We start from the raw sequence: 69,319 nt of genomic DNA, 5'->3' as shown, positions 1-69,319 counted from the left end.
GGATTTTCCAGGCAAGAGTACTGGAGTGGGGTGCCATTGCCTTCTCCATTCACTAACTACTAGGGATGTACTAATCATCGAGTTGTTTACTTGAGGTGTCTCATTCATTCCCAATAGCCACTCAAAGGGGCCTGCTAAGAAAGCTAAGTTCAGAGACAGTATAAGTAATCTGACCATCTCAGCACTGGGAGTGGTGAAACTGATTCAAACCTAATCCATCGAACTCCAAAACTCACAACCTTTCTCAGCACACTGCTTTTCCTTCTTACACCAAAACAAGATCCTTACCAGACAAATGTTAGCAGAGTGAAAGGACAGTGTTTAGGTGGGAAACAACATTGCTTTACTGTCTCCTGTTGAAAATGCGAGAGGCTCTTATCTGTGAACTCCTGCAATTCTGTGACCCACCACTCTGGGAAAACTCTCTAAACCCTGACCCCAACCACCACCCAAGTAACAGACAGCGCTCAGTTTAGACAGCATGCTCACATATACTGTCCCATCAACCCCGTGAAGGAGGCAGTAGTCATACTAACCACTGTTAAGGAAGAGACTGAAGCATGGAGACAAGTGTGCCCAAAGTCACCCAGCCTGAGAAGCATCTGAGAGTCACACATAGGTTCATGGCCCCTGAGCCTTATGTTCCTTCCACTTAGCCACAGTGTGTCATCCAGACACCCTCCTGCCCCATTTCCTTCATTCTACAGGAATGGTACAATGAATCAGATGGTAATCTAGAGCCTAGGTCTCTGCTTCTGTTCTTTAAGACCCCATCCTAGCCAAACCATCTTTGTGCCCATCTCTGCCTTTCACAGACTTTGTCTCTTTCACAACCTGATCTTTTCCATTTTGCTTCCCCCACCCCAATATATCTGTGATTCCACTTCACATATTAACTTGAGGGTCAGGGTAGGATTAAAAAAGCCCAGCCCTCCAAGCACTAACTAAATACTGAGTCTTCATAATAAACCATTTTCTGAGTGCCCATACTGAATTGAGTGTTTTAAAAATATCATCACACGGAACTTCCCTGGTGGTGCAGAGGCTAAGACTCCATGTTCCCAATGCAGGGGGCCCAGGTTCAATCCCTGGTTGGGGAATTAGATCCCACATGCTACAGCTAAGACCCAGTGCAGTTAAACAAATTTTTAAATCACGAGAGAATAGCATGGAAACATATACATTACCATATGTAAAACTGACAGCAAGTGGGAATTTGCCGTGTGATGCAGGGAGTTTGGCCAGGTACTCTGTAATGGCCTAGAGGGCTGGGATGGGAGTGGAGGGGTGGGGGAGGGCTTGGGAGGGAGGGACATGCGTGTGCCTGTGTGGCTGATTCATGTTGATGTGTGGCAAGGGTTGGCACAGTATTGTGGGGCAATTATCATCCAATTAAAAAAAAAAATCATCACAAACGCTCCTAACAATGTTGCAAGCCATGTGCTATTTTCAACCCCTCACAGGTGAAGTGGCAGAGACAGAGACTTAAGAGATTATAGATAGGAAATGGACAATAGGGATTTAAGCCCAGGAGTCACATCCAACGCCTCCATTCTTGTCAAAACATCACATAAGGCCCATGAAAATAATGACTGTACTGACTGTAAAGTGGGTGGGGTTTTGCTCCAACAAATCAAAAGCTCACTATTCAAAAACTTGGAGGGAAATTTAACAAGCCCATGTACTGCCTCTAGATGAGCATGGCAGCTTCTGTGCCAACCTCCTTGTCCCCATGCCCTTGCCACACCCACCTTACACCTGTTGTGCCGACAGCCCACACACTTTCAGTGCCTCTGATCCCTTTGGTGGCAGCAGGTCTGAGGTTTTTAATTTTCACTGACAGTGTGTTTCAGGTATTTTTAATACAATTGAAAACAACTTTCAGAAGATCATTCCCCAGCAATGGCAGTATAGTAGAGTCCTTGTAGTAAGTTGGAGATCACCAAGAAGGGGTGCTTAGTTGCTCAGTTGTGTCCGACTCTTTGCAACCCCATGGGCTGTCGCGTGCCAGGCTCTTCTGTCCATGAGGGGATTCTCCAGGCAAGAACACAGGAGTGGGCTGACATGCCCTCCTCCAGGGGATCTTCCCAACCCAGGGATTGAACCCAGGTCTCCAGCATTGCAGGCAGATTCTTTACCGTCTGAGCCACCAGGAAAACTCAAGAAGGGGTAGGAAATGGTAACATGAGCAGGAAATTTATGCTCCTATCTCTGTTCTGCTCATGACCTGACAACTAGACTTGCTCTGGGAGTAGAAGCAGGACGTTTGTCAGAAAGCGAGATGAGAAGAGAAGTAAAGGCTCTGAGAGACAAGGCTAGGTCCAATGACAAATGAGTCTGAGCTATGGAACATTCACCCTGCTAAGCCTTTCTTTACATACTTGATTTCATGTAACCTTAACAAGGTAGGTAATTTATACCCATATATATGAAGTTTCAGGCAGCGTCATTTGCTCAAGGTCACATAAGATGACAGACCTAAGATTCAAAGCCAAATATGCCAAGTCCTCATTCTCAACCATGACCCTATATTGTACCATACACTACACATTCAAGAGGTAACAGAACCTAGCTCAGAAGTAGCTTGGATTTGGAGATAAGCAGTAGAGCTTTCCTGAAGGGCAGGACTGACCTCAATGACCAAGTAAGTTTAAGTAAACTGAAAAAAAGAAAAGGCTGCCAAGGTCCAGGGCGAAAGACATCTACATGTGACTGCAAAGTGACTACAGAATGGCCTGCAGTCCAAAGATGGCTTGGCACCTGCTAGAGAGGTCTTCTTCACCCACAGGGCTGGAAGCCAGGGTCAGATTCAAAGGGATATGAGTGGCTCACAGTGGGGAGGGCAGTGGCAGGGGGTGAAGGCAGAACCTAAGAGATCAGTGGGTATCAGTGTGGAGAAGGCTGAGCATTCCAGGCAATCAGAGTACATCTCGGGCTGACACCCAAATACTGGATCTAACATCTCTTCCGGGCAGGGAGGCAGAGTGTAACTCCAAAGGCCAGAATGCAGTCTTCTGAGAAGGCAGTGATGGGGTTACAACCGAGCAAGTCAAATCCATTTGCACTCCAGGACAAACCTGGGCTGACAACCAAAACGATTTTCAAAGGTTTCTCTGGACAACCAAAGGGTTTTCTTCTTTTGGGGGTCCACTGTCTAGCTCCTTCCTAGAAGTGATTCCTAAAACGCTTAAACACGGAGGAAGAGAGTGTTTGCTTTGGGAACTGGGAGAGAGATAAGCCAGAGGAGAAACTTAAGCCTTTCACTTCTCCCAAACCCTGGTTGTCTTCCGTGAATCAGCTTAGACTGTGACTTCTTGCAGGAAGCCTGTGAACACCTGAGCCTGTCAGGTGCTCTCCTCTGCAGACCTGTGACACCAACTGCCTGCTTGATGGCCGCAATGAACTGAGCACAAGTAGGCAGAGACGGGCCCTGGGTCTGAAACAGAAATGCTCCAGAGGCTCCACGAATGGTAGCTAGTAAAGATCCCAGTCTTATATTTTTCTGAATTCTCTTCTGAATGCCCTTCTGTCCTGGAATAACCACATGCATAACTTAAATACATGAAATAACATTGCACCGAGGGGGCCTGACTTAGCTGCTGCAATTGTATAAGGTTGGCAATAGCTTCTTCAGGTGTAATGGACACTCATCCAGCTGCCTTCAGCCCTGAGTCTAAGGAGAGCCTGCACCTAACAGCTTCTCATGCCGGCCCTGGGCTGGTGTAGAGAGGAAAAATCTGGCTGACCAAGCAGAAGGCATCAGATTCTACCCTGTTTCCCTCCAAGGTGGGTTTAAGATACCAAGGCTCTTCAGTCTGTCCCCATCTCAATATGAACGTCTCCAGCATCATTTATTCTTCCTTACGCTTTTCTTGAGTGAAGGTATCACTAAAATTGAGTTTCTGAATAAGTCACATAAAAAAATACAACCACAACTACCACAGCCATTTATTAAGTGCTTGCCAGGCACTGTGCTAAAGCTTTACAAACATTTTTTCCATCAATTCATCAGCCCTGAGGTAGTTATTTTCAACACCCACTCCCTCTCCCTACACAGGTATCATTATAGTTGAGGAAACTTGAGGCTCACAAAGGTCAACTCAATCAACAAGATCCACCCCAGCCGGTAGGTAGCAGAACTACAGATCTGAACCAAATACATCTGATTCCCAAATCCATGCTTTCATACACTACCACTAGATTGTTATGCTGTTTCTCACTGAAGTTAAAGGATACATGCCCCTTCCTAAAACATCACCTGAAGACCAGATTTAGATGGGGAAAGCAAGGCCCAATTTTTTTTTAAACTCCTCTAACCAGCTATTGTACTAAAGACCTGGAGGAGTGAAGTGACAGTCTGGTTATATAAGCTGACCACTGGGTCCCTGTGTCCTGCTACCCTGGCTTCCAGGGTCTTTCTCGTCTAAGACCCTCCATTCCTGACACGACTACTCAGTGTGCTTCTCCCTTTCAACAAATACTGAAACACAGAAGTGAGCCAATTTGGTGACTCGGAGCATCACCAAAGAAACCTGAAAGCAACTGGGGGACATTTGCAAAACACCCACCAAACCTCACCTGCTGGGCCCTACGGCACCCCAATGCATGTAGACAGAAGCACAAACTTCAGTTCTTCCCTCCAGGCTCGCCAGGCTCAGCTCTACTCCTGGGGAGTCTCCTGATCAGTCTCTACTCACTGGTCCTCCACTGTCCATGACTCTGGATTCCCTCCTCTCATTCCTCACTGGAGGTCTCACTAACCACAGGCCCTTGGGACTCAAGGCTACCCTCGTGTGAGGCTTTGTCGCCCAGATTCACACCAAAAGTGCTCAGCAGGGCTCTGCTGAGGACCCTAAACCCTATGAGGATTGAATGGAACTGGCTGAAGACTAGTAGAAAGGGCTCCCAGAGTGAGCAAAACCAAACCAGGATGTGCAGACATGACAAAGGACTGGATGGCAAGAGATTAGAGCAGACACACAACAAACGGGTCCACAGAACTACTGCAGATCAGAAAAGGAAGACGAAGGGACCCTAGAGAAAGTCAACCCGAACACCTCGGCCAGAGATCTTCTGAGAGAGTGACTGTTCACAAAAAGGACCTTGGTGACGGGGCTGCTGGAGAAGAGACTAGGCAGGGAGAGGATAAGAGGAGAAACTAGGGGAAGGGGTACTCTGGACAAGGAAGCTGGAACATCTCTTTAGAGCAGGCAATTTGAGAGGATACCAGAGAAGCAGGCTGGGGCTGGGGGGAAGCACTAGAGGTACCAGAAAAAGGGAAGATGACACAGGCAGAAAGGCCAGGGCGTCTGGAAGTCCACAAGCATTTCTTAAGTGTATCCCTATATCCAACTTGTTTGGGTAAAACTGACCACTGAGGACCCCTCTCTGCAGTCCTACTGACCTCTACATTGGATTTTGAACAGTAGAAGACCCAGAGGTAGGGAAGTTACCAAGGGGAGAGACAGTCCTATCCACAGGAAGTTCCCACTTTGAGGAGACAATGAAGCACCACCACCGCCATCCCTGCCTCCAATCCCTGAGGAAGCCTCTGACCTAAGGAACCACCAACATGTAAGTCACAAAACTGAGAAGTAACTGATGCAAATACTGTCCATGGTCTTTGAAGAATCAGAAGGATGAGAGACGAGGTGACATGGAGACATAAGACCCAAGTAGGGACTCTCCACACTTTAACACTCAGCCTGTTAGTTCATCTCATCACCTGCTCACACATCAGGGCCTTCCACGTAGCTACAGCCGCGACGATATGTGAGGGGGGAGGCCCAGGGTGAAGCATGCTCTCTGATGAGCCCAAGGACCGGGAGGAGCCCGGAGGTTGAGCTTTGCTCTCCACTCATCTTCTTCCTCTCTCAACAGCCTCTAATCTTGTCCTCACAGGGTGCATGACACAAGGCTTCATAACCTCTGGGTATTTCGTGTGCTTTCCTCTCCAACTAAAGAGGCTCCTGGAGGATAAAAGAGCAGGTTCTCCCCACATCCTTCGGTGTTGGACTCTTAACAAATTCTTGTCAGAGGTGGGGTATCTGTAGTGTTGATTACAAAAACATTTTCCACAAACAAGAAACACATGTCAAAACCATTCTATTGCTATGCTTTGCCCTATCGCTTGCATTTGACACTCCTTGTCAGCTCACACCTCTAGATGTCTGTTCCCGTATCTACCTCAGCCTAGGGACGGGGACCACCCAGCCTTTGTTAAGACAGCTCAGCCTGTGGAGGAAACAATGAAAGGGTATGTGGCCCAAGAATTGCTGGGGGGACAGAGGGAGGGTCTCGTCACATTGGGTTGGCCATTGATAAGGATCCTTCCCCTCTCTGTCTCCTAACAGATTCAGATTAATGATCGCTCATTCTCTAATTGTCAAATTTCTTTTCCTTCATCCTGTGTCTAATCACCAGTGACAGAAACCATTACGCAAATGAGAGCAGACGACTTCCCCCAACTGTTCGCGTTGGTAAAAACCTTGTAATTTAGAGCTCTGATTTGTAGGAGAGGCTGGTCTCCCCCAGGCATCCTGGGCATCTGCTCAACTGATGCCCAGAACAGCCCCTCCTCCACCCCCCAACTCCAACCCCCCAACAAATATTAGACTTCACAAGAGAGTGGTTTCCTCTGTACCTGCTGGTTTAAAAATAGGAGCATACAACATGGCTGACCTCTATACAGGCCCAAACCCCCACCTTTCCCTCTTGTGTCTGCCCTCATGCTGTTAGTTAGGATAGGTATTAAGCAACAGGGCAGAAATGCTTCCTCTGCAACAAGCAGAATTTGTGCCTGAACAGCCCTAGCCTAGCTATGTGAAGGGAAGGGCCTCAATCTTTTCATCAGGGAAAATGCAGGCAGCAGAACATGAATCACAGTTCTCAGTGAACTTCCAGACCTAGGTCTTCAATGCTCCAGATCCACAAGCATGCTGGGAGAAGTGACCGGACCTATTCAAGGACACACAAGTAATCAATGGGATCTAGAACTGTTTCCCTGTAACTCATTTCAGAACTTTTTTAACTCCACAGTATGGCTTCCTGGCATTTTCCCCAAGAAGTGTTTGCTGGAGCCCAGAAGAGCTTTTACCCTGAGCTGTTTCTTTTGGGCTAAGCCTGTCTGTACTAGATACTACCCAGTGGGTGAGATCTGAGCAAGGCCTGTAGTTCAGAGGAAGTATGGTAAGAGAATCAACATAGTTTGCTAGGGAAGCACAGCAGGGTGTTTGTAGCCAAACAGTACTAGGTTTGAATGCTGATTGCCACCAATCACTTACTCTTGAGCTGTAAAATGAGAATACCTACCTTGCAGGATAGCGAGGAACAAAGACAAAAGCACTTGACATTAGGTGTCTAATGGTCAGGGGTCCTTGTTGTATTACCCAAGAATCAGGACCCAACCTGTGAAGGCCCCTCCACCTTGGTCAGACATGGGTGGGCACGGCACCCAGAGGAGATCAGCTGAGAGGACCAAGCCATCACCCACATCTTTGAGGAATGAGCCAGGAAGGCTGCAGACATGCTGAGGAGAATGAAAAGAATGTGCTATATTTCAAAACGTGAAGGTGGTCAATTTATCCTTCCTCTGTCCTGTTTTCTCTGCTGCGCTCCTTTTCCCCAAAAGAGATGGAGGGATGGAGACCACTGCGGTCACATTTTCCAGCATTGGCTATATTTGAAAGAACTACACTTTAGAAGGTACCGTGTTTGAACACCCACACTGCATCAGAGAACCCCAGCATGGGGTACTAAAAATAAACACCCCACCCCAAAATACACACAGGTGCGCTCATGCACACACACACGCGCATCCTCTCAGTCCATCAGTGCACTGTAACTATAAACTGAGCTCTGGGGGTGAGAGCCACAGCTCAGACACTGGAAGTAAACCTTTGGCAAAAAAAAAAAAAAGGAAGAAAATGAACACAGAGACTTCCAACTCCTTTTTCCTTCCAGAGAGAAGGGACATGGAGATGGGAGTGGAGGTGACAGGACGCAGGGCTACCACACTGCCCAATTCCAAGGGCCCCACTTCTACCACTCAAGCCCTTTGAGTTGTGCAGTGCCCAATGACCCAGCTGTAAGCTGCAGCCCTGAGAGGGGTTCCCACAAGTAACTATGAACAGAAAAGGAATTCCACTCCATGCTCCACCAGTTGCCCTGACTTTTGAGAGTGTTTGTGGAACATTACAGTGGGGTCTGACAGAGGTGCTGGCTTCAAGAAGCAAGGCTGCATTTCTGCCCTTGCCATGAGGTGGATGACAGGTGGTGAGTGAGCTGCCTCAGCTTGACCCCACTTAGTCTACTTGAGCCAGGAAGCTCCACAGACGTAGCAGAGTACTTGGCCTGGGCAGGGAAGGTCGTAGGATCTGGAGGCTTTAGCCAGTCGGTCTCAGGCAGGTTGTTGCAGTGAGGCCTGACCAACATCCAATGGCTAAAAGTGAGTTTAAAAGCTTTAGACCAGGTCAGGCAGTATTGCCTTGGAGTTCCCACTGTATGTTCCATTGGACAAAGTTAAGCAGTAGAAACTTGGTCAGTAGAGAGGCAGGCCAGTGTAGACACACACGCACACACACATCCACAAGAGGCTTGCACCCTTAGAACCTACGGAAGCCACTGCTAGAGGACTCCTCTGGCACCCAGGACAGAGAGCAAGAGCTGGTGCTAAAGAAAGAAGCTGCATGTAAGAACTCCTGTAATTTGGACGTTTTGCACAATCCTTGGTTCCTTTGTCCCAAGGTGCTTTTCTGTGTATGGCTTGAGCTTGAAGGTCCAAGTTGGAACCCTGCCTAATTCGCTCTCCTAGGAAGCTACTGAGGCTCTCAGAGGAGAGCCTCCCCCTCCCTCTCTCTCCCATTAGAGTCCTGTAGCATTCCTACCAGCCTAGAGCCTCACTCTGTGAAAACTGGGAGGGGGCAGACTGATCTCACGGACAGGACAGCTGTGGCCCTGTAGCCCAGATGTGGGGGCATCTGAGAGCATCTCCTCTCTCTCAGGCTGAGGCACTGAGGTTGCAGGAGACAGAGCCGAGAGCCAGAAGTGGCATCCTGACCCACAAGGAGGGAGCGAGGAAGAAACACATACACGCGTGTGCAGGCACACACACGCACACACACCCCAAGGTTGACAGACTAACACACAGACATGATGACAACCAGAAGCTGGGGACTCCACACACTGAATGCAGGACTTTAGGGGGCAGAGAGGGAAGGTGCTGGGGCACAGAGGCAAGGGTAAGAAGTCCCTCCGAATGGGAGTGGAGTGCCAACCACCCTGCCTTGCCCCAAACACCTGCCTCCAGGGCCATGGCAAGAGTCCAGTCCATTAAGTGCAGCGTGCAATACTAGCGCTTGGAGTCTCCTGTCCTCATCAATGAAGCGGTGTGGACGGGCTAGCAGTCACCTGGCAGGAGGCCTTGACTCCTGGCAGGCTAGTTGTATCGGCCCTTGATCATTGTGTTCAACAAGGGCCCCACCTGTGGAAAGACACGAGGAGCCAGTCAGAACTGTCTGTCCTCTAGCCCCAGAGTAGGACGGGGTGTGTTTGGAGACATCGACGTCCAGCCAAGGGCAAGGACAAGGCTTTCATTCAATCTTGTAAACCCTCTAATCAACTCTCTTCCTGGAGGTCAACCCAGTATTCTGGGGCATGGTCCCCTCCTCTAGGTCCATGTTGGATTACTTTCCCTCTCACAACACCCTATACACATAAGCAGCACCAAACTGACAGACAGACGGTCAGAGGAGCTAACACTCCCCAGACACCTCAGAGTGTCTATTTGCGTGTTTCGTAAATATGCCTTAAGAATCTTAAATAATTCTTTATCCTGAAAGGATCACTTGCAGTTGGGGCTGGTGCTCTCTCCCCATAGGTGCTATGGATGCAGAGGCTATCCACAGGACAGAGGTAAAGAGCATCACAAATACAAATCTCCCCCATTTATGCAATGGGCCACTGGCACACCTGTGTGGGAAGCGGGTCTCAACATTACTTAGAGCAGCCTTGGTACAGCTGGGAGCATGCAAGAAGATGCTTTACTGCTCGCTTTCCGTTCCAGAAGAATCCCCTCAGGGGTCCCCAGCTGGCACACACGCCCCATGAGGAACATTACTACTAGCATGGAACAGATTATAATTGATCCGCCAATCAAGCCCAGCTCTCACCAAAAAATTAGAATTTTCTGAACATACCCATAACCTCTATGAAGATACTGAAACAGATGAGCTATAGGGAACATGACACCAACCCTGACTTTCCCTGGTCACAGGAGTGCCACTTTGGGACAGCCACATACCTCTTGTGGGTTCCCCAAAGCCTCGCCAAGCATCTTCTCAATGTTTCTCATTATGGCCACTTTCTGATGGGCTTTGAGAGGATATTCAATTCTCTTAGGAGTCGGGGCCCCCTGCAAAGGAAGCAGCAGCTCAGGAAATGGGTTTAGCAGGCTTCAGTGTCATGCACTGTACCAAGCACCATCCTCTTAAGAAACCCAGTTCAACTCCAACCCTCTTCATCTCCCTCAAAGACCCGGCAATCACTTCCAGAGACAGCCAACCTCCTTGCCCTACCCCCAAATAATTAATCACACCTACCTCACCCCACTCCCATCTAGAACAAAAAACCATAGTCACCTTATACCAGAAGTTCACAGTGATGGTTATCCCCCCATTTAGTAATGACTCTATGTGATGCCACCTGCAAGAAAATAAACAGGTTGCTGTTTGCCACCAGTACTTTTCAAAGGGACAGATCCTCTGAAACTAGCTAAAGTCCAGCTAGGGGATATAAGGAAGACAGTATCTTCACACCCATCCTATCAAACACACCCCGGAGCTAGAGGGAGTGGTGTTTGGTCTTCAAATACCAAAGAGCCAAGCCTCAAGCCTCTGGGGCCTCTTTGGACCAGAGAAACTGTTATCTCATCTAGAGACAGTGTTGTCATTTCCCCCAGGTTAAGTACACCCATCATCTGGATATGCCAACCTTCCTGTACATTAAGTCCAATCCTGCCACAACTCAAAAGAAGGGACATGGATAAGGCTTTCCAGGGAATGGGAAAGAAAGCTCCCCAGAAGCCCCCGGTCCTAGCCCCGTCCTCACCAGTACATTGGGATGTAAAGAACATCACCGGGGCCAACCACTGTTTCGTAACCAACCACGTTCTGGAAATTGGGAAACCTCTCGTAGTCAGGATTGTCAAAGTCCACCTGAGAGGTTCAAGAGGAAAAAAAAATTCAGTCAATCACCAAATTTTTATCTGTTACTTTGGTAATCAAAAAAGATCCCTTAAAAAGTCTTGAGAATTTTTTTTTTTAAATGCAGCAAAGACACAACACACTTTAAACATATGCAAACTCTCTCAGAGAATGACATAAGAAGATGGGCACTGCTAAATGTTAAATGAATACTAGGCCTCGTGATCCTGAGGTCAAAAGCCAATCATCAAGGTTTACAGGTCAGAACCTACTCATGACCTGCAGATTTGAGGAATTAAGACTCATCTTTCAGCCAAACTTTCAGAAACTTTCTCCCAAACACATATTCTAACCAGCAAAGACTCCTACACAAGGAAGCTAAGCAGCTTTCTCCTCAAGGAAGAAGAGGAGCTCTCTGGTTGGCCACAAAGTCAACTACATACCTCACTGAGATCCAGAAAAGACCTTAAGTGACATATCTCAATTCTATTCATCCTTCTCTTTATCAAAAAGAAGTAGCATCTGTGACAAAAGTAAACAATCATAAAATCTAATGGAGACATACATATTTTGTTTCATGAATTTATAATCCAATCAAACAAAATAACTAGAGCCCACCAGCATCAGTGAGGGCTTTGCCCTGAACATCTGGGGACCACCCCAGGGGCCAGGAATATGGAAGCTACATTGTGAAACTGTCCTCTGAGTTTATCCAAACCTGGCATACTGCCACAGAGAAGGGGGACCCATGCCCATCTTGGATCTCAAAGGAGTTGTATACCCTCCTCAGATCACGCAAGCTCACCTGGCTCTGTCTGTCACAGGGATGATGAACAGGATATGGGTAGAGGCACTCAAACTGATCCGGAGGGAACAAAATGCATCGCTTGTAGCCTTTTATCTGCGCAAAGAAGTTCTGTTGCTCATCATAGTGAGCAGGTGTCACATTTCCTGTAGGAAAAAAGACATTTTCTTATTCAAGACAGGAGCTCTATTGCACAGGATGGAACACAGGCTTCAGCGTTACAGAGAAACCTAGTCTGCCCTCTCAGCAAAAGGTTCCAAATCAAAAGCAGGGAGACTGTAATCACAACTCTCATTCGATTAGGTGTTACACTTTTAATAGGCGATAGGTCTAGTAGCAACATTGCTGGCTAAGGGTTCACCATCAATTAGCAGAGTAGACTTCCTTAAATGATGGCTGCTGCCCTTACAGTATACAACTGCACATCAAAATGATACAAGCATGACAAAATAATACACTCCGTACAGCTATGCCCTGCTTTTCACAAGTTTGCTTTATACCACTTTGTTTTTAAAGGAGACCTATATTTGCACCTATTTCGCTAACTGAAAGAGATTCAAAGAGAATTTTCATTTTTACAAAGAAAAAGGCAGAAGTATCATTCAGTGTTTGCTCTGGAGTGAGCCATTACAGAGGCAGTGAGCATGAGCAGTAAGAGTGGCACTGCCAACCTCCTCCCCCATAAACTACACTCAGCATCAAGCCACCACAGCTCTGATTGTGTGTGTGAGCATCTGGGCTTTATCTCTATTTACTTTGGGCATCCGTTAGCAAGATGTGCCCTAGGATAACTGCTTCTTTGTTTTACATCATCTTGGCTTATAGACGGTTTCAAGGGATGGTCTGCTTTCAGATAGCTAGTGGGAACCTGCACGTGAACTCTTCTTGACAATGGCACAAACTCAAGGGAAACACAAGCAAGAGTTAGAAATAGTTGAAATGACAGTATCAGCAATGCATTCATGCTCTTCTTTGATTGAGTTAACCAATCATTTTAAGTTGTATATATGTACTTACTTTGGTAGCTCTTCTGGAGCTCACCAGGGGCTTTCCTGGCAGCTTAGACAGTAAAGAATCTGCCTGCAATGCAGAAGATGCGGGTTCGATCCCTAGGTCAGGAAAATCCCCTGGAGAAGGGAATGGCTACCCACTCCAGTAATTTTGCCTGAAGAATTCCATGGATAGAGGAGCCTGGTGGGCTACTGCCCATAGGGTCGCAAAGAGTCGGACACAACTGAGTGACTAACACTTTATGGAGCTCAAAGATTCTCAACCTTTGCTCCCACTTCAACACACTTGTCGGACTGCAACACTTCTTTAGATCAACACTGGAGCTGTTGAATCTCATGGGGGCAGGAGGAGCATAACAAATTCCTGAAGAGTGTTGTGTACTCTGAATAACGCAAATTATCTAAAATGCCATCTTGAATTATCTGCCCTTGTGTATGCATGCTCCTCTTTATAACTGGGGCTGCATCTGACAGTTATAAAGAGCCCCACTGTTTCTCTGCACAGTCCTTAAGAGCTCAAGGGCCCTCTGCAAGGCATGGAGTTTATAAAACATTCCCCAATCTGCCTGAGTGGGCCAAGACAGCCACTTTACTAGGCGCAGAGTCCATATGCATCCCTGAAGAAGACCTGCTTTCTTGTCTCTACCTGCTGCATCTGCTTCCTTGCCCTCTACCACAGGATAGAAAGGCAACAAACAAATTCAGAGTCAAATAAACAAGAACTGGCTCCTGGTAGGTCAACCAAGAGTTGGCTTCAAAGGGGCAGGCTAAGGGACAATTCACAAGCTGCCATACTAGAAGCTTTCATTAATACTAGCAGTAAAAGATACAAATCTGGTGAAAAGACAATCAAAGGGGAAGAAGAAACTTCAGAGCCTAGTGGTGACTGATAATGAGTAATTACTCCGCTTCCTTGTTCAACTCAATTTACTCACCATTTACTAAGTACCTCTACTATGAGCCTGGCACTGAGCTAGTGACAGAATTGAGACAATGACCCTGGTTGGTAAGTCGCTTTCTTTCTCCTCATTGGAGTTTAAAGGTGTCTCTTTTAAAAAAAAAGAGAGAATTATTCAAGTATTTGCTTATGTACATGTAAAATCCTCTAGCAGGATACAGAAGCAGCTAACAACATTTGGTGCCTCCAAGGAGTGATGGAAACTGAGAGGCTGGGAAACTGGAGTGTAAGAGAGATTTATCACTACATACCTATTTATACCTTTTGAATTTAACCCCCCAAATATATTATCTGTTCAAAAGATAAGTTCAATTTATATTGGAAAAATATTTCTCTTCTACTAGGATAAAAATCTGCAGACATATCCAACAGAAAACAGCAGAATTTTAGAGAGATCTCCAGTATCTGAGGATATGTATTCAAAAAGCAAATGAGGAAGGGAAAAGGGAACTTTCTTTTTAGAGTGCCTGAAGCTATTTTAAGATGTGACAAATATTAATCTCATTGAATCTTCATAGTCAATTTTAAGGTATTACTGTGTCTGTTTTACAAATTAGGAGACTGAGGCTTAAGAAAGTTACATGACTTGTTCAAAGTCATGGATCGAGTAAGTGGTAGGGAAAGGATCAGAAATCAGTTCATGTGACCCCAAGTTGTGCTGCTTTCTGAAAGATTTCTTACCTTCCATGCCGATAAGCAGCAGGTTAGAGGTCAGCTGCCCCCAGCCACGCTTTCCCTGTTGCTTATTAATCCAGTTCCAGTTAAAACCCAAGAAGTCCATGACAATCTTCCTGCCCACAGTATCATTGAGTGTTTGCTGTAGATACAACCTATGTTCCCCAAAAAGAAAATCCCATTAGTGCATGTACACTCTGTCTGTGGCATGGCCTCCCTACACCTGGAAATTCAAACCCAAGCCCACACCAACATTTCTAACAAAAATAGCTGCAGTCATGGGACTCTCACAGAGCTGAATCCTCTCCTATCCTTCTCTGAGCTCTGTTCAACATCAAATTTTGTATTTTAAAGAAGTGATTCTTGGCTTTTCTGGGTCACACTATGAATCTTTTATGAATCCAAGAGGGGAAAAAAGTACCCAAGGGAGGTTCCTCATAAAAATGCACATACCAAAAAAAAAAAAGGCACATACATCAAACTTTCATTTAACTTCATAGATTCCTCAAAGCCTACCCAGAGACCCTAGAATGATGACTCAGCCTGTTCCAGAAACTCTCAGGGCCTGAGAAGTCTCCTTTGGCCTCCGACAGCCATTGTGGCAGACCGTATTCCCTCCTTGTGAGTTATTCTTCTGCACCTCCTTGAAATAAGGCTTGCTTATTTAACTTCTTTGGCCACCAAGCTGTCCACAGAAGTGACTGGTGCTGCTTCCAAACTTTAATTTTAAGAAGCGGTACACACTACCACCACATTACTTTCCCTCTGCCACAGCAACTGCAAAGTTTCAGATAGCAACTGCTGGAGCAATCTGGGTCCCAAAGTGGAAAAGATGACCTAAGAGCAGAGCCTCCAGGTGACCCGAGATGGACATGTAGCATGTGTGAAAAATAAACCTTTGTTGCTTCACATTGCTGAGTCCTGGAATGAAGCCTAGTTTATCTTAACTGATTCAACCACCTATCTATAGCAGCCATCTGGAGCTGAAGGAAGAAACCTCACTAAGCTTTCTGCAGACTCAGGGCCCCTAACATGCCTGAGGAAGGTAAGAAGTTACTTAATACATATGAAAACCCAAACACACTTGCTCAAGTCCCCAAAGAAATATTATTTAGGGGGCAAACATGAAGGAAAGAAAATAATGGTGCTGAGAACATTATTTAAAAAGGCTCAAAGGTATCTCAGTGCTTGATGATAAGCATGACGTTTAAAGCAACCTTAATTAAAAATCTTGCTAACTTGAAAAGAGCTACCTGTGTGGGGACATGGAACCCTCAAGACCTGAATACAACCTTGGAATGCTCCCCAGAGATTATGAAATACATATATTCATACAAATATTTCTCAAGTAACTCTGAAAGAGTCAGAAACACTTCCCAAACAGGAATCTAAACAGTTCCTCTGAAACTTTAACAGTAAACGCTCAAAACGGATCCTAATACCCTTTATATCAGAATCGTAACAACCTGTATCATTACACAATGGAGTTAGTTGGTGCTAAAGTCAGCCGGTAGGGAAAAATCTGCAAACAGTCAAGAAATTTTCCTTAAGTCATCCACAAAGTACAGACTACACTCCTAGCTCACATTTAGGCAAAATGTTCTCACTGTGGGAAACAAGAACCTTAAAATGACTGGGAAACCAAAAGACATATCTTATCTCATACTCATTCTAGAGCATATGTTCACCCAACAGATTTACACTCCACTAGCATCATTTAAATCAATCTTTCTTCTCAATGTTGGTTGTGTGTGTGTGTGTTTGTCTGTGTGTGCATCAGTGCACACTGTGGTAAATTTGAGGACATTAATGTATGAACGGATTCAACTGCAACAATCTCTATAAGACATAAAGAACAAATCTATTGTAATTCAGATTCTGGAAACTCTTTTGGTCAAAGTTCCAACATTATGACAACAGCTAAGAGTTAGGAAGACCAAAAAAAACGGGGGGTGGGTGGGAAGGGAAGCGGATATTTCAAATCCTTTCATTCTGCCACATACTGCTAACAGAGTCTGAAAGAGAAATGGGGCTGGAAACTGAAGAAAAGCCCAGGGTTGGGCACAAAATGTGAGATGGAGATAGTCAGTCACCATCAAGTACTCAGTGACAGCAATTCCCTAGGAGCAAAGTTAAAGCAGGACTGGATGCTGTCAGAGAACTACACAAGAGAAGGTCCTCATGCTGCTGCTGCTGCTGCTAAGTTGCTTCAGTCGTGTCCGACTCTGCGAGACTCCACAGACGGCAGCCCACCAGGCTCCCCCATCCCTGGGATTCTCCAGGCAAGAACACTGCAGTGGGTTGCCATTTTCTTCTCCAATGCATGAAAGTGAAAAGTGAAAGTGAAGTTGCTCAGTTGTGTCTGACTTGTAGCGACCCCATGGACTGCAGCCCACCAGGCTCCTCCGCCCATGGGATTTTCCAGGCAAGAGTACTGGAGTGGGGTGCCACTGCCTTCTCCAGAAGGTCCTCATAAAGAGAGTTAAAAGGGAGAGGTAAGTCACTCCCCTATGTGTGTGGGTGTCTTATGTTTGCTATTGTCAATACAATGCAGAACATCAATATTCTCCCTACCCTCACCTATTCAACTTTTCAGCCTGCGCTGCTCCCATTCAAATATTTTAGGACAAAGACTGCAAACCTGCAGTCTCAGGAAATTCACTGATAAAACTGGCCTCTGGCAGCATTTTAAAAAATTTGAATTAGCTACCCACACTTAAAGCTTGAAAATTTTTTTAAATAGAAATCCTGATTTCTAGCTTCTCCACAACCCTGGGGCTGCACTCCAAAATGGAAACCAGAGTTAAGTAATGACTTCTCACTCTGAAGAGGGCATATGCCTTCAGCTTCATCATAGCTTTCACTCAAACCTTCACTCATATCATTCACCTACCAGACTCTGCTAGGCAAGTGCGACTCTCACTTTCTGAAGACAACAAATTTCAGAGTCACACTTCAAGTCCAGTCATTCCATCATCCCTCAAGCTAGAAAATTCAGCCTAAAATAAATACAGGAAAGAAAAACAGATGCCCTAGATTCAATAGAAAAAGCCATGATCTTGGAACTTACCTCTCTTCACCTCCTCGCTGCTGTATATCCTGCAGTTTCTCAACAAACTCATGAAATTTCATTTCTTCCCTGTTGGACCTTGGCTTAAAGTTCTGGAAATTAGCCATCTTCTTCTCATCATAGTACAAGAACTTGTGGGTGCTGGCACTGTACACGGAGAAGTCACCGTTGCCAATATTTTCTTGCAGGTATTCAAGGTCCCATTTTAGTGCAGGATACACAAGATTTGTGTCCGTCAGCACCACAGGCTCCTAAATGGAAAAAACAAATCAGGTTGTCCCAAGGAGCTGGTGGGTTCTTGTCCCAAGATTCCAACTATTTCCCAACTTCAAAATAACTTGTTAACTAGCATGAACGCCGCAAGTCCCATTTCTCCTCGCTTCCCTCTCCATCCCTGCTTAGGCCCTAGTCCACAGCCCAGCGGGTCCCTCCCTTCTACCACCACTCGCCTTTGACCTCTCCTCCCAACCAGGTCCCTTCCCCCTCCCTCTTCGAAAGCGGCTCCGCCCCCTACCTCATTCTCGATAAGCTCCTCCGCCCGGGGGTCGCTTTGACTCAGACGCGGAATGGGCCGGGTTGGGAAGGTATAACTCCGCAGTTGGGACTCATCCCAGGCGGGGCCAGGGCCTTCAGCCTCTTCCCGGGGTTCTCCAGAGGCCGAAGACGCGGCCTCCGTTGCTGTCGCCGCCATCTCTACCGCTAGGGACGGCCCCAGCGGAAGCGGAAGTGCGCCTATTCCGGAGAAAAACACAACGGAAACCATAGAGATAGGCAGCCAGAGAGAGCGGCCCAGAGACGTGAAGAACGCCGGCCCGAGCCCTTGGGGAGTGCCTCCTAATGGTAACCGATAGCTCTACACTGTAGACCTTCAGTTCAGTTCAGTTCAGTTCAGTCGCTCAGTCGTGTCCGACTCTTTGCGACCCCATGAATCGCAGCACGCCAGGCCTCCCTGTCCATCATCAACTTCCGGAGTTCACTGAAACTCACGTCCATCGAGTCGGTGATGCCATCCAGCCATCTCATCCTCTGTCGTCCCCTTTTTCTCCTGCCCCTAATCCCTCCCAGCATCTGAGTCTTTTCCAATGAGTCAACTCTTCGCATGAGGTGGCCAAAGTATTGGAGTTTCAACTTTAGCATCATTCCTTCCAAAGAACACCCAAGGCTGATCTCCTTTAGAATGGACTGGTTGGATCTCCTTGCAGTCCAAGGGACTCTCAACAGTCTTCTCCAACACCACGGTTCAAAAGCATCAATTCTTCGGTGCTCAGCTTTCTTCACAGTCCAACTCTCACATCCATACATGACCACTGGAAAAACCATAGCCTTGACTAGATGGACCTTTGTTTGCAAAGTAATGTCTCTGCTTTTCAATATGCTTTCTAAGTTGGTCATAACTTTTCTTCCAAGGAGTAAGCGTCTTTTAATTTCATGGCTGCAGTCACCATCTGCAGTGATTTTGAAACCCAAAAAGATAAAGTCTGACACTGTTTCCACTGTTTCCCCATCTATTTCGCATGAAGGGATGGGACCAGATGGCATGATCTTCGTTTTCTGAATGTTGAGCTTTAAGCCAACTTTTTCACTCTCTTCTTTTACTTTCATCAAGAGGCTTTTTAGTTCCTCTTCACTTTCTGACATAAGGGTGGTGTCATCTGCATATCTGAGGTTATTGATATTTCTCCCAGCAATCTTGATTCCAGCTTGTGCTTCATCCAGCCCAGCGTTTCTCATGATTTACTCTGCATAGAAGTTAAATAAGCAGGTTGACAGTATACAGCCTTGACATACTCCTTTTCCTATTTGGAGCCAGACTGTTGTTCCACGTCCAGTTCTAACTGTTGCCTCCTGACCTGCATATAGGTTTCTCAAGAGGCAGGTCAGGTGGTCTGGTAGTCCCATCTCTTGAAGAATTTTCCAGTTTCCTGTGATCCACACAGTCAAAGGCTTTGGCATAGTCAATAAAGCAGAAATAGATGTTTTTCTGGAACTCTCTTGCTTTTTTGATGATCCAGCAGATGTTGGCAATTTGATCTCTGGTTCCTCTGCCTTTTCTAAAACCAGCTTGAACATCAGGAAGTTCATGGTTCACGTACTGCTGAAGCCTGGCTTAGAGAATTTTGAGCATTACTTTACTAGCATGTCAGATGAGTGCAATTGTGTGGTAGTTTGAGCATTCTTCGGCATTGCCTTTCTTTGGGATTGGAATGAAAACTGACCTTTTCCAGTCCTGTGGCCACTGCTGAGTTTTCCAAATTTGCTGGCGTATTGAGTGCAGCACTTTCACAGCATCATCTTTCAGGATTTGAAATGGCTCAACTGGAATTCCATCACCTCCACTAGCTTTGTTCGTAGTGATGCTTTCTAAGGCCCACTTGACTTCACATTCCAGGATGTCTGGCTCTAGGTGAGTGATCATACCCTTGTGATTATCTGGGTATTGAAGATCTGTTTTGTACAGTTCTTCTGCATATTCTTGCCACCTCTTCTTAATATTTTCTGCTTCTGTTAGGTCCATACCATTTCTGTCCTTTATCGAGCCCATCTTTGCATGAAATGTTCCCTTGGTAGCTCTAATTTTCTTGAAGAGATCTCTAGTCTTTCCCATTCCATTGTTTTCCTCTATTTCTTTGCATTGATCGCTGAGGAAGGCTTTCTTATCTCTTCTTGCTATTCTTTGGAACTCTGCATTCAGATGCTTATATTTTTCCTTTTCTCCTTTGCTTTTCACTTCTTTCCACAGCTATTTGTAAGGCCTCCCCAGACAGCCATTTTGCTTTTTTGCATTTCTTTTCCATGGGGATGGTCTTGATCCCTGTCTCCTGTACAAGGTCACAAACCTCAGACCATAGTTCATGAGGCACTCTATCTATCAGATCTAGCCCCTTAAATCTATTTATCACTTCCACTGTATAATCATAAGGGATTTGATTTAGGTCATACTTGAATGGTCTAGTGGTTTTCCCTACTTTCTTCAATTTAAGTCTGAATTTGGCAATAAGTAGCTCATGATCTCAGCCACAGTCAGCTCCCAGTCTTGTTTTTGCTGACTGTATAGAGCTTCTCCATCTTTGGCTGCAAAGAATATAATCAATCTGATATTGGTGTTGACCATCTGGTGATGTCCATGGGTAGAGTCTTCTCTTGTGTTGTTGGAAGAGGGTGTTTGCTATGACCAGTGCATTCTCTTGGCAAAACTCTATTAGCCTTTTTCCTGCTTCATTCTGTACTCAAAGGCCAAATTTGCCTGTTACTCAAGGTATTTCTTGACTTCCTACTTTTGCATTCCAGTCCCCTATAATGAAAAGGACATCTTTTTTGGGTGTTAGTTCTAAAAGGTCTTGTAGGTCTTCATAGAATCATTCAACTTCAGCTTCTTCAGGGTTACTGGTTGGGGCATAGATTTGGATTACTGTGATATTGAATGGTTTGCCTTGGAAACGAACAGAGATCATTCTGTCATTTTTGAGATTGCATCCAAGTACTGCATTTCTGACTCTTTTGTTGACCATGATGGGCTACTCCATTTCTTCTGAGGGATTCCTGCCCACAGTCGTAGATATAATGGTCATCTGATTTAAATTCACCCATTCCAGTCCATTTTAGTTCGCTGATTCCTAGAATGTCGACTTTCACTCTTGCCATCTCCTGTTTGACCACTTCCAATTTGCCTTGATTCATGGACCTGACATTCCAGGTTCCTATGCAATATTGCTCTTTATAGCATTGGACCTCGCTTCTATCACCAGTCACATCCACAGCTGGGTATTGTTTTTGCTTTGGCTCCATCCCTTCATTCTTTCTGGAGTTATTTCTCCACTGACCTCCAGTAGCATATTGGGCACCTACCGACCTGGGGAGTTCCTCTTTCTGTATCCTATCATTTTGCCTTTTCATACTGTTCATGGGGTTCTCAAGGCAAGAATACTGAAGTGGTTTGCCATTTCCTTCTCCAGTGGACCACATTCTGTCAGACCTCTCCACCATGACCTGCCTGTCTTGGGTGGCCCCATAGGGCATGGCTTAGTTTCATTGAGTTAGACAAGGCTGTGGTCCTAGTGTGATTAGATTGACTAGTTTTCTGTGATTATGGTTTCAGTGTGTCTGCCTTCTGATGCTCTCTTGCAACACCTACTGTCTTACTTGGGTTTCTCTTACCTTGGATGTGGGGTATCTCTTCACAGCTGCTCCAGCAAAGCACAGCCACTGCTCCTTACCTTGAACGAGGGGTATCTCCTCACCGTCGCCCCTCCTAGGACTAGACAATTGTTTCACTGAGTAGGAGTCATCACTTGGGCTAACCATTCACAAAATATTATTGCTCAGTGTGTTCAGGCCTACACAACAGGCAAAGAAGGCAAGTTTAGTGAAGCATTAAATTTTACCCTGACGGATGGGGAGAGACACAAACTTGACCCACCTAAGGAAGTCAGAAGGAAAAGCAATTGTCCAATATATAGATGTTGAGCAAAGTTTGATATGAAGTCCTCTGCAAAAATATATATGGCAACTTGAATTCTTCCAAAATCAAAGGCTTTTTTTTTTTTTCTTTGCTTGGCACCATTTGATTTCTCTGCTATCTCACCTACTTAAAAGGCATTTTTGCCTTAGTCCAACTCTGTTTCTCGACTGAATTAGATCAGGGTTTGCTATTGATCAAGTGCAGATGTCATCCCACCATTCTGAACATCAATTAGTTGCTTATTTGCAAGAGGGCTGCTGCTGCTGCTGCTAAGTCGCTTCAGTCGTGTCCGACTCTGTGTGACCCCAGAGAAGGCAGCCCACCAGGCTCCCCCGTCCCTGGGATTCTCCAGGCAAGAACACTGGAGTGGGTTGCCATTTCCTTCTCCAATGCATGAGGGCAAGTTGCTGTAAAGTAATTCTCCCACAAATTTCATATACTGAAGAGAATATATCAATTTTTATTGCTCTGATATATATTTGGGAATGTCTATAATAATGGATTCTACTCTAAAACAGTAATCACCCTAAAAGTTCCTGGAAATATGTGCATGTATATACTGTTTTTTGGAAGGACTGATGCTAAAGCTGAAACTCCAATACTTTGGCCACCTCTGATGCTGGGAGGGACTGGGGACAGGAGGAGAAGCGGATGACAGAGGATGAGATGGCTGGATGGCATGACCCACTTGATGGACAAGAGTTTGGGTGAACTCCGGGAGTTGGTGATGGACAGAGAGGCCTGGCGTGCTGCAATTCATGGGGTTGCAAAGAGTTGGACACGACTGAGCGACTGAACTGAACTGATATACTGTAAATTATGCAAATCATACTTATGTAAATAAAAACATTCATATGCGAACAATAATGCCCCTCCCATTCTTTTGTTGGGCTAGTGTTCGCTAATTGTGTTTCAGCTCGAAGTGTGTTTATCCAAGTCTAGCAAATCTGAGGCGAGTTCAAATAATAGGACTGGTTTTATATTTGTTGGGTTTGAGGTGACTGAGACATTCGGATGTAAACACGGGACTGAAACTGAAGAACCATTTGGCGGGGCGGGGAGTAATTCCCTGGTGGTCCAAGGTTGGGACTCCTCGCTTTCAAGGCCAAGGGTGCGGATTCAATCCCCGGTCGAGAAATTGGGATTCCCCCAGCTGCGCGGCTGAAACAAAACAACCAGTTTGGGGCCAATTTGTGTGTTGCATCGTGCCTCTAACTAAAGGAAATAATGTGGAAAACAAAACGTGAACAAACAAAACCAAGCACTAAATTTGAAGAATGATCACGTTTGAATATGGAAAGAGGAACTGCCACTGAAGGAGAGGAACAAGGCAAACAGTCAAAGACATTCTCTCTCTTTAGTCGCAAAGTCGTGTCCGACTTTTGCGTCGCTAAGTCGTGTCCGACTTTTGCAACCCCATGGACTGTAGCCTGCCAGGTTTCGCTGTCCATGGGATTTCTCCAGGCAATAACACTGGAGTGGGTTGCCATTTCCTTCTCCAGGGGATCTTCCCCACCTCGGAATCGAACCCGAGTCTCCTTTATTGCAGGCAGATTCTTTACCAACTGAGCTATGAGGGAAGCCCTAGAAAAGAGATTAAACAGGCTCATTTTACTTATACAGGTCCTGGGGGAGGTGGGTCAGCTGTCCACCGAGATGTTCAGGTTCCGAGTGCCCGCTATTCCGGGATGCGTCTAAGTCAGCAGAGGGAGAAAAGGGACTCAATCAGAAATGTCAAGGCAGTGACCCGCTTGATTTTCTCTCCTTTCCGCCTTGCCTCTCAGCCTCTACCGATCCGCTCACCTTCCCTCTGGCTTACCAGCACCGTTTAAGCCCCGCCCTTACTGAACCTTAACACTTTTCTCCCTAATCGCGTTTGGCCCGGCTCAGCCGCCGTGACAAGGTCTCTGCGCATGTGCAGGGTGAAACGGAAAGAAGGTGAAGATGGCGGCGGCCAGAGCGGGGGTCTTGGGAGTCCGATGGCTGCAAAAGGCAGCCCGAAACGTGGTGCCGCTGGGTGCACGGACAGGTCCGCTAGAACGGGCGAGGCCTCAGTGTGGGTGGGAGGGGGAAGTGCCTGAGGTTTATTGTGTCGGGCGCAGGGTGGATTTGGTGGGGTACCACGGCCGCCGAGTCCGGGAAAGGGCGGAGGTAGAGATGGCATATCCACAAAAACGGAAGGAAGGTCTGCTGGTCCCTCGAAGCCTCGGGCTCTGACCTTGAAGCCTGAAGCTTTTACAGTGGCAGAGAAAATGGGGTCGCTTCTGACCTGCCCTCGTTTGCCCTCCAGCCTCCCACATTACCAAGGACATGCTCCCGGGACCCTATCCCAAGACCCCAGAAGAACGGGCTGCCGCCGCCAAGAAGTATAATATGCGGGTGGAAGACTACGAGCCGTACCCAGATGATGGCATGGGGTGAGATAGGGTCTGCTCGCACCCGAGTAGTAGTGGGAGAAGATCGGACTGGGTGGGTGGCTCTACTCTCTTTTTCCCGAACCTTTTCGTGACCCGTCAGAGTCAGCGGTGTGGGTGCTTTTCTCGGTGGAGAGAGGTGGGAGGGGATGGGTGAGCAGCTGCAGTCGCGAGGACTTTAATTTTCTCCTTGGCTCAGGCTGTTTCCTCAGATGAGGAAGCTGAGGTTTTAATAGCTCCCTTGAGGACCCCTGAATAGCGGGAACCTTCTTGGCCCATCCAGAGTGCAAGGTTTCATTTAGATTGAGCATCTGCTGGGCTCAGGTGCTGTCATCCAGGCACGTGACCAGGCTGGAGCTGGACTGCTGTCATGAGAACCTTATTTGTAGACAGAGTACTCTATATTAATATGTGTATATTTCTGTCTCTTTTTAAATCGTTGCTGTTAGCGTTGTGGAAATCTTAGCAACTTTAAAAGGTTAAATAGCTAACTCTTACTCCAGCTGATGATTTTCCCCCATACCCCATAACATCTCTGTGGTTAATTAACCTGAATTGATTACTGTCACTCTCATTTTCTCCCTAGCATCACTCTTTCAGCAGTGATTTTAGCAGCTCCTATTCGTCTTGTTGTTTTCCAATCACTTTCTGTGACACATGTCTAGTTGTCATCATTTCCTATGACTTTTATTGTGTTGTGGACAAGAGCAGCCTCGGTAGCAGTCTGTATAAGATGAACCTGGACTTGTTGTTGAAAGATCCAGCCTATCACACCAGAGTGCCCGCTATTCCGGGATGCGTCTAAGTCAGCAGAAGGAGAAAAGGGACTCAACAATCAGGTGTTTGAGGCTTGGAGATGTTTGTCAATTTTGTGGCTGAGAAACAGTTGCTATGAAGAGTACTTCTCTCATCTATACCTTTTTGTTTTTATTCCAGTTAACTGGGCAACCTTAGGTTCAGACTCTAAACTTCAGTTTCTTTTTCTGTTTCCTGAGGAAAACAGAGTGTTTGATTGTTAAATTCCCTTCCATTGCTAATGTTATAATATGGCATGACTTTTTTTCTTTTTGTTGAAAGAAGATAAGAAAAGCTTACATATGTTAAATAATGTTTCAGAGTTTGACATGAATTTTTAATAACAATTTGGACTTCTGCAGTTAGTGCTGTGCTTAGTGAGTAAAAATTGAGATTTAATAAAACAATAAAATAGCAAATATTTTATTAATGATAATTTTGATACTGGAAAGCATTCAGGAAAATTAATCTATTTTATACCATTTGTAGAAATGTAAATTACACAGTCTTTCTGGGGGGATATTTGGGATGTTTACCAGCAGCCCTTTAACCCAACATTTCTCAATATGTGCACCACAGGAAAACACTGAGTTCTTGATTGGAAGGTTAGTTCCTCTGTCCTTAGGGAGAGGCCATTATCTTGTCACTTGGTTTCTCATCTCAGAGATGAGAAGGCTGCGCATTGTCGGAGGCTCTCAAAGCCGTGTCCAGAAGTTTTTGCTGTCTCTCAGGTATGGTGACTATCCGAAACTGCCTGACCGCTCACTGCAGGAGAGGGATCCATGGTATGCCTGGGACCACCCAGACCTGCGGTTGAACTGGGGTGAACCGGTGAGAGAACCATGTCCCATTTGCCCTTTCTTCCTTTTGCCTATGTCTTCTGTAGATCCGATGGCATTTTTCTGCCCAAGTGGGCTTTCCTGGTGGCTTAGTGGTGAAGAATCTGCTTGCCACTGCAGGAGACACGGGTTTGATCCCTGATCCGGGAAAATCCGCTGAAGAAGGAAATGGCATCCCACTCCAGCATTCTTGCTGGGAGAACCTGTGGACAGCCCATGGGGTTGCCAAGAATTAGACATGACTTAGTGACTAAACATCAACAACACTAAGGTTTTTCTGCCCAAGGAAGCCGGGTCAAGTGCTCTGAGATCTGAGGTTCCGTGTGTGTGTCTGTGTGTGTGTGTGTATCTGTGTGTGTGTATCTGTGTGTGTGTAAAGGACTTCTGAGAATATCTGAAGCTCTGAGTTGTGAATGTTAATGATTGGGACTGTCTCTGATCAACCAAACCCAGACATAAGCCAGCATCCAGTCCTGTGGGCCAGAGTGTCTCAGATGTGGCTCTAAGAATATTGCCCAGGGCAGGAGAATGCCTTTCAAGTCTTGTATGAGACTCTAATCACTCTGGACTGCCTGCCTTTTGCAGGAAGAGCAGTATGTGACGGTGATCTGCCTTTCTGTCTCAGATGCACTGGGACCTGGACATGTATATCAGGAACCGTGTGGACACGTCCCCGACTCCTGTTAATTGGAACCTCATGTGTAAGCACCTTTTTGGCTTCGTCGCCTTCATGCTGTTCATGTTTTGGGTAGGGGAGACTTACCCCGCCTACCAGCCTGTGGTGAGTATCTGAGGAGTGCTCCCTCAGGCACACTTTCCTGAGGGAATGCAGTCTCTGGAGTAGAGACCTACCCGATATCAAGCTTGGCTTCCTGGTGAGGCCTATAGAGGGCTTAGTTCCTCAGCTACTGGCCTGGAACAAGTACCAGAGCACAGCTTTTGCCTGTATCTTGGGTCAGTCTGAGTGAGAAGAAACTGTGTAGGACTAGATGAGGAATGAGAATGAAGAAGCCAGCTAGTCTTTAGAGTTGCCATTTGGGGAACTGTACTTACCACATATTTCAGCAAGTGATCTTTTAAGGTAGAGTCCAGGAATCTCAAGTTGAAAGCTTATCCTTTATTGGTGTGAAGTACATTTTCTATAAGAAGCAATTAAATGTTTACTATAAGCATGGACAGTTAATTTTAGAGAACATGAAGGACACAGCAAATATACTGTCTGTATAGAACAGACTTGTTGCCAGGGAGAGGGAGGGGAAGGGATGGATTGAGAATTTGGGATTAACAGATGCAAACTAGTATAAATAGAATGGATAAACAATAAGGTCCTATTATAAAGCACAGGGAACTATATTCAATATCCTGTGGTAAACCATAATGGAAAAGAATATGAAAAAGTATACACACACACACAACTGAATTACTTTGCTGTACAGCAGAAATTAACAAACATTGTAAATCAACTATACTTAAATAAACTAAAAAAAGAATGAAAATATACTCTCTACCTTTGAGGACATTTAATTTGTTAAGAAAATTTAGATATGTGACGTGAGCAACATTGGCACATATATAGGAATTTGGCACAGTTTTTGTATATATATGTGCATGGTGAATATATGTGCTTGTGCTGTTAGTGAGGATTATGCTAGATGCTAAAACAGATACATTTTTAGATGATGAAGAGAAGTTGAAGAGAACATTTGGGGGCAAAAAACAGAATGGAGGAAGAGGACAGTGAGTTAGCTGGAGTGGGATAGGTTTATAAATAGCTCTCAGACAACCAGCTGCACCTGGGGAACTGCTAAAAAGTCAGATTCCTTAGCTCTTGGAGAGCCTAATTCAGTAACTCCACAGTGGGGTTCTACAATCAATATTTAACAAGTTCCCAGGTAATTTTGATGTGCTGGGAAATCAGGTGTGGAAACTGCTGTGTTAAAAATATTGTGAAGTGCATTTGATCAGTTTGGTTGGGCACCTTTTATGGCGTGGCTGAGGGATCTGGACTTGATGGAATAGTAATGCATTAATTCAATAAATGTTTATGAAGCTCCTGTCATGTACTGGGTACAGTAGGTGCCAAGGGTTGGGAATACATTGATGACTTGGCCTGCCTCTAGGAAGCAGGGAGCCATGTTGGGATTTTGAACAGAAGAATGCTGTAATGATGCCTAGGTTTTTAAAAGATTAACCTGGGAATAGTCTACAGGGCAGACTGTGAGAAAGGTACTGAAAGCAGGAGACTGCCGTGTCTCCAGTTGGCTGCACAGTGCTGCCTCTGCTGAGACAGGCAATGTCCTAATAGTAGCGCGCATGTCTGTGCACGGACACAAGCCTTCCTACTGAGCCCCAGGGGCCCCAGGCTGGAGAGTGCACATAGGGCTGGTGTGAGCACTAACTTCGCTTCAGGAGAGCAAGCAACGCAGTGTGGCTCCTCCATTTTTCAGTTCTGTAAGCACATCACCCTTTTCTCCTCCCCTTGAGCTGTGTTCTCTGACAGCTGTTTGTTGGTAAAGCCAGCAGCCCCTAAAGCACATCCAAGCCATGTTTCCTCTGTGCTTCCCCCACTGCTGCTCCTGCACGCCTCATTTGCTAGGCCACTTTAGTGGTGGAGCCATTAGAGGCTGAGTGACTTAAAGGAGATTGAGTCTGTCTCAACCCCGAGAGAGTGGGATGGATGGATGCATCATCTCATTTAGAAAGCTTCCCTCATGCTCTCCCTTTCTCTCTCTCCCTCCTCTTTCTCTCACACACACATATACTGTAGGCACCCCTTCTCTTTCACACACACTCTCTCTGTAGGCACCCCTTCTCTTACACACACACACACACACTCTCTCTCTCTCTCTCTCTCTGTAGCACCCCTTCTCTTACAATCTAGGCTTTCTCACTGCCTTGGGCTGAGCTGGGAAGAAGAGTACTGTCCCCGCTGTTCTGGCCCAGCTGGGTCTCACCAGAAGCTACTGTGTACCTGTTTACTGTGTGTGATTCTTCCCTCAGGGTAGGCTGTAGCCAGGTGTTGGCTGGATATATATTGTTCTTGCTGACCTGTGTTTTTTCCTTAGGGGCCAAAGCAGTATCCTTACAATAATCTGTACCTGGAAAGAGGCGGCGATCCCAACAAAGAACCTGAACCAGTGGTTCACTATGAGATCTGAGGAGGCTTCATGAGCTTTGTGTTCCCTAACTGACTCCTTCAATCCTAGAAATTTAACTTAAATGAAATCCCTAATAAAATTTAGTGCTGTGGTATCTGTGCCTCATTTCCTCTGGGAATAGCTACTGCTTAAGCATGACTCATTTGAAAAGACCCTGATGCTGGGAAAGATGGAGGGCAGGAGGAGAAGGGGATGGCAGAGGATGAGATGGTTAGATGGCATCACCGACTCAATGGACATGAGTTTGGGTAGACTCCGGGAGTTGGTGATGGATAGGGAGGCCTGCAGTCCATGGGGTTGCAAAGAGTCAGACATGACTGAGTGACTGAACTGAACTGAAGCAAAGAGCATGTTGATTTGTTAATTTTGCTGGGAAAGGTAGTTGAGGGTTCCAGTTGTGCAGCAGGTAGTTATGGGTAACTCCCCATTTACAGGGTTTTCTGACTTCTCAAATTGGAACATTTATTTCCCATGAAAAAACTTTTAATAATAGTAGCTAAAAAAAAAGTGTACTCTTACATGTTTCAAAATACTATAGGATAAATAGGTGTTCTAGGACAGGCCTAGGGCTCTGATTGCCTCTAATTTTGTATGTATCTCATAAGAATATGTATTTATTAAAAACATAGCATTGTAAATCAACTATACTTCATTAAAAAAAAAAATATGTATTCCAAAGCAGCTTCTGAATCCTAGACTGTTATAAGTTGACATTACCTATATTTATGAATTAGAGGATAGTCACTGAGTTATTCCTGAACCTATGCATGGCTTTCATTACCTTAATGATTTATCCAAGCTCCTATAATAGCCTTAGAAAGAGAAAAACCATGTTTTTAAGGGTCTATCTCAATGCATCTGTTAAAGAGAACCAATTTATGTTCTTTTCTTCCCTTTAGGGACATTTTCTTAAATTACAATGATAACTGCCTAAAAACCTGTTCCATAAGGTATACATTCAGCATGATATGTGGAAGCAAGTCCATTCATGTTAAATAAGCAGTCCTTTAGAGGTGTGAAGACAGTGAAAGACGTTTATGAGATCAGGGAGTGGGTCTGCTGAAATGCCTCTTTTTTATTTTTTCTTTTTTGAAATGTCTCTCTGAAGGTGTCCACTGCTGTTTATGTCTTCATTCTCTGTTCTTTAGAACATTTGATAATTTAACAAACATCTGTCTGCCTAATATATATGACACTGATAGACCTTGAAGATATAAAGTTGAACAAGAAAATAATTGCCTTCAATGAGTTACCTAGAAAAGAAGACTTAGCATTTATAAAACAAGGTGAAAAGAATTTCTAAGATGTCCCAGTTGCAGGAAGAGTGTGTTTTTTGTTTTTTTTAAAAATCATGTCCTACTTGAAACTAACCTTATACCTTTGGTTCAGATTTCTTTCAGAACACACACCTTGGCCTCATTCCCTCCTTTGAGGTGTTGCCTGAGGTTCAGTTTTCAATCCTGTTTCTTATCCACGGTTGTGCTGAGAAATTTACCAGTACCCTACATTCTTTTCTGTTCTGAGTTCAAAACTCCCATATCCATGTCAAAAGGAAATCTAGAGCTATGTCACAAAGACAAGGCCCAGTCATAACCAGCTCACCATCTTTGGGGGTAGACTGGACTACAGTAGAATTCATGCATTAAAGTTTTGAATCAAAATAACTTAGATCCAAAATCTTCAGCTGCCTACAGAACATTTTATTTGGAAATGCCATAATTCCCTCAATCAATAGATATATATGATCACAGATACCCCTGCCAACTGTTTACCTATATCAGTCACAAGAGCCTGTTCAGCTATTACAATCTATTACAATCCGTTAATCCAAGAGTTCATCACCTGGTACCTGAATTTTTCTGTTAGTCTCCTAATTTGATTCCCTGCCTCCAGCTCTGTTCTCTCTGCAAGGGGATCCAGATGGCTAGTGATATAATCTTACTGCATGTTGTTCAGTCACTAAGTTGGTTCCAACTCTTGCAACCCCATGGGCTACAGTCTGCCAGCCTCCTCTATCCATCATATTTTCCAGGCAAGAAAATACTGGAGTGGGTTGCCTTTTGCTTCTCCAGGGAATCTTCCCAACTGAGGATCAAACCAGAGTCTCCTGCATTAACAGGCAGCTTCTTGACCCCTGAGCCACCACATCTACTTATAATTTTCAGTAACTCCCAATTACCTGCAGAGTGAAATTAGTATTCCACAATCTGTGGTCAGCCCAGTTCCCCAATTGTAGCCACTTTCATTCACAGTATGGGAAATGCCAGGGCGCCTATCAGTCTGTTGGGCCCCTTTCTCCTTGTTGGGACATCACCTATCTTGAAACTTCAACGTGTTAACACCTGTCTAGTCTCTGATACCTTCCGGGTAGCCCCTGGTCTCGGAGAAGGCAATGGCAACCTACTCTGGTACTCTTGCCTGGAAAAACCCATGGATGGAGGAACCTGGTAGGCTGAAGTTCATGGGGTCGCGAGGAGTTGGACACGACTGAGCGACTTCACTTTCACTTTTCACTTTCATGCATTGGAGAAGGCAATGGCACCCCACTCCAGTATTCTTGCCTGGAAAATCCCATGGACGGAGGGGCCTGATGGCCTGCAGTCCATGGGGTCGCTAAGAGTCGGACATGACTGAAGCGACTTAGCAGCAGCAGCAGCCCCTGGCCTACGGTACCTCGCTCTCCGCACATTTACAGCCCTTAATTAGTTCAACCAACGTTTGGGAGCACCAGTTTTTGGTCCGCCTCACAAAGTCACTCTGCTATTAAGGCCTATGCGGGCTAAGTCGTTTCAGTCGTGTCCGATTCCTTGTGACCCTACGGACTGTAGCCCGCTGGGTGCTTCTGTCCACAGGAGTGGGTTGCTATGCCCTTCACCAGGGAATCTTCCCAACCCAGAGAAGGGAGCCGCGTCTCTTACGTCTTCTGCATTGGTAGGCGGGTTATCGCTAGCCCCACCTGGCCTAGATTGCTTTTCACCTTTTCAGCTAAGTAGATCCACAGAGCGCGCTCCTGGAGCTAGGACCGGGTCTTTTCCGCTTAATTAGTATTTTCCCTTTTCAGAGGGAAAAGACACCAGAACTTTAATAGTCGCGGGATCTGACCCACTGCATAATCACAGGACAGGTGAGAGAAGCCCCACTAAAAGCTACATTTCCATGAGGGAACGTTCTCCGCGGGTCGTCCAGGTCCTGGGCCTGGCGTCAAGCGGCGCCTGTGGGCGGCGGTGCCCGCGGCCTGGACTACTTTTGGCCCTCTGCAGCCGCCGTCGACAGCGCCCGCGGAGCTCCAAAGCCCGGAGGGAACCGGCTCCCGACTCCAGCTCTGCGGCGCCGGACCCTTGAGTTGGGCTTTCCGCGCAGGTTGGTTTTCCCCGCCTATCCCGGGGCTCCTGAGAGCAGAAGGCGCGCCGGGGAACCAGAGCGCGGTTCCTCTCGCAGGAGTGCCGGGGGGCGCTCGTCCTCGGCGGAGACCCCGGCCCGTGTGCCTCTCAGGGGGCCCCAGGATGTCCGCCCTGCTCTCGGACTGCAGCCTGCTCACTCTCCCTGCGCCGCCCGGGCCCCGCAGCCCGACGACGATCTCTCTCCAGCGCTGCCCTCGCGCCTCCCTCAGCAGCCCTGGGCCCTGACCTGTCCGGGGCCCAGAGTCGGCCGCGGGTCTGTGCGTCCCGCCTGGGCGAAAACGCCCGTCGGTGCTGACGCCGGTGAGCCGCGGGGAAGGCCGACCGTCCTCCAGAGGGAGTGGACAGCTAAGGAAAGCTGGCTTTCCGCCTTCACTGCACCAGTGTGCCCAGCTCTTGGTTGCCTGATCGTAGCTCTCCCCACGTTTGACGCTCCCAGGCCCCGCCATTCTGACCGCATCGGGGACCGTTTTTGCCATCATGACAAATCTATCTTCTCAATTTGTAGGCTGTCTGGGATTTAAACACTATGGAGTTTACTTTAGACTGGTATATTGGTTAAAAGAAAAGGGCTTTGAAGGCTGGTTGGGGTTCACAGCTTGGCCTAGCCAGTTTTCTTTCCTGTAAAATGGGGATAGTAACTACTGACCACACTGAACCATTGTTAGAATTAAATGGGAGGTGCACGTAAAGTGCACTGAGCTAACTGTCGCTCCCACTTAAGAGACTTTTCTCCAGAAACGTGAAAATGATCTTGACCAGCAGGTGGCACTGGTGACCGTATAGTATGATGTGCTATCTCGTCAGAGGAGTCCTGTTGTAGCCTCAAGTGTTTAGAGGTGCCCAGGAAGTCTTGGTTGAGTTGGCAGCCCTAAGCTTTCTTCAGGCTGGGCGGTACATTTGAGATTAAGTAATAAAACTTTTGATTATGTTGGTCAAGACTAACCTGGCTGTGGCTTGCTCAAGCAGGTCACAGCGGGTCCCAAGTTTACTCCACCAAGTTCATTGTTTTTTTAACTTTCCTGCTGCTTTGCTTGGAGAAGGCAATGGCACCCCACTCCAGTACTCCTGCCTGGAAAATCCCATGGATGGAGGAGCCTGGTGGGCTACAGTGCATGCAGTTGCTAAGAGTCGGACACGACTGAGTGACTTCACTTTCACTTTTCACTTTCCTCCACTGGAGAAGGAAACGGCAACCCACTCCAGTGTTCTTGCCTTGAGAATCCCAGGGACAGGGGAGCCTGGTGGGCTGCCGTCTATGGGGTCGCACAGAGTCGGACACGACTGAAGTGACTTAGCAGCGGCCGCTGCTTTTGCTAGCCTGTTGGAATGGCACCTTGAGTATGTGTTAGAATTGGTTTGGAAACCCGAGTTAAAATAGATGTCTGCACTCATTCATAAAATATTATCGAACACTTACTATGTGCTAGACATTGTTCTGATACTAGGTGTAACATGATGAACAAAGCAGACACAGCAGCAGCTTTCATGGAGTTTACTTATTAGGGTACAACACCAACAATGTAGATGTAAATGAATATACAGTTACAAATTGCTAAGAAGCAAAAAATACTGTTTTGGATTGGGTGACTCACCTCCTTGAGGAGGTGAGAAGCTGAGCCCTGAAAGATGTGATAAGGAACCACTTATCCAGAGAATGAAATGAAAAGCTTTCAAGGTATAGCAAACCTAATTTACAAAGCTCTAAAGTGGGGAAAAGCCAAGAAATTAAAAGAAAAGACTAATGCAGATGGAACCCAATAAGTAAGGGGGAGAGTAGTAGCCTGGTGGGCTGCCGGCTATGGAGTAGCACAGAGTCGGACATGACTGAAGCGACTTAGCAGCAGCAGCAGCAAGAGAGGAAGCTGAGGTGGTAGTTGTGAGCAGGACTCAAGGGGGTTTGTGTTTTATTGAGTGATAGAAGCCACTGAAAAACATTAAGCATGGAATGCCAAAATCCTGTTTTTTATTTTAAAAGTTTACTCTTGCTCTATGCAAAGAAAGAATTGGGTGTTGGAGATGAGCAGCAGGGAGATGACCAGTAATCTAGGTGATAGAGGATAGTGTTTTCAAATAGCGTAGTGGTGGTGAAGATGGAGAAAAATAGATTAAGATATATTTTGGAGGTAAAATCTGGAAGACAACGATAGACTAGAAGGGAAAGAAGGAGGAGGGATCTAGGGTGATTTGCAGGTTTTGGGGTTGAGCAATTGGCTGTTTGCTGAAATGAAGCAACCTGAAGGAACAACAGATGAAGGGTGAGATGGTAGAATAGAGAATTCTATTTTAGACAGACTAACTTTTAGGTATCTTTACTATACCCAAGTGGAAATATTTGATTAGCAGTTGTATATAAGAACTTGTATAAATGGCAGTTGTATATAAGAACTTGTAACTCAGAGGAGAGATTTGTGTTGCTGATAGAAATTTGGCAGTCATCAGCATATGGATAATGTTTAAAACCAAGGGAATGGATAGAGCGGCTGAGATTTTCTGGTTTGATGGTTATCATCATTATTGGGCCTGTGGCAACCAGTGTGGTTCAGTATCTTTTAGGATTTAAAGCATTAGATTTCAGTAACTGGGTAAGTTCAGTTCAGTAGCTCAGTTGTGTCCTACTGTCTTTGACCCCATGGACTGCAGCACACCAGGTTTCCCTGTCCAACTGGGTAAATGAATTGTCATTACAGATCTGCAGTCGATCATGTAGTATTGCCCCCAAATACTCCATCCTATGGTGGAGCGAGGAAAATAGGTGCTCGTGTCCACAGGTGTTCCCTTGATCTGGCTCAAAAGCTTGTGGTTTCTACTGTTGTTTTCAGTAGGCTGAGGATCATGTCACTTTTCTGCCACCTACAGGACAGACCATGAAGCTGAAGGAGCTTGAGCGACAAGCTGTCCAAGTGTGGAGCCCAGCCAGCCAGTACCCTGTGTATCTGGCCACAGGTATGGTGGTACTGTAGATGAGGATCCGTTGGATAGGTTGAAGGGAAACTTAGTATCCAGTGTTCTTGATTGTGCTTTAGAGAAAGTTTCAGAGTCATGGAAAGGTGGGGTTGGCTAGCAGCATAAGCAAGGGGATATTAGGAGTTTTGTTCCCTGGGGACAGTCTTCAATTATGGCTCAAGGCTAAGCACCTCATGCTTTCTTGCTTTTTTTTGGAGGTACCACTTGAAAAAGGGTATATCCAGTTTTCTCCTATTCCTCCTTTTCTCTACTGCCTAACCATTTATACCCCAAATCCATGCATATGTTGTTGCTCACATGCTGCCTCTTCCTGACTTTTCTTGTGCCTAGGAACATCTGCCCAGCAGCTAGATGCCTCCTTTAGTACAGATGGCACATTGGAAATCTTTGAGGTTGATTTCAGGGACCCCTCTCTGGACTTGAAACGCAAGGGAGTCCTTTCTGCCTCCAGCAGGTACTATGTCTGAACTGTTGATGGGTATGCAGGGCAGATCCTGATATAGACCTTGATGGGGAATCTTAGGAGCGTTGTGTGCTTCTCAGGGCTCATGAGGGGACAAGTGAGGGGAGAATGATCTTTAAGTTGGAGAGAAGTTAATTCTGGGTTTATTTTGCAAGGTGAAGGTGAAGTCGCTCAGTCGTGTCCGACTCTTTGCGACCCGTGGACTGTAGCCTACCAGTCTCCTCCGTCCATGGGATTCTCCAGGCAAGAATACTGGAGTGGGTTGCCATTTCCTTCTCCAGGGGATCTTCCCGACCCAGGGATCAAACCCAGGTCTCCCGCATTGGAGGCAGACGCTTTAACCTCTGAGCCACCAGGGAAGTTTATTTTGCAAGAAGATTTTGAAAACTACCAGTCGCATCTTTGTGGGGAGCAGCAGGATCAGGCAGAATGATGTGATAGAGATGCCTCACATAAGCCTGGACCCACGAGTACCTGATCTCTCTCTGGAACCCAGAGATGTTGGCTCCTTCCTCCCTTGGCTCTTGTGAAAATAACAGCCTTACAGTGTCTCCCTTTTCTGCCAATGAGAGATGAATGAATTACTCTCTCCTCATTGCTGTCAGGCCCTGATTGGGCACTCATGGATTTCACGGCTCTGGCAGACTTACAGGGCTGGGTATGAGCATTCACTGAGCATGTGTACACATGCCAGGCACTATGCTGGGGCTCTGTATATTGTATTCATTTCTCAAAATGAGCCTAGCCAATAAATACCATTATTCCCATTTTACATAGAAGAAAACCAAAACCCCGGGAAGCTAGAATTTAAGTCTGCTCCTAGCTGACTTCAAGACCTGCTTTCTATTATTCAACTGTTCTTTTGTTAATTTTGTAAAGATGAGGCTTATAGTCTGAATCAGTGATCCCACATTTTTGCACCATCAGGAGAAATGTGAATATTCACTGCACTCAAGTGTATTTTCAATATAAATAATATACATGTATTACTGTATTATTTTTTAATATAAAAATATAAATCCTTTTCTTACATCCCAGAGGATTTTCTTGCCATCCCCCTTAAAAGATTGCTGGTCTGTTATGTAACTTTTCATCTTACACCTTTTTTGGTTTGTCTGAGTGATTAGATTAAGATACATAGAAGTACCTTCCTCTTTTCTTTTCATGGCTTAACTTAATAATGAAAATTAGTTATTCTTCTTACTTTCTTGAGCTTGTATATCACTTTATCACTCCTTTATCACTTTATTACAGTATCCCTTATTTTGCAGCTTTTTACGTTTCTTTCTATTTCCAGTACCTGTACCTTTTGAAGAGAGGCCTTGGCAATTTTACCAGTAATGATAAGATATTCTTAGCCTGTAAGTAGGCATTTCAGAAAGGGCTTCTGAAAGAGGAGAGCTAAATTAATCATGGTTATACTCCTGAAGATAAGAAAAGGGGCAGAGGGCAAGGGCTCTTTTCTTAAACCAGCCAAGTAGCAGCTTCAGCATGGTAGTGGCTCATTAAGGCCAAGAATTCTTAAGAAAGAGCTAATTGCTTAAGAAACCTTGAAACTGAATCCTGAGAACAACGTAGGCAGAGATTTTTGTCTGTTTTATTTATTGCTGTATCTCTAGTATCTAGAATAGTGCCTGGCATTAGGTAGTTGAAAAATATCTGTGGAATAAATGAGTGATATTAGAAACTTCTGGATTACCAACCTGAGCATTCATATCCACCACTTCAGTTAGTTATGGTCAGTCTTCTGTTGGTCTTAGTGCCTGAGGAGCTTTTCAAGGGTAACAACCTGTTTTGCAGTCAACTAGGTTGAAGCAGCGTCCTTTTTTCACCTCTGTAATTGTGTCTAAAGATTGATTCTCATTCCCGAAGACCTAGGGGATTACCTTTGATGCAGTTCTGTTGTGGCCTTTCTGAAGAAATCATCTTAGATGCTCCAGGGTCTAAGGCACTCCCTACTTTTCATTCCAGCCTAGGTTAGGTCACTTACTCAAAAGTCAGCATCACAAACCATTGACCAAAATGATCAGGGTAGATAAAGGTCAACCCACCCTTTGCTTTATGCTTTCCTCTTTTCTGTGTCATCTTCTGCATGGTTTAATGGGCCAGTGGGCTTTAAGGGCCTGACTCTGGACATTCTGCTTCAGAAAGCCTGGGAGGGAATCAAGGAACCTGTATTTTCTTCAGGTGCCTCCTCTCATTCTGTGATGCTGTGTGGTCTCCATCACTGCCATCATTATCCTGGGAAACTCTTTAGCAAAGAATTCCAGCTGTATTTTCATGTTTTCAAAGTTCTCACCTTCCTATACAAACTCTTCTCCCTATACCTTCTCCTTAAATCTTTTAGTTCCTATTTTCAGGCCATCTTTTTTTTTTTTTTTTTTTTGGTTTGTTTTATAACTTTTTGTTTTCAAAATATTCAAACATAGAAAAGTTGCAGAATATTACAATGATAAAGGCTTCCCTGGTGGCTCAATGGTAAAGAATCCACCTGCAATGCAAGAGACTCAGGAAACACAGGTTTGATCCCTGGGTCAGGAATATCCCCTGGAGAAGGAAATGGCAACCCACTCCAGTCTTCTTGCCTGGGAAATCCCATGGACAGAGGAGCCTAGCGGGCTACAATCCATGGGTTGCAAAAAGTCAGATATGATTGAGCAACTAAGCACACATACCTTCACTTAGACTCATCAGTTGTTAATGTTTTAAGACTTACAGACGTCACATTTGCTCCCATGCTGTGTGCTCTCTTTATACATACACATGCACATGACTAAGTCTTCTTTGCCAGACTCTCCCAGGTGTTGTCTATCACAGCTATTCAGGCTCCAGTTCCACTCTCAGTGAAGTGTTAATAGGCATGTACTTTCTACATGCTTCCACAAAGAGGAATGATTTTGTCGCACCCTGTATTCTGCAGTTCAGCCACTCTAAAGTAACTGGGCCCTCTTCTCTAACCCTGTGGTGACTCCTTTGAGGTCTCGGGTACCTTTTCCTCTGATTCGTATGTCATCTGCTATGACCATACTGAGGGCACTGCATTCCCATGTGAGTTTTGCTGGGTGCACCTTCCTCTGCTTCTTGTGTAAACTATTTCAGGCTTCTCTGGGTAATCTGCTGTCTTGCTCTCTGCCTATGCTGAGCTCTAGCCCCTGATGACATGGCCTTCTCTGGAGCCAGCATGGAACCATTCTTCTGCCATGGTAATATCAGCATAACTTTAGAAAACAGCCTTTCTGACAGTAGCTTTAGACCCAGTGTTTGTTCCGCTGTGCTGTTTCTGTTCAGATGCTGGCCTTGTCTGAATTAGTGCTCAGCTCTTCACTTCTGAGAGATTGGCTCTAGACAGGTTCCTGCCTGGTTTCCCCATTCAGTTTCTTTGCTGACTGTTCCCAGAGTGTGGAAACATTTAATTTCAGTTAGAGATCTTACATGACATCATTCAGTGTGAAACCTGCCTTCTCAGAAGGGCTGTGGAAATATCCTCGGCTAATAGCTGTGAAATGGAGGGAAGACCACCTGTGAGGCATTGGGGGTTTCACATGCCTTCCCTAGGGGCTTTTCAGGGGACCTATTCTTAACCAGGGAGCCCAGGGTCCATCTCTTTCTTGTGTGCCAGAATGCAAGATGCTCAGAAAGCCAGAAAAGTGTTTCCCAAGCAGTGCATTTATTCTTCATGCCTCTGTGTTTCTCTAAGGCTGGCCCACAGAATACATATGGCAGCTCCAGTAGACTAGTCACATGAGCATGGCATGGGAAGGGAAGGTCAATAGATCTTTTCTCACTTCCTATCTAAGAGGGGACAGCAACTGTTGGCCTAGGGAACCTGCTTCTATTCAGGTGTAGAAGAGTTCGGATCTTCCTCTCAATAGAAGACCATATTTTATGATGGTTAAGAACTCAGGCTTTGGCATAAGATGGGTCTGACTTTGAACCTTGAGTCTGTCATTTCCTAGCTGTTGCTGCTGCTGCTGCCAAGTCGCTTCAGTCATGTCCAACTGCGACCCCAGAGATGGCAGCCCAGTGGCTCCTTCGTCCCTGGGATTCTCCAGGCAAGAACACTGGAGTTGGTTGCCATTTCCTTCACCAATGCATGAAAGTGAAGTCGCTCAGTCGTGTCCGACTCCTAGCGACCCCATGGACTGCACCCTACCAGGCTCCTCTGTCCATGGGATTTGCCAGGCGAGAGTAGTGGAGTGGGTTGCCATTGCCTTCTCCTTCCTAGCTGTTTAGTTCAGTTCAGTTCAGTCGCTCAGTCATGTCCAACTCTTTGCAACCCCATGAATCGCAGCACGCCAGGCCTCCCTGTCCATCACCAACTCCCGGAGTTCACTCAAACTCACGTCCATTGAGTCGGTGATGCCATCCAGCCATCTCATCCTCTGTCGTCTCCTTCTTCTCTCCTCCTGCCCCCAATCCCTCCCAGCCTCAGAGTCTTTTCCAATGAGTCAGCTCTTTGCATGACGTGGCCAAAGTACTGGAGTTTCAGCTTTAGCATCAGTCCTCCCAAAGAACACCCAGGACTGATCTCCTTTAGGATGGACTGGTTGGATCTCCTTGCAGTCCAAGGGACTCTCAAGAGTCTTCTCTAGCACCACAGTTCAAAAGCATCAATTCTTTGGCCCTCAGCTTTCTTCACAGTCCAGCTCTCACATCCATACATGACTACTGGAAAAACCACAGCCTTGACTACACCTTTATTGGCAAAGTAATGTCTCTGCTTTTGAATATGCTATCTAGGTTGGTCATAACTTTCCTTCCAAGGAGTAAGCGTCTTTTAATTTCATGGCTGCAATCACCATCTGCAATGATTTTGGAGCCCAAAAAAATAGTCTGACACTGTTTCCAGTTTCCCCATCAAATGGGAGTAAAATTACTAGCTGTATAACAGAAGTTTTGTAACTTCTCTGTGCCTCGCTTTCCTCAATTGAAAATAAGGTAAATACCTTATGGGATTGTTGATTGGCTAATATATGTAAAGCACTTAAAGCAGTGCGTAGTACATAGGAAATTATCAATAAGTATTGTTATTTGAGTTGGGAGGATTAAGTGAAGTAATCTATTTGAAGTATTTTTTTCAGCCAAAGGGCAGGGCCAGGCAGAGGAGACTTCTGTTCTGCATCTGGGAAATGAGGGAGACAGGCAGGTCCTAAGGTTGGGGATGCCTACATAATGGCAGAGGCTGACAAAGATGCCCATTCTCTACTGACTGATGTGGACCTGAGTTGTTGCTGATGCCAGTTCCTCCTCTTTGTAGGTTTCACAAGCTGATCTGGGGGAGCTTTGGCAGTGGGCTTCTGGAAGCGTCCGGGGTCATTGCAGGCGGCGGGGACAATGGCATGCTTACTGTGTACAATGTGACCCACATCTTGTCTTCGGGAAAGGAGCCTGTGATTGCACGGAGACAGAAGCACTCTGGGGCTGTCAGAGCCCTTGACTTTAATCCTTTCCAGGTACTAGCATCTCAGTTGATCAGACCTGGGAGGCACGGAGCAACAGATCTGAAGGGAAGCATTTACTTGTGACCTCTGGTCTGTAACTCTGAGCCTTCCCAGGTTGTTACGGGGGTGGCTTTCAACCCAAACGTGGGTCTCTTTACCCTTTTTCTGCTCTCATCTCTTCCTGGGATGGTGTGTCTCCAAAGGCATATTCCTTCATACAGGGAAACCTCCTGGCCTCAGGGGCCAATGATTCTGAAATCTTCATTTGGGATTTGAATAACCTGAGTGTGCCAATGACCCCAGGATCCAAGTCACAGGTGAGGAGGCTCCTGGTGCTGGTGCTTAAAAGTGTGCAGCTGATTTTCCCAGGGAGAATTAAATTCTGGAGGCAGCCAGCGCACAGATTTCAGTCTTCACCACTGGAGGGCAGTAAAGCTCCACAGACTAACATGTTGCCTACCAGCCAGATAATAGAGGGATGGAGGTGGGTGGGGACTGGAGGGAGGTCAGGGAATAGGGGTAGGGGTGGAAGTGGCTTGTGGTCATTGACTGTTCTAGAAGTTTCTGGAAGGCAAGAAGAGTGAAGGGGGTAAAAGACACTGAGAGAAGGGGTGACTGTACTGTTTATCATAGTATAATTTAAGCAAGGCTGGGCCCTGGGTTTAGCCAACCAGGGGCAAGAGTAGGACACCCAGATACACCCTTGTCCTTTTGTGGAAAGGTCAGCTATGTCCCTGTGTCTTGCTCCCCCATGTAGCTGAGGGTCTCCTGTATCTCTGTGTCTGAGGGTACATGTCTTGTCAGTCTGTAACTGGGCCCCCATCTTTTTCTTCCTGGCTTTTCTGTCTCATGCATACAGTATCGTGAGGTAAGTTCAGTATGAATTTGATAGCATCTTGTGCCCTAAAGTATCAATGGCTTTTCTCTCTGCCTCATTCTCCCTGGGGGTCTTGGGTGTCTATATTTCCCTCCTTCCTACCCTCACCTTTCTCCTCTCCCTTTCTCTCTTATCACAGTTGAGAAGGCTCTTTTTAAAATCTTAACTCTGTCCTCTCAGGAGCATCTTGGGATAGGAGTAAAACCCAAGTGCACCTGTCCTTCTTTCAGCTTCTACATCATTTTCTAAAGGATCCTCTCTGGAAAACTTCCCTTCCAGCTTCCTGAGACTGGCATGGTTTGGGTAGCCCCACGTGTACTCTTGGCTTTTCTGTGGGTGGTTGGGATCAGTGGCAGACCAGCTGTCTCTTGGTCCAGGGGTGACAGGTTGTCCTCATCCCGCTCCCTGCCCCATTCTGTCTTAGCAGCCCCTGGAAGATATCAAGGCTCTCTCTTGGAACCGTCAAGTTCAACACATTCTGTCTTCTGCTCACCCCAGCGGCAAGGCAGTCGTGTGGGATCTCAGGAAGAATGAACCTATCATCAAAGTCAGTGATCACAGCAATCGGGTGAGTTGAATACAGGCAGAATATAGGCTTGGGCTCTGCTGTCTCTCAGGCCTAGCATTGGAGCTGCTCTTCCCCAGGCCAAGGTTCTGCTTTCAGCTGTTACAAGTGTGGATTCAGCCCTGTAGTAGATTTCCTATTGAGAGTGAAAGCTCAGAGAAGCCAAACTGAGCTGATCTGGAGGCTTCTAGTGCTCCTTGCTTACGGTCATCACTTGTTCCCCAGTGGCTGTGGTGTTCCCAATACATAAGAAAGACACAAAACACAAAGACACAAAACCCTCAGAGAGGTCCCATTGCAGCTAGACAAAAAGGGTTCATAGAAAGAAGAGTCAGGTTCTGTTGCCCATTGGGGTCTGCTTTGTTCACAGATGCACTGCTCAGGCCTGGCCTGGCACCCAGACGTCGCCACCCAGTTGGTGCTTTGTTCAGAAGATGACCATCTTCCAGTAATTCAGCTGTGGGACTTGCGCTTTGCCTCCTCACCCCTAAAGGTGCTGGAGAGTCACAGCAGGTAGCATGCCATCCTTGGTGGAGGGCAGGGCATAGCTCACCTGGGTAGAGAGCAATACGTGCCTCACTTTGGCTCGCAGATGTTCTCCCCGGCTTCAGAGCCGTCCTGGTGAACACACAGTTACGCAGTTCCAGCCCCACCTCCAATCAAGAGGGGTTCCTGTAGACCCTGAGGTTATAGAAAAGAGCCTGAGATTCCATGTAACCTCCAGACATATGAGTGGGGGTAGGATCATAAGAAATATTGGAGCCAATGTTTAGTTCCTCTGGGAGAGCCCCCAGGCTCTGATCTGAGGACATGCTCATTTCTTAGGTAATTAAGTTGCCTCCTCCAAGACTTCTCAATAAAAGAACCTTGGCTCCTGTTTTCCCTGTGAACAGGTTTGCCTCTGAAGCTCTAGCTCTTGGGCCTACAGCAGAAGCAGCAGCCCCATAGTCTGTTCTTTCTAACTCAAGGGTCATGCCTTTGTACCTCCTTGGGGACTTCTGAGGGTTAGGTCTTCACTACCCTCCTGGGCTAAAAGCACCCATAGGAATGGGTGCTTCCCTGATTCATGCTGATTCAGAATTTCTACCCACCCTACAATCAGGGAAAGAAGCAGGCCATCCTGCAGGGACCTGTGGGTGGCAGAGTGGTTATAGCATACCATGCCCACACTCTGAAGTTTGACTTGGCTTCTGGCTGCATGACTTCTGCAAGTTCCTCAGTTTCTTCCCGAGCCTCATTTTCCTCGTTTGTAAAACGAAGCCACACTGCCTATTTTGAGGAGATAACATTTACCCAAGATACATAAGGCACGCTACTTGTAGTAGGCATTCAACAAATGTTAGTTCCTCTTTCCTTTCCTTTTTAGGGGGATCCTGTCAGTGTCATGGAGTCAGGCTGATGCTGAGCTGCTGCTCAGTAGTGCCAAGGACAACCAGATCTTGTGCTGGAACCTGGGGAGCAGCGAGGTAGGCTGGCCCTTCTGTGGGTACGCTGGGATGGTGGGGCAGTCTCAGCTGCACCTCTGTGCTCTAGCTGCCTTACCTAAGTCAGGGTTTCCCTCTTGGTTATGTTCCCTCACAACAGGTGGTGTATAAACTACCCACGCTGAGCAGCTGGTGCTTTGATGTGCAGTGGTGCCCTCGGGACCCTTTGGTGTTCTCCGCTGCCTCCTTTGATGGCTGGATCAATTTATACTCTGTGATGGGTAGGAGCTGGGAAGTCCAGCAGATGAGACAGGCTGACAAGGTTTGAAGGGCTTGGTGGAAAATGCTGGAGGGAAGGGACTGTCTCTGTTCAGTGGGAGAACAAAGGACATAAGCCTGGGGAGAAGTGGGGACTCCTGAAGACTTGGGAAACTAGGGCCCTGGGTTCGGGAACCCCGGGTTTGTGAACCTTTGCACCAGTGTCCATCCTCCTGGAAGGATGTCAGTTCCTGCCCAATACAAAGGAGGCCTTTACCTTGACTCTTGTTCTTGGATGTTCCTCGTGGTATTTCAGGGGAATTGGACTTCCATGCTGGGACCCTCTACTATTTTGAAGAATGAACTTACCTCCCTGTCTCCTATAGATACATTTTGTGTCACCCTTCACTGTAGACATTGGGTGCAGTTGGCTTTCCAGGAGCCTGCTGCATGGGCATCCCATCCTTACTCCCAGCCCCCTGAAACATGAGAGTCCTGACTTTTGTGGGCCAGATTGGGTATCTCAAGGATCCCTCCCAAAATGGACTTTGTAGGTGGAGTTCCTGGCTAAGCCCCCACTCCACACCGGTGACGCAGGTGTCGTTTTGTCCCCAGATCTCGTCTTCCTTCAGCAAAGGCCAGCCTCTCCCACCACTGCAAGTGCCAAAGCAAGTGGCCCAAGCATCACTGATACCTCCCCTGAAAAAACCCCCCAAATGGATGCGGAGGCCAGCAGGTGTTTCATTTGCTGTAAGTGTAGTGTGTGTGTGTAGCCTACTGTGTCCCCAGCATGGAGCTCTGTTCTATAAGAAGTTAATTCTCACTGCCTGAGTCTCAGATCAGGTCCCATTTTATTGCTCAAGCAGCGATTTGCTAAGCTTTCTTCTCAACCCCTTTACCCTGCTTGCAGCGCCAGTCCTATCTAAAAGAATTGGTTGCTTTTGAACTCTCACTTATGGGGAATTGCCTGCCATTCCATCTGATTTTCCCGCATACCTGGACTGATAGAGTACAGGCACGGTTAGAATACAAAGCAAGAACAGAATGAATAGAAAGCCGAGGAGAAAGAATGTAAATCTCCTCCTCTCCTCTGCTCAAAACCTTTGGCCCTCCCCACTGCCATTGCCTTATAGACTCAAGGCCAAATGTACACAGAGCCCCATTTACCTCCAGGGATGGTTAGGGGTTGGGGGTTGTTCTTATTGTTCAGTTTCTAAGTCATGTCAGACTCTTTTGCAACCCCAGGGACTGTAGCACACCAGGCGCTCCTCTGTCCTCCATCTCCCAGAGTTTGCTCAGACTCATATCCATGGAGGCAGTGATGCCATCCAACCATCTCATCCTCTGTCACCACCTTCTCCTTCTGCCCTCAGTCTTTCCCAGCATCAGGGTCTTTTCCAGTGAGTTGGCTCTTTGCATCAGGTGGCCAAAGCATTGGAGCTTTGGCCTCAGTCCTTCCAGTGAATATTCAGGGTTGATTTTCTTTAAGATTGACTGGTTTGATCTTCTTGAAGTCCAAGGGACTCTCAAGAGTCTTCTCTGGCACCATAATTCGAAAGCATCAATTCTTCAGTGCTCAGCCTTCTTTATGGTCCATTTCTCACATCTGTACATGACTACTGGAAAACCATAGCTTTGACTATATAGACTTTTATTGGCAAAGTGATGTTTGTGCTTTTTATTTTATTTTTTTTTTATATGTAAAATATCTTACTGATTTATTTCAAAGTATTCTTAAAATTATCTTGTTAATTTTGACAAAGTTATTTTTTATTTTAAAACCACAGCTTGTGTATGTTTGGTAGAAGCAGTTGTTAGCTAGAATGTAAAACATATTTGCACTACCCCTTAATAGCAAGGGAATTAGCTTTACTAGGTATATTCTTTTTTTTTTTTTAATTTATTTATTTATTTTTAATTTTTACTTTACAATTCTGTATTGGTTTTGGCATAGATTGACATGAATCCACCACAGGTGTACATGCGTTCCCAAACATGAGCCCCCCTCCCACCCCCCTCCCCACAACATCTCTCTGGGTCATCCCCGCGCGTCAGCCCCAAGCGTGTCATATCCTGCATCAGACATAGACTGGCATTTCGATTCTTACATGATATTATACATGTTTCAATGCCATTCTCCCAAATCATCACACCCTCTCCCTCTCCCTCTGAGTCCAAAAGTCCACTATACACATCTGTGTCTTTTTTGCTGTCCTGCATACAGGGTCATCATTGCCATCTTCCTAAATTCCATATATATGTGTTAGTATACTGTATTGGTGTTTTTCTTTCTGGCTCACTTCACTCTGTATAATCGGCTCCAGTTTCATCCATCTCAGCAGAACTGATTCAAATGTATTCTTTTTAATGGCTGAGTAATACTCCATTGTATATATGTACCACAGCTTTCTTATCCATTCATCTACTGATGGACATCTAGGTTGTTTCCATGTCCTGGCTATTATAAACAGTGCTGCAATGAACATTGGGGTACATGTGTCTCTTTCAATTCTGGTTTCCTCTGTGTGTATGCCCAACAGTGGGATTGCTGGGTCATAAGGCATTTCTATTTGCAATTTTTTTAGGAATCTCCACACTGTTCTCCATAGTGGCTGTACTAGTTTGCATTCCCACCAACAGTGTAGGAGGGTTCCCTTCTCTCCACATCCTCTCCAGCATTTATTGCTTGCAGATTTTTGGATCGCAGACATTCTGACTGGTGTGAAGTGGTACCTCATTGTGGTTTTGATTTGCATTTCTCTAATAATGAGTGATGTTGAGCATCTTTTCATGTGTTTGTTGGCCATCCGTATGTCTTCCTTGGAGAAATGTCTATTTAGTTCTTTGGCCCATTTTTTGATTGGGTCGTTTATTTTTCTGGAATTGAGCTGCAGGAGTTGCTTGTATATTTTTGAGATTAGTTGTTTGTCAGTTGCTTCATTTGCTATTATTTTCTCCCATTCGGAAGGCTGTCTTTTCAGTTTGCTTATGTTTTCCTTTGTTGTGCAGAAGCTTTTAATTTTAATTAGATCCCATTTGTTTATTTTTGCTTTTATTTCCAGAATTCTGGGAGGTGGATCATAGAGGATCCTGCTGTGGTTTATGTCGGAGAGTGTTTTGCCTATGTTCTCCTCTAAGAGTTTTATAGTTTCTGGTCTTATATTTAGACCTTTAATCCATTTTGAGTTTATCTTTGTGTGTGGTGTTAGAAAGTGATCTAGTTTCATTCTTTTACAAGTGGTTGACCAGTTTTCCCAGCACCACTTGTTAAAGAGATTGTCTTTACTCCATTGTATATTCTTGCCTCCTTTGTCAAAGATAAGGTGTCCATATGTATGTGGATTTATCTCTGGGCTTTCTATTTTGTTCCATTGATCTATATGTCTGTCTTTGTGCCAATACCATACTGTCTTGATGACTGTGGCTTTGTAGTAGAGCCTGAAGTCAGGCAAATTGATTCCTCCAGTTCCATTCTTCTTTCTCAAGATTGCTTTGGCTATTCGTGGTTTTTTGTATTTCCATACAAATCTTGAAATTATTTGTTCTAGTTCTGTGAAAAATATCGCCGGTATCTTGATAGGGATTGCATTGAATTTGTAAATTGCTTTGGGTAATATACTCATTTTCACTATATTGATTCTTCCGATCCATGAGCATGGTATATTTCTCCATCTATTAGTGTCCTCTTTGATTTCTTTCATCAGTGTTTTATAGTTTTCTGTATATAGGTCTTTAGTTTCTTTAGGTAGATATATTCCTAAGTATTTTATTCTTTTTGTTGCAATGGTGAATGGAATTGTTTCCTTAATTTCTTCTTCTACTTTCTCATTATTAGTGTATAGGAATGCAAGGGATTTCTGTGTGTTGATTTTATATCCTGCAACTTTACTATATTCATTAATTAGCTCTAGTAATTTTCTGGTAGAGTCTTTAGTGTTTTCTATGTAGAGGATCATGTCATCTGCAAACAGTGAGAGTTTTACTTCTTCTTTTCCAATTTGGATTCCTTTTATTTCTTTTTCTGCTCTGATTGCTGTGGCTAAAACTTCCAGAACTATGTTGAATAGTAGTGGTGAAAGTGGGCACCCTTGTCTTGTTCCTGACTTAAGGGGAAATGCTTTCAATTTTTCACCATTGAGGATAATGTTTGCTGTGGGTTTGTCATATATAGCTTTTATTATATTGAGGTATGTTCCTTCTATTCCTGCTTTCTGGAGAGTTTTTATCATAAATGGATGTTGAATTTTGTCAAAGGCCTTCTCTGCATCTATTGAGATAATCATATGGTTTTTATTTTTCAATTTGTTAATGTGGTGAATTACATTGATTGATTTGCGGATGTTGAAGAATCCTTGCATCCCTGGGATAAAGCCCACTTGGTCATGGTGTACGATCTTTTTAATGTGTTGTTGGATTCTGATTGCTAGAATTTTGTTGAGGATTTTTGCATCTATGTTCATCAGTGATATTGGCCTGTAGTTTTCCTTTTTTGTAGTATCTTTGTCAGGTTTTGGTATTAGGGTGATGGTGGCCTCATAGAATGAGTTTGGAAGTTTCCCTTCCTCTGCAATTTTCTGGAAGAGTTTGAGTAGGATAGGTGTTAACTCTTCTCGAAATTTTTGGTAGAATTCAGCTGTGAAGCCGTCTGGACCTGGGCTTTTATTTGCTGGAAGATTTCTGATTACAGTTTCAATTTCCGTGCTTGTGATGGGTCTGTTAAGATTGTCTATTTCTTCCTGGTTTAGTTTTGGAAAATTGTATTTTTCTAAGAATTTGTCCATTTCTTCCAGGTTGTCCATTTTATTGGCATATAATTGCTGATAGTAGTCTCTTATGATCCTTTGTATTTCTGTGTTGTCTGTTGTGATCTCTCCATTTTCATTTCTAATTTTATTGATTTGATTTTTCTCTCTTTGCTTCTTGATGAGTCTGGTTAATGGTCTGTCAATTTTATTTATCCTTTCAAAGAACCAGCTTTTGGCTTTGTTGATTTTTGCTATGGTCTCTTTTGTTTCTTTTGCATTTATTTCTGCCCTAATTTTTAAGATTTCTTTCCTTCTGCTAACTCTGGGGTTCTCTAATTCTTCCTTTTCTAGTTGCTTTAGGTGTAGAGTTAGGTTATTTATTTGGCTTTTTTTTTGTTTCTTGAGGTATGCCTGTATTGCTATGAACTTTCCTCTTAGCACTGCTTTTATAGTGTCCCACAGGTTTTGGGTTGTTGTGTTTTCATTTTCATTAGTTTCTATGCATATTTTGATTTCTTTTTTGATTTCTTCTGTGATTTGTTGGTTATTCAGAAGCGTGTTGTTCAGCCTCCATATGTTGGAATTTTTAATAGGTTTCCTCCTGTAATTGAGATCTAATCTTAGTGCATTATGGTCAGAAAAGATGCTTGGAATGATTTCGATTTTTTTGAATTTATCAAGGTTATATTTATGGCCCAGGATGTGATCTATCCTCGAGAAGGTTCCATGAGCACTTGAGAAAAAGGTGAAATTCATTGTTTTGGGGTGAAATGTCCTATAGATATCAATTAGGTCTAACTGGTCTAATGTATCATTTAAAGTTTGCGTTTCTTTGTTAATTTTCTGTTTAGTTGATCTGTCCATATGTGTGAGTGGGGTATTAAAGTCTCCCACTATTATTGTGTTGTTGTTAATTTCCTCTTTCATACTTGTTAGCATTTGTCCTACATATTGCGGTGCTCCTATATTGGGTGCATATATATTTATAATTGTTATATCTTCTTCTTGGATTGATCCTTTGATCATTATGTAGTGGCCTTCTTTGTCTCTTTTCACAGCCTTTGTTTTAAAGTCTATTTTATCGGATATGAGTATTGCCACTCCTGCTTTCTTTTGGTCTCTATTTGCATGGAATATCTTTTTCCAACCCTTCACTTTCAGTCTGTATGTGTCCCTTGTTTTGAGGTGGGTCTCTTGTAAGCAGCATATAGAGGGTTCTTGTTTTTGTATCCAATCGGCCAGTCTTTGCCTTTTGGTTGGGGCATTCAATCCATTTACGTTTAAGGTAATTATTGATAAGTATGATCCCGTTGCCATTTGTTTTATTATTTTGGGTTCAGGTTTATACTCCCTTTTTGTGTTTCCTGTCTGGAGAATATCATTTAGAATTTGTTGGAGAGCTGGTTTGGTGGTGCTGAATTCTCTCAGCTTTTGCTTGTCTGTAAAGCTTTTGATTTCTCCTTCGTATTTGAATGAGATCCTTGCTGGGTATAGTAATCTGGGCTGTAGGTTATTTTCTTTCATCACTTTAAGTATGTCTTGCCATTCCCTCCTGGCCTGAAGAATTTCTATTGAGAGATCAGCTGTTATCCTTATGGGAATCCCCTTGTGTGTTATTTGTTGTTTTTCTCTTGCTGCTTTTAATAATTGTTCTTTGTGTTTGATCTTTGTTAATTTGATTAATATGTGTCTTGGGGTGTTTCGCCTTGGGTTTATCCTATTTGGGACTCTGGGTTTCTTGGACTTGGGTGATTATTTCCTTCCCCATTTTAGGGAAGTTTTCAACTATTATCTCCTCAAGGATTTTCTCATGGTCTTTCTTTTTGTCTTCTTCTTCTGGGACTCCTATAATTCGAATGTTGGAGCGTTTCATATTGTCCTGGAGGTCTCTGAGATTGTCCTCATTTCTTTTAATTCGTTTTTCTTTTTTCCTCTCTGATTCATTTATTTCTACCATTCTGTCTTCTATTTCACTAATCCTATCTTCTGCCTCCGTTATTCTATTATTTGTTGCCTCCAGAGTGTTTCTGATCTCATTTATTGCATTATTCATTGTATATTGACTCTTTTTTATTTCTTCCAGGTCCTTGTTGAACCTTTCTTGCATCTTCTCAATCCTTGTCTCTAGGGTATTTATCTGTGATTCCATTTTGACTTCAAGGTTTTGGATCATTTTCACTATCAATATTCGGAATTCTTTCTCAGGTAGATTCCCTATCTCTTCCTCTTTTGTCTGGTTTGGTGGGCATTTCTCCTGCTCCTTTACCTGTTGGGTATTCCTCTGTCTCTTCATCTTGGTTATATTGCTGCGTTTGGAATGGCCTTTTTATATTCTGGTAATTTGTGGAGTTCTCTTTATTGTGGAGCTTCCTCACTGTGGGTGGGGTTGTATCAGTGGCTTGTCCAGGTTTCCTGGTTAGGGAAGCTTGTGTTGGAGGTCTGGTGGGTGGAGCCGGGTTTCTTCTCTCTGTTTTTGAAGACAATGATCTGCTTTTCTGGTTGCCTGGTGTCCTCTGCCTGCATTCAGAGGTTGTTTTGTGGAGTTTGCTCCGCGTTGAAATGATCTTTTGAGGAATTTGTGAGGGAGAAAGTGGTCTTCCCTTCCTATTCCTCCGCCATCTTAGGACCGCCCCTGTTTGTGCTTTTTAATACTCTGTCTAGGTTTATCATAGGTTTCCTTCCAACAAGCAAGCATTTTTAAATTTTGTGGCTGCAATCACCATCCACAGTGATTTTAGAGCCCAAGAAATAGAATCTGGCACTGCTTCCCCTTTTTTCCCCTTCTCTTTGCCATGATGGGATGGAACCAGATGCCATGAGCTTAGTTTTTTGAGTATTGCATTTTAAGTCAGCTTTGACACTCTCTTCCTTTACTCTCATCAAGAGGCTCTTTAGTTCCTCTTCACTTTCTGTCATTAGAGTGGTATCTGCATTTCTGAAGCTGTTGATACTTCTCCCAGGAATCTTGATTCCAATTTGTGATTCATCCAGCCCAGCATTTCGAATGATGTACTCTGCATAGAAGTTAAATAAGCAGGGTGACAATATATGGGGGATGAGGGACACTACCCTAAACATTGTTTATTGTACTGTTCTCACATTCCAAACCCAACGCCTCTCCTAGTGGGGGACAGCAGAGGGAAGGATTTTCCTGCATGTCTCCCACCAACATCCCCTCTTAACCCTCAGTCCCTCTGTCTGTGATCCACTGAGACTCAGCTAGGGACTAGGGCCAAGCAGAAATGGAGATCTCTCCTTAGAAGAACAGGAGGAAGAGGATAGAGAACTTGATACCCACCACGTCTCCTGCCCTAGGAGAACAGAGGTTAGCAAACAGTCCATGCCGTCCACCATTCAAAAAAGAATACATATAAGCACTGTGTAAAACTATTGAGTATTATACAAATCAAAAGTTAAGATGGCTGTGTTTAGCACTGACCTGTAGTGCAGATTTTGTGCTGTAAGAATCCCGAGAAGAATTCCGGCTAGAAGCACTCATTAAAGAGAGAGAGTAGTGAATGTTGGGGAGTAGAGCAGTGGCTATCTAGCATGACTGCAATTGGAATAAACTGAAGAACTTAAAAAAAATTACCAGTGCCTGGGTACCACCTCCAGAGGTTCTTCTTATTATTATTATTATTTTGGTCTGGGGTGTAGCCTGGTGACTTTGGATAACTACCCAGGTGGTTTTAATGTGCGGCCAAGGTGAAGAACTGCTGGAGTAAAGGAACTTGACTGGGCTCTGCTTTTGTGCCAGGTGCTTTTAATTTGCTGAGAAGGATGCTCAGGTGGGAGTGTTGTGGTGGATGAAGGCATAGAAGCAGGAATGTACTGGGTACTTTGGAGACACAGAGTGATCACATGAATGAACAGAGAGAACTTTGCTAGAGAGGCAGGTCTGGTCCTGCTTTTGAAAGATTTTCTGCATTATAGGCAGAGGAGCTTAAACTCTCTCCTGTGGCCTTGTGAAACCAGTACAAGCTCCTGGATGGCCGTAGGAAAAGGGTGGTAGTCTAGGGCTTGGAATGGAGGAAGAAAATGCTAGCACAGGGCATGGGAGACACTGAACAAGAAGGGGGAAGATTTAATTGTTGCTCCGCTACAGTGGGTAAAAAGACTGTGATAATGACAAGCAGTTTAGTCCAGAGTTACCTGGGATAGTGATAACTATCAGTTGTGTCTAATTCTTTGCAACCCCATGGACTGTAGTCTACCAGGCTCCTCCGTCCATGGGATTTTCCAGGCAAGAATACTGGAGTGGGTTGCCATTTCCTTTTCCAGGGGACCTTCCCAGCCCAGGGATCAAACCTGGGTCTCCCGCATTGCAGACAGATGCTTTACCGTCTGAGCCACCAGGGAAGCCCCCTACCTGGGACAGTGATAACTATCATATAACTCTAGGAGAATGATGATACCAGAACAGGTGAGGAAAGAATGAGTACCATGGACTGTACCTTTTAAGTTAATGGTGCTGAAAGTGCAGGGGTGGTTTTAGGATGTGGGCACATTCACTACTCAATTCCTGATTCTTTCCACCCCCAGGAGGTGTTTTTTTTTTTTTTTTTGCTTTCCTGTCTTTTAGGGTTGACCAATAGATAGCTTTCCATGTAATCCTGACTTGGCGTTAATTTTTGCCCTCCCCTTCTTGTTTTTCTTTATCAGTTTGGGGGCAAGCTGGTGACCTTTGGCCTCCCCAGCATCCCTGTCCATCAGGTGCCACAGCCTTGCCTCCGCCTAGTCTTTATCAGTCAGGTCACCACAGAACCTGAACTCCTGACACAGTCAGCTGAGCTGCAGGAGGCCCTGGGATCAGGAAATCTCCTGAATTACTGTCAGAACAAGATCCACCAATCATCACTGCAAAGCGAAAAGATGCTCTGGCAGTTCCTGAAGGTAGGAAGCCTGAAGGCTGGCTGCTCAGAAGTGTCTCCCCAAAGCCAGATACCTCAGCCTCTGTCAACTACCACCCTATGGCCCAGATTACAGAGGCCTTAACCCTGCTGGGTTTTTTCCTATACAGCACCCATCCTGGGAACAAAATCTTTTTACCAGAGGCTCAGAGACTCTCTGTAGCTAGGGAAACAGGAACACAAGTGACGTTGGCCTTTTTTCTACTATTGCTGATGTTGTGGGTACTTTACCAGAGCCACGGTGAAGGCTTTTCCAGTGCCGTGACATGGGGCAGTAGGAAGGGATGAGGATCAGCTGGAAGGAGTCTTCTCACCTAGCCATTTAGATTCACAAGACTGCATCAAGTGGTTCTCTCCTGTGGGAGTCCTTGTTGCAGTCCATGTAGCAGCTTAGAGTTCTCCCCTTCAGCTCCTCAGAAGATAGCTCAGGTGCAAGAAGATGAGATATACATCAAACTGGTGTGTTAGCTGCCCTAGCTTAGAAGCCTCAGGCCCACAAGGGCCAATATCTGTTTTATGAACTCCAGAAGCATAGCTTCTAGGGTTCCTGCAAGGGATTTGTTTAGTACAAGAGTCCTTGCTCTCAGGGAAGCCCATAGCATGTTGTCCACATCAGTTATTAATAGTTTACATAGTTCCAGTCCAGATACAATTTACCAGTCACAAGCAGTGTTGCCTAGAAACATAGCTGACATTTTACTCTTATCAGGTTACCAGTGTAATAGATCTAGGAAGCCAACTTGAAGGTCCAGTTCTCATGCAGAAGGGAGAAAGGATTTGTTAACACATCTGCCCACAATCCCACAGGAATCAAGTCTGCGGAAAAGAGTGGAGAGATGGTGTTGGCCTCGGAGGCACTTCTAGAGCCACATTTGAGGGTCCACTAGCACAGATGTCCAGCTGGTGCAGGAGAGAGTCATTCACATTCATTTAATGGACACGTCTGTGTTCTGTGGCTTCTAGGTGACTTTAGAGAAGGACTCCAGGATGAAATTCCTGAAGCTATTAGGATACAGTAAAGATGAACTTCAGAAGAAGGTAAGCTGCTTTCACATCAGAAATACATGTTTGTTGTAGAGAAAGAGAATCCTGCTGGTGGAAACCATCTCAGAATACCTCTTTCTGGGCTTCAGTAATGCATATATGAGCATTTTACCTCCTGGAGTTATTCTGTTTCCCAGGAAAATAGCACAAGGATCTTAGTAAGTCCAGTTGGTGGAGTATGAAGGTGGGAAGAAAAGCTTAATATTTATTTGATCTCGTGTTGGGAAGAGTGGTATTCATATGTTTCTCCCTGCAGGTGGCCACATGGTTGAGGAGTGACTTGAGGCTGGGTGAGAGCCCTCAGTCCAAGGGAGATGACCTCAACAGTAACAGACAACAGGCATTCTCCATACAGGTATGGAAGGAGCCCAGCCAGCCCCATCTAGGGTAGCATAGAAAACCTGCCCTTAAGGAATTTTCCCCTTCCTAGCCCTTCACTTTGTTCTCAATAAGTGCTCAACTTCTGTGGAAGTTTTCAAACTCCTCACTCATTTAGAACCAGGGAGAGACATAGACCCCATAAGGTTTGGAGCTAGGAGTGGAGCTCTTTTAACCATGAAGTATAGCACTTCCCAAACTTCACCTGGTTATTCTTTTAGCTTTACCCATTAAGGGCCGACTCTTTTTTTTTTTTTTTTTAATTGAAATATAGTTGATTTACAGTGTTGTGTTAATTTCTGCTGTACTACAAAGTGATTTAGTTATGTATTCTTTTTTATATTCTTTTCCATTATGGTTTATCACAAGATACTGACTATAATTCCCCATGCTGTACAGTAGGACCTTGTTTATCCATTCTATGTACATTAGTTCGAATCTGCTAATCCTACACTCCCACTTCATCCCTTCCTCACCTCCCTCCGCCTTGGCAACCACAAATCTGTTCTCTATGTCCATGAGTCTGTTTCTATTTCATAGAGAAGTTCATTTGTGTCATAATTTAGATTTCACATATAAATGATATCATATGGTATTTGTCTTTCTTCATCTTGCTGCGAATGGCACTGATTCATTTTTTTATGGCTGAGTAGTATTCGCTTGTATATGTATCACGTCCTCTTTATCCATTCACCTGTCAGTGAACATCGAGGTTGTTTCCTGTCTTGGCTATTGTTAATAGTGCTGCTGTGAACATAGGGATGCATGTATCTTTTTGAATTATAGTTTTGTCCATATATATGCTCAGGAGAGGGATTCCTGGATCATATGGAAACTCTAGTTTTTTAAGGAACCTCCGTACTGTTTTGGCTACACCACCTTACATTCCCACCAACAGAGTAGGAGGGTTCCCTTTCCTCCACACCCTCTCCAGCATTTATTTGTAGACATTTTAATGATGGCCATTCTGATTAGTGTAAAGTAATACCTCACTGTAGTTTTGATTTGCATCTCTCAATAATTGAGCACCTTTTCATGTGCCTGTTGACCATTTGTATGTCTTCTTTGGAAAAATATCTGTTTAAGTTGTCTGTCCATTTTTCAGTTGGGTTGTTTTTTGTTGTTGTTGAATTGTATGAGCTGTTTTGTATATTTTGAAATTAAGCCCTTGTCAGTCACATCGTTTGTAAATATTTTCTCCTATTCTGTTTATTGTCTTTTGTTTTTCTTTGCTGTGCAAAAGCTGGCAAGTTTGATTACATCCCATTTGTTTATTTTGGCTTTTATTTCTATTGAAGGGACAACTCTTAATAGTACTCCCAGAGAGAGCGACTAAGCCAGCTCTCTGTCTTCTAGACTCATTTCCCAAGTAGCCACTTTTGTCCTTCTTTGTACAGACCTCCAAACATACCACCTGGGAAGCCTCAGCCTCCTCAGCCTTCTTTGATGAGCTGATCCCTCAAAACATGACTCCGTGGGAGATCCCCATCACAGAAGGTACCCTGACCCTGAGGGAGAGGAACCCTCTGGGTGGGGGTAGGTGGGCTCAGAGTTCTCGAGACTTGAAGACACTACCTTCTTGTCCCTGGCTTCCTACTTCCCTTCATGATTGCAAATGCTGGGTGCTCCTGTACCAGTCAGAGCTCTCTCTGGCTAAAGATTTTCATGGATGGATCCTTCATATGAAAGGCCTTCTACCAAGGTATTCTTCATCCTTCTGTCTTCCTGCTTAAAGAACTGTGACCCTCTTCTTATTAAGCAAACACACGGCACACCTGTGATGCTGCCACAAGTCCCTCCCTTGTCTTGGGTTCTGTCCTTAGAGATTTACCACTGGACCTGGGCACCCCTGGACACCCCTCTGTATTTTGTTGTGAAGGAATGAATCTTGGGGAGTTTGGGGTGAGGGAGACTCAGGGAGGCAGGGTATAGGAGGTGGGGACAGAAAGCACCAGTCTGAGGGCAGACTGATGCAGAGGGGATGCTCTGCCTGCAGACACGGAGGGACTCCTGAGCCGGGCTCTCCTGCTTGGAGAACTGGGCCCTGCCGTGGAGCTGTGTCTGAAGGAAGAGCGCTTTGCTGATGCCATCATCCTGGCCCAGGCTGGAGGCTCAGATCTGCTGAAGCAAGCACAGGAGCGCTACTTGGCCAAGAAGAAAACCGGAATCGCCCCGGTAACTGACCACCATGCAGAGAAGAGGAGGAGGGGATTACTTGGACCTTGTCAAGTGGCTGTCCATACTATGGGACTGGCGTTTAGAGGATTTGCCTCTCTCTCCTCCTACTTCAACCACCCTTACCTTACCCCGAGCCCCTAGTCAGTGGTCAAGTAGGAAGGCTACTTAGGAGGGGCTTGTCCTCCCTGTGCGTGACTCCTGCTGCCTATGCTGCATGGACAGCTGATGGCCTCCTTCCCTCACTGCCCATTACAGCTGCTAGCCTGCATTATACAGAAGAATTGGAAAGACATGGTGCATACCTGTAGCCTGAAGAACTGGAGAGAGGCTCTGGCCTTGCTGCTGACATACTCAGAGCCAGAGAAATTCCCCGAGCTCTGTGGTAGGTGGCCCTTGGCTCCAAGATGGAGTGGTGTGACTCTAGCTTGGAGTCATTGGACACACACTGAGGGAGGAGACAGAGGCACAGCCTGAACTCTGGGAAGCCAAGCCATGTCATCAGGGACTACAGTGCATCTCTACTTTCTGTGGAGGGCATTTATTGTCCTATTTTACTTTTTCTTGTCAAATCTCAGTGCAAAAGCTTTGCCCAGCAGGATTAGCCTCGGTGTTGTCTTAAAGCCACTGTGGCTACTTGTCCCATAGCTCATGGTCCTACACCTGTTTTCAAACAGAAGGAGGAGAAACACAGGGAAGCTGTGCCATTTTAAGAAGCTTCTATCTCTCTGCAGACAGGCTGGGAACTCGTATGGAGCAGGAGAGTGGCTGGGCACTCACCTCTGAAGCCAAACTCTGTTACGTATGCTCAGGGAGTGTGGAGCGGCTGGTGGAGTGCTGGGCAAAATGCCAGCCGGCTTCATCCCCTATGGCTTTACAGGTACCCCTTCACTTCAGGGCCCTGGTCCCTCCATACCAGGCCTTCAGAAGAGGCTAGCAGTGGAGATTGCAGGGACATCAGAGGCGAGTCTTCTAGGTATCCAGGCTAGAATCAGGACTTTTAGGAAAGAGGGAAGGGCCCTCAAAGTCTGGGACCTTTTCCATGGATAAGCTGTCATCTTACCTCCTTCTCAGTCCAGGGAGATTGAGTAGCAGCTGCTTAGATATTAACTTCATAATTTTTTCCCACTTCAGGTTTGGGTATATAAGTTTACTCTGTATTTGAATAATACCGAGTTTGGGCCTTCTATTAGCGTCTATGAAAAGTCCTATGAATCTAAGTTGTACCAGATACTCTGTGGGTGCCCAGAGAAGATGGTGGTCACAGTCGCGGGGAGACAAAGTCACACATGAAATAAAAGGATAACAGAATCTGAAATTGAGATGTATTAGCATAAAAGGTAAAGAATCCAAAATGAAGAGGCAGAAGTGTACAAGAGTGTAAGACCCAAACAGCTTGGGAAGTGAAGCCAAGTGGCTCTTCTCTGGCTGTCATGTCTCTTACATATCATATATCATCACCTGCTATCCAGGGAAGTCCTTGGTTGAGCTGCCTGAGCTAAGAGAGCAGGGTGTGCATTGATGAGGACTGACTGCCCTTTGCTTTGTCCCTCCAGGACCTGATGGAGAAAGTGATGGTCCTTAATAGGAGCTTGGAGCTACTGCGGGGTCCTGATGGGGTGAGCCCAGGCCCTGCCACAATCTACAGAATCACTCAGTATGCCAACCTCCTGGCAGCCCAGGGCAGCCTGGCCACTGCCATGAGCTACCTACCCAGTGACTGTGCTCAGGTGAGTGGTAGCATGTGGAGAGAGCAAACCATTTCTTTCAGTCATCTTAACACTGGCTGAGCACTTCTGTGTTACAGGCACTATGCTAAATGCTAAAGCTCCCGGGATAAATAAGACCTAGTCCTTCAGGAAGTTCACAGTCTCTTGGAGGAAAACCAGATGTCAATAATTTATCCTGCCATAACAGAAGCTTATACTAAGCATTGTGGGACTTCATAGGCAAGGGGCTGGCTTTGTTTGGAGAAGCTGAAGAAGGCTTCTCAGTGGTTTAAAACAGTTGAGTTGGACCTTCAAAGAGAAATAACTAGTAAAGCAGATGTCTGTTTTTGCAGGGGAAGGCAATGGCACCCCACTCCAGTACTCTTGCCTGGAAAATCCCATGGGCAGAGGAGCCTAGTAAGCTGTAGTCCATGGGGTCGCTAAGAGTCGGACATGACTGAGTGACTTCACTTTCACTTTTCACTTTCATGCATTGGAGAAAGAAATGGCAACCCACTCTAGTGTTCTTGCCTGGAGAATCCCAGGGACGGGGGAGCCTGGTGGGCTGCCGTTTATGGGGTCGCACAGAGTCGGACATGACTGAAGTGACTTAGCAGTAGCAGCTGCAGCAGAGATCTTTTGAGTTCTCTGAGATGGCTAAAATGTGGAGGGTCAGCTGAGGTTTGAAAGGTATGTGGGGCTAGGCTTGTAAGAGAGGATATTTGCTTGTTTTAATTTTACTTAACACAGTCTTTCATTATTGTAACTTTTATAGCTACCAGTTCAGCAGCTGAGAGATCGACTTTTTCACGCCCAGGGTTCTGGTGTCTCGGGCCAACAGTCTCCCCCTTTTCCTTTTCCCCGGGTTGTCGTGGGAGCTACCCCCTACTCTCAAGAGACGTCCTCTCCCAGACTGAAATTCCAGTCTTCTCGCCAGGTAAGACCTTGCTTATTCAGTCATTCCAAAATGCCTATTAAGTGTCTACCAAGTACCAGGCATGATTGGAATATATTAATTTTAAAATGATGAAAATTCCTATCTTCATAAAGCATCAGTTCAGTTAAGTTCAGTCGCTCAGTCGTGTCCAACTCTTTGTGAACGCATGAATTGCAGCACGCCAGGCCTCCCAATCCATCACCAACTCCCGGAGTTCACTCAAACTCACGTCCATCGAGTTGGTGATGCCATCCAGCCATCTCATCCTCTGTCGTCCCCTTCTCCCCCAATCCCTTGCAGCATGAGTCTTTTCCAATGAGTCAACTCTTCGCATGAGGTGGCCAAAGTACTGGAGTTTCAGCTTTAGCATCATTCCTCCCAAAGAACACCCAGGACTGATCTCCTTTAAAATGGACTGGTTGGATCTTCTTGCAGTCCAAGGGATTCTCAAGAGCCTTCTCTAACACCACAGTTCAAAAGCATCAATTTTTCAGCACTCAGCTTTCTTTATAGTCCAACTCTCACATCCATACATGACCGCTGGAAAAACCATAACCTTGACTAGATGGACCTTTGTTGGCAAAGTAATGTCTCTGCTTTTGAATATGCTATCTAGGTTGGTCATAACTTTCCTTCCAAGGAGTAAGCGTCTTTTAATTTCATGGCTGCAGTCACCATCTGCAATGATTTTGGAGCCCAAAAAGATAAAGTCTGACACTGTTTCCACTGTTTCCCCATCTATTTCCCATGAAGAGATGGGACCAGATGGCATGATCTTCGTTTTCTGAATGTTGAGCTTTAAGCCAACTTTTTCACTCTCTTCTTTCACTCTCATCAAGAGGCTTTTTAGTTCCTCTTCACTTTCTGCCATAAGGGTGGTGTCATCTGCATATCTGAGGTTATTGATATTTCTCCCAGCAGTCTTGATTCCAGCTTGTGCTTCTTCCAGCCCAGCGTTTCTCATGATGTATTCTGCGTATAAGTTAAATAAGCAGGGTGACAATATACAGCCTTGACGTACTCCATTTCCTATTTGGAACCAGTCTGTTGTTCCATGTCCAGTTCTAACTGTTGCTTCCTGACCTGCATGTAGGTTTCTCAAGAGGCAGGTCAGGTGGTCTGGTAGTCCCATTTCTTGAAGAATTTTCCAGTTTCTTGTGATCCACACAGTCAAAGGCTTTGGCATAGTCAATAAAGCAGAAATAGATGTTTTTCTGGAACTCTCTTGCTTTTTTTGATGATCCACCGGATGTTGGCAATTTGATCTCTGGTTCCTCTGCCTTTTCTAAAACCAGCTTGAACATCAGGAAGTTCATGGTTCACGTATTGCTGAAGCCTGGCTTGGAGAATTTTGAGCATTACTTTACTAGCATGTCAGATGAGAGCAGTTGTGCGGTAGTTTGAGCATTCTTTGGCATTGCCTTTCTTTGGAATTGGAATGAAAACTGACCTTTTCCAGTCCTGTGGCCACTGCCAAGTGTTCCGAATTTGCTGGCATATCGAGTGCAGCACTTTCACAGCATCATCTTTCAGGATTTGAAATAGCTCAACTGGAATTCCATCACTTCCCCTACCTTTGTTTGTAGTGATGCTTCTTAAGGCCCACTTGACTTTACATGTCAGGATATCTGGCTCTAGGTGAGTGATCACACCATCGTGATTATCTGGGTCGTGAAGATCTTTTTTGTACAGTTCTGTGTATTCTTGCCACCTCTTCTTAATATCTTCTGCTTCTGTTAGGTCCATACCATTTCTGTCCTTTATTGAGCCCATCTTTGCATAAAATGTTCCCTTGGTAGCTCTAATTTTCTTGAAGAGATCTCTAGTCTTTCCCATTCTGTTGTTTTCCTCTATTTCTTTGCATTGATTGCTGAGGAAGGCTTTCTTATCTCTTCTTGCTGTTCTTTGGAACTCTGCATTCAAATGGGAATATCTTTTTTTTTCTCCTTTGCTTTTTGCTTCTCTTCTTTTCACAGCTATTTGTAAGGCCTCCCCAGACAGCCATTTTGCTTTTTTGCATTTCTTTTCCATGGGGATGGTCTTGATCCCTGTCTCCTGTACAATGTCACGAACCTCCGTCATAAAGCATAGATTCAGTTATTTTTAAATAGCTGTTTATTGAACAACGGCTAGGCACTTAGAACAGAAAAGTATACAAACCATGATCCTTGCCCTTAATTTGCTCATAGTCTAGTAAAAAGATAGATATGTAAAAATTAACTACAGTAAAATTCATAAATGCCCTGATTGGGATATGATAAAAGAGCCCTGAGATCATACGGAAAGCAATTTACTGACATTTGATCTGAGTCTTGAAGATTAAAAGTTATTTAAACAAAGGAAGAGGGAAGAAAGGTTATTTCAGGCAGAGGGAATGGCATCTGCCAAGGCAGTAAAGGGAAAGTAAGCAAAGCCTGTTTGAGGAATGACTAACATTTTAACGACTTTACAAAGCAGGTGTTTGTGGCAGTGCAATGAGTTAGTTGAGGCTGGGGTAACAGTATGTATAGTTAGATCAAGAGAGACCTGGTATTTCTGTGTTCAAGAGTTTAGACTTGACCCTGAAGGCATTCTGGAGCTATTGAGTGGTCTTACGCAGGGGAAGGATTAGCTATGTCTAGGAAGGGCAAAGCTAGAGACGGTTAGGAGCATAGCAGGAGATGATGAAGGAATGAAAAAACTAGAAAGCGAGGTTGGATTTGAGATATTTAGTAGGTAGAATTGACAGAAACTGATGATGGTGTAGAGGACAGTGCCCAGATGGATAGGATGCTGTTAATTTATGAGACCAGGAGCCTACCAGAAGGGAGCAAAATCCAGGAAGATTATAGATAAAGGTATTATCTACAATTCTGATAATTTATCCTGTCCCATCTTTTAATTTCCACCCACAGATTTCACTGGTTTTACATGTCCTCATATGTGTGTATGTGTGTATAACTGTGTAAGAATTTTTCTTTTCATCTTTTTAATAGTCCTTCACAGAGCAACAAAAAAATTAATTTTATAAGGTCCAGTTTATAAAGTTTTCCTTCTGTGGTTCATGCTTTTCATGTCAAGTCAAAGAACTGTTAGCCTAGTACAAGGTCCCCTAAATTTCCTACTATTTTTTTCTAGAAGTAGTTTTAAGTCCATGTTCCACTTTGGATTAATTTTTGTGTGTAAAATTTGAGTCAAGGTTTATTTTTTTGCCAATGGATATCCAGAATCATTTATTAAAAAGGCTATCCCTCTTCCTTTTTTCCCAGATTACATGCCTTGAATTTCTCTTGCCTTTTTGTAGTATTAAAATGAGAATGGTGAGTGTGAACACCTTAACCTTGTTTCCAGTCTTAGAGGGAGAACATTCAGTCTTTCAGCACCAAGAATAATGGTAGCTCTAGGCTTTTGTAGATGCTGTTTGTGAAGCTAAGGAAATTCCTTCTTTTCCTGGTGTGCTGAGTCATGAATCAGTGCTGAATTTTGTCAGATGTTTTTTCTGCATCATTTTGTATGATCAAATGATTTTCCTTCTGATATGGTGGATTGCGTTGATTGATTTTTAAATATATCATGATATACATTCCATGACCAGGAATAAATCCTATTTGGTTGTGGTATATTATTTTTATATACACTGCTGAATTTGATTTACTAAACTTTTGCTGAGGATTTTTGTGCCTAAGTTTATGAGAAATATTGACCTGTAGTTTTATTTTGTGGTGTTGGTATCAGGGTAGTACTGACCTTATAAAGTAAATTAGGAAATGGTCCTTCTGTATTCTGGAAGAGATTATGGAACCTTTGTGTCAATTCTTTGAGTGTTTGGTAAAATTTTTCCAGTGAAACTATCTAGGTCTACCTAGAAACTTTTGGGGGAAGGGGGTGGGAGGAGGTTTTTAATTACAAGTTTAATTCCTTTAATATTTATAGAACATTCAGGTCTTTGTTTTAATTTTTGCAGAGTTTTGGTAGTTTGTGGTTCTTGAGGAATTGGTCCATTTTTCTAAGTTGTCAAATTATTTGTAAAGTTATTTGTAACATTCCTTATCACCTCTTTCATGGATGCAGGATCTGTCGGAGTATTCTCTGCTTCATCCTCTGTCTTGATGAATTGTGTCTTCTCTCTTTATCTTTGTCAGTCTTTATAAAGATTTACCCATTTTGTTGATTTTTTTTTTAAATTAGCCTTTGGTTTCATTTTCCCTGTTGTTTTCCCATTTTCAGTTACTTAGTAATTTCTTTTCCTTTCCAAGATGCTGATCCTTTTTTCACTTCCTACAGGTTACAATTCTACCTCCAAGGCCAAGGATTTTTACACCTCGGTCATCACTAATGATGCCCTTGACACCTTCCCATCCTAGCCCTTATCAGGGCTCCAGAATGCAGAATACAAGTGACTACAGGCCATCTGGGGTCCAGGAAGCACAGCTTTTGCCTCTGGGCCCTGGGGTAAGGCCTGGTGAGTGACCAATTGAGTGGAGATCTGGCTAGACAGAGTGCATGGCTGGCATGGATTTGGGAAGTAATATGTCCCTATAGTGGAAAATCCCATGGATGGAGGAGCCTGGTAGGCTCTAGTCCATGGGGTCGCTAAGAGTCAGACACGACTGAGCGACTTCACTTTCACTTTTCACTTTCATGCATTGGAGAAGGAAATGACAACCCATTCCAGTGTCCCTGGAGAATCCCAGGGACGGGGGAGCCTGGTGGGCTGCTGTCTTTGGGGTCGCACAGAGTCGGACACGACTGAAGCGACTTAGCAGCAGCAACAGCAGCATGTCCATATAGTAGGAGGAGCTTGGAGTCTGAATTCTTAATACTGTCAGTACTTGGCTTTGTACTTTGGGCATTATACCTAGCCACTTTGTTTCTTTTGAAAATTGAGAGTGATTGTTATATTGTTCATTTCAACCCCACAGGATTGTTTTGAGGGTCAAATAAGGAATATGGTTAAAAATAGTTTGTAAATGGTAGATCTCCTTATACTTATATTATTAATTACTATTATAGTTTCTTTTTTTTTAATTCCTCTGTGATTCTAATTCCTCCATGATTCCACTCTGATGTGGTCTGACTCTCCTCTCTGTCCCATTTCAGCTTTATCTCAGCCTCAGCTGTTAGGAGGGCAAAGGGCGCAAGCTCCTAACCCCGTGGGATTCCCTGGAACATGGCCTCTCCTGGCTCCACCCATGGCACCCCCAGACATTATGCAGCCTGGCTCTGTCCCCCTGCCTAGGGCTCCTCCAGTGCCCCCTCTGTTTCCTGTGAGAGCACCAGGCTTCATCCCTATGAGCTCCCAGCCACCAGCCCCTCCTGTCAGCTTCCCTGTGGCCCACCCTCCAGGAGGGCCAGGCACTCCATGCGCTGGTGTCCTCCCAACCACTGGCATCTTGATTCCTCACCCAGGTCAGTCTTCTCCTATGGCCTCCCTCTCCTCCCCTCCCCACTACCACCTTGGGAGTCTCTTTCCTCAAGCCAGTGAACTAGGGTTAGGAATGTCAACTGAGAGTGTGGCTGGTCTGCAGAGGGTATGTGTGGAAGACTCCAACTAAATCAATTTTATTGATCTTCAGACCAAAAATTTCAGTGTTTCTGGTCATGCCCCTAAATACCCCTATGTTTATACTATGCAGGACCTCAGGATTCCTTGAAAAATGCTCCAGTGCCCAAGGGAAACCTCCAGAGGAAAAAGGTGAATACATCTCTCCTGACTCAACCCCATACATTCACCAATGAGCCACGCTCTAGTTCCTTACAGAAGCAGCCTGGTCCTTCCCATGCTCAGACGGGCACTCTGTCCCCTCTCTCTCCCCACTCACTCTTCTCCCCTCAGCCACCTCCTCTTTCCTTCTTATTCACCATCTTCTGACTTCTAGGTTCACCACTCACTGTTTTGTGCCCTTGTTCATTCATAGTTTCTCCACTTCCTCAAAGCAGGGTGGAAGGGGTCTTTCAGCTCAGACTCATGTGCCTTTCTTTTCTCTCTCTTTAGTTGCCAGAGACATTTATACCCCCAGCACCAATTACTGCTCCAGTTATGTGCCTTGCCCCTGAGCCTCGAGGGGTCCTTTCCTCACAACCTGCTGTCCCCAGTGTGAGTCATGCTCCCCCCAGAGCCCCATAAGAACTCAGCTGGCAGATGACAGGAATGATGTGTTTTCCTTCCTCTTGGAAACCTTCTTTTCTTGGGTGTAGAAAAGCAGGGAGCATGAAGGATGGCTTCATTCCTCAAGTTGGAGACAGACTCTGGGCTGAAAGAGATGGGGTGGGGGGCAGATACCAAGTGTCCCTACTGCAGAGAAGGGGGATGCCGCTCCCCAGCTCTGCTCCAGTGGGAGCAGCGTGACCCCAAGTCACAGAAGACTAGTCCTGAGGGGAGCCATAAGCAGGACAGCCTGCCTGTCTCTCCTGTCTCCCTGCTCCCTCCTCAGCAATGTCAGCAGCCACTGGAGAAGATCAACAGGAAGGAGCTGCCCCCTGAACACCAGTCCTTGAAGATCAGCTTTGAGGCACTTCTGCAGCGCTGCTCCCTATCTGCCACTGATTTAGTGAGTCTGAACCTTCCCCATGATGCTCCCTTCTGACCCCAGCTGGTCCCAGGATCCCTTAACTATAAGACCAGTTCCTTGTGTGAATCTTCTTACTGTCCCTGGACATGCTGTCTGTAGCTTGTACTTATTTGATATTGTTGGTGTGGAGTTGGGGAGGACTTATCTGGTGTGGAGTTTAGCTCCTTGGTAGCAGGACCCAACAGCACTGAGACTTAGCTCTTGGAAAGGCAGCAGGGAGTACTGGAAGGAGGATGAGATCAGTAGTGAGACCTGCCATTCAATCCTGGCTAAGTCAACTAGAGCAAGTCACTTACCCTCTTCAGGTCTCATTTGTCCTCTGTCAAATGAAAGAAAGAGCATTGAGCCATTCTAGCTCTAAGGTACCATGACTCTTTACGGTCCTGTGTAGGATTAGGCTTAGGGGCTGGAATTAGAATCCATTTCCCTCCCTGCAGAAGACAAAACGGAAGCTAGATGAAGCTGCACAACGTCTAGAATGTCTGTATGACAAGCTCTGCGAGGGGACAGTAAGTACACTCAGTGGTGCTCATCTGCCTCCTGCTTTTCCACCCTCACCCATGGCCAAAGGGCACACACTGTCCCTTCCCATAAGCCTCACTGACCCTGGGTTCCCTACGGAATATAGACATGTTGCCTGGGCTGGGCTCCAGAACTCCAGAAGGAAGTCCTCGCTTCTCCCTTCCATGCCTCCAGGGTAGGGGTGGAGTTGGGCTTACTAACTCTGGGCCAATCCCTCCACAGCTCTCGCCTCCTGTGCTGGCCGGGCTCCATGAGATTGCCCGATGTGTGGACGCAGGAAGCTCTGAGCAGGGCCTTGTGGTGCATGCCCAGGTGGTGGGCTGCAGCAGCTTCAGTGAGGTCTCCAGCTTCATGCCTGTCCTGAAGTCTGTCCTCACCATTGCTCATAAGCTGCACGTCTAAACCAGGCAGCTCCTCCTGCCAGACCACTTTTACTGTTACTTAATTCCTTTCTGCAGGAAGGGAATTTTGGAACAGATTCTGTTTGTTTTTCCCAGCCTTCCTCCCTTGCTGCCAGGTATATGATGCTGAAGACTTGGCTCCAAACCAGCAGAGTGCCTGCTCTCTACCCCTTTATGCCTGGCTCTCTGGGATCTGCCCAGGGCTCGGTCAGCCTGTTCTCCTTCACTTCCCCTAAAACTATACTCCAACAGGGGCTGGCACAGTGTGCCTTCTCCCCCAGGGGTATTCTGTCCAAGTGGTTTCTGAGAGGGTGAGCAGGATCATTTTTTCAAGTCTACCTCTGCTGTACCCATCGTGTGGGTCTTTTGTCTTTCCCTTTCTGTGGGTTATGAGCCTGACTTTACCTTCTCCTTGCCTCTGACTTCATGTTTCCATACTTCTCTGAGCCCCAGAGACTGGGGTAGAGTTGACTGCTGCTCAGCCTTTCAACAAATCCTAGACATGAGTGATGGGTGCTGAGCAGAACCAAGAGAAGGAACTCAGGCCCTTTGAAGAAGGGACTTCTTCTCTGCCAGCATTGTTAAGGGTGAACTAGGTGAGGTGGAGGGTGGAAGGGGTGCACTGCCTTTTGCTGAGAGTTGTCTTAAGCTATGGGATAGGAGCAGAGGGACCACTGCCCATGGGGAGCAGCCCCTGACTCAGCCTGCCTGAGTCCTGGCCCAGGCAAGATATAGACCCATTCATTCTGTGACTAGAAGCCTGGTTCTGGACTAGGAGCCATATTAATGAAAGACTCTTTGGCACTCTTCTTCAAGACTTGGAGGCCCCTCTTCCCTACCCCCACACATTTCAGGGCTGCCTTCACTCTCCGGCTGCACTTTCATGGTTGGACTCTGCACTGAAGCCCTGATGTACTTTATGTGCAATAAAGCTGCTTTAGTTTGGTTTCCTCAGTCATCTCCCAATTATTATCTTCTCTGGGTCCTAGTTTGCTCTTACCTGTCTTCCCAGTCCTTTGTTCTTGCTCCCTGTACCTCAGTAAGGCAAGGGAGAGTCTAGGGGAGAGATAGGAAGTCAGGAGAGTTGAAGAAAGGAGGTGGCACTGAATTAAGCTCTCTCCTTGCAGCATTTATAGCCACTCAGAGGAGTGTGTGTGTGTGTGGTGTGTG

The 69,319-nt window shown here is 45.3% G+C and overlaps 3 protein-coding genes across 12 annotated transcripts; 2 read left to right on the top strand and 1 right to left on the bottom strand.

The window, feature by feature from the left end:
* Positions 1-3,924: 3,924 nt before the first annotated feature.
* Positions 3,925-18,447, bottom strand: HIF1AN (hypoxia inducible factor 1 subunit alpha inhibitor). Its single transcript, XM_040254468.1, has 8 exons — positions 18,234-18,447; positions 17,720-17,970; positions 14,656-14,804; positions 12,007-12,152; positions 11,107-11,213; positions 10,638-10,701; positions 10,301-10,411; positions 3,925-9,481 (listed from the first exon to the last, which is right to left on the bottom strand). The coding sequence occupies exons 1-8, from the start codon at positions 18,408-18,410 to the stop codon at positions 9,437-9,439; spliced, it is 1,050 nt and encodes a 349-aa protein (XP_040110402.1). The 5' UTR covers positions 18,411-18,447; the 3' UTR covers positions 3,925-9,436.
* Positions 18,448-24,051: 5,604 nt separating this feature from the next.
* Positions 24,052-29,478, top strand: NDUFB8 (NADH:ubiquinone oxidoreductase subunit B8). 2 transcript variants are annotated; one of them, XM_040254466.1, is made up of 5 exons: positions 24,052-24,207; positions 24,469-24,595; positions 26,119-26,218; positions 26,852-27,007; positions 29,292-29,478. In XM_040254466.1, exons 1-5 carry the CDS (start codon positions 24,123-24,125, stop codon positions 29,382-29,384), a joined length of 561 nt encoding a protein of 186 aa, XP_040110400.1. In that variant the 5' UTR covers positions 24,052-24,122; the 3' UTR covers positions 29,385-29,478. The 2 variants fall into 2 exon arrangements, with proteins under 2 accessions (XP_040110400.1, XP_040110401.1); XM_040254467.1 differs by lacking the exon at positions 24,469-24,595 and having other exon boundaries at positions 24,067-24,207.
* A 3,148-nt stretch (positions 29,479-32,626) lies between these two features.
* SEC31B (SEC31 homolog B, COPII coat complex component) lies at positions 32,627-69,103 on the top strand. 9 transcript variants are annotated; one of them, XR_005723564.1, is made up of 26 exons: positions 32,663-32,744; positions 35,642-35,728; positions 36,080-36,203; positions 41,470-41,665; positions 41,875-41,970; positions 42,955-43,098; positions 43,466-43,608; positions 44,462-44,561; positions 44,680-44,841; positions 45,393-45,527; positions 54,185-54,415; positions 55,396-55,470; positions 55,733-55,831; positions 57,252-57,351; positions 57,851-58,029; positions 58,288-58,414; positions 58,764-58,909; positions 59,586-59,759; positions 60,514-60,675; positions 64,939-65,106; positions 65,894-66,063; positions 66,291-66,349; positions 66,650-66,751; positions 67,089-67,205; positions 67,664-67,735; positions 67,971-69,103. XR_005723564.1 is itself a non-coding variant. In XM_040255136.1 (26 exons), the coding sequence occupies exons 2-26, from the start codon at positions 35,650-35,652 to the stop codon at positions 68,148-68,150; spliced, it is 3,489 nt and encodes a 1,162-aa protein (XP_040111070.1). In that variant the 5' UTR covers positions 32,663-32,744; positions 35,642-35,649; the 3' UTR covers positions 68,151-69,103. The 9 variants fall into 9 exon arrangements, 7 of the variants coding, with proteins under 7 accessions (XP_040111074.1, XP_040111073.1, XP_040111070.1 ...); XM_040255136.1 differs by having other exon boundaries at positions 64,939-65,116; positions 65,755-66,063; XM_040255137.1 differs by having other exon boundaries at positions 42,958-43,098; positions 64,939-65,116; positions 65,755-66,063; positions 67,971-69,095.
* Positions 69,104-69,319: the final 216 nt, after the last annotated feature.

The sequence above is a fragment of the Oryx dammah genome, unplaced genomic scaffold (genome assembly GCF_014754425.2).
Source record: "Oryx dammah isolate SB20612 unplaced genomic scaffold, SCBI_Odam_1.1 HiC_scaffold_14, whole genome shotgun sequence".
Lineage (NCBI taxonomy): Eukaryota > Metazoa > Chordata > Mammalia > Artiodactyla > Bovidae > Oryx > Oryx dammah.
This window is presented reverse-complemented; position numbering and strand designations above follow the sequence as displayed.

What these genes read in the sequence shown, in the direction of transcription:
- HIF1AN (XM_040254468.1), bottom strand. Translation starts at nt 18,410, where the DNA reads ATGGCGGCGACAGCAACGGAGGCCGCGTCTTCGGCCTCTGGAGAACCC. An exon ending in AGGAGCTTATCGAGAATGAG is followed by an intron (nt 17,971 to 18,233) that starts GTAGGGGGCGGA and finishes TTTTCCATTTAG; the next exon opens with GAGCCTGTGGTGCTGACGGA. An exon ending in CAGCGAGGAGGTGAAGAGAG is followed by an intron (nt 14,805 to 17,719) that starts GTAAGTTCCAAG and finishes TGGGGAACATAG; the next exon opens with GTTGTATCTACAGCAAACAC.
- NDUFB8 (XM_040254466.1), top strand. Translation starts at nt 24,123, where the DNA reads ATGGCGGCGGCCAGAGCGGGGGTCTTGGGAGTCCGATGGCTGCAAAAG. An exon ending in GCCGCTGGGTGCACGGACAG is followed by an intron (nt 24,208 to 24,468) that starts GTCCGCTAGAAC and finishes TTTGCCCTCCAG; the next exon opens with CCTCCCACATTACCAAGGAC. An exon ending in TACCCAGATGATGGCATGGG is followed by an intron (nt 24,596 to 26,118) that starts GTGAGATAGGGT and finishes GCTGTCTCTCAG; the next exon opens with GTATGGTGACTATCCGAAAC.
- SEC31B (XM_040255136.1), top strand. Translation starts at nt 35,650, where the DNA reads ATGAAGCTGAAGGAGCTTGAGCGACAAGCTGTCCAAGTGTGGAGCCCA. An exon ending in AAGATGAACTTCAGAAGAAG is followed by an intron (nt 55,471 to 55,732) that starts GTAAGCTGCTTT and finishes TTCTCCCTGCAG; the next exon opens with GTGGCCACATGGTTGAGGAG. An exon ending in CACAACCTGCTGTCCCCAGT is followed by an intron (nt 66,752 to 67,088) that starts GTGAGTCATGCT and finishes CTCCCTCCTCAG; the next exon opens with CAATGTCAGCAGCCACTGGA.